Below are 72,089 nucleotides of genomic sequence, written 5' to 3'. Positions count from 1 at the left end.
CCGTATACAACCACTAATGCCCAACTCCGTCACATTCCCCTTCTAAAAAAGCAGATCTTGCAGAATCTGATCTTCCATAAGAAAACACAAGGATATGTTTCACCTTACATTACTCTGAGATATTCAGATTTATAGAAAGTTCTTTATGACAACCATCAAGGGCTTCCTGGAACTGGTGCAAATTGTATCAAGCAGAGAATAACACTTCTATGGCAACTACCTCATCACATTTCAAAAAATGGATGAACAAGAAGGACTCATCACCTTTTCTCTTTTCCATTTCCTAAGTAGTATCTTGTCTTTCCATTCACCCAACTCTTTAGAACCAAGATAGGCAGATGATACTTCTGAGTTAAGCATGCTAACAACTGTAGTTGTTTGCTACTTGGCCTTTTGGTCATTAAAGCTCTGAAGTGATGCTGCCAAGAGATCTGTCTTATTAAGCCTGCTCCTTCTGTTGACCCACAGCAAGGCACAGCCAGTTATAGCATTAAGTATTCCCGTTTTCCTAGGACATTAGGCTGACAAGAATGTCCAGCTTCTCTCTGCCAGAAGCCTTTCAAACAAACCCAGCCACCACCAGCCTGGGCTGGTTGCTGCCACCAACCACACTGAGGAAGGAAGCTCATGGCTCATCCCAGCACAGCTGCTGCCACCTGTCAGAAGCAGCTGACAGAAGCAACCCAGCAGTCCTCTGACTTCCCAGTATCACTTCCTCTCTCCTACACCTCTCCTTCACCCTCGAGGCAGCATTAGTCACACTTTTTCCCGTGCTTCAGAGGAGCCAGCTCTGCAATGCCATAAGCAGCTTGCCCGTTTCTCAATCATGCCTTTACTCCAAGGTGCTACAGAAAAGCATCGTTAGCGTTTGCTTTGCTTTGCTGAAACGCTTCTCTTGAGAACGCTTTGTATAACCTTGAAGAAATCATTGTACAAGAACTGGAGTCTGACAGCCATGAAGGGCCAAGGCACTTCTGTTTGGGGGAGAAACACACAAGTAGCATGGATAGGGAGACTGCCCTTCATGCTGCAGGCTTCCACATTTGCACCTGTGCTTGCTGAGACTGCAATGATACTAATACAGAGCCAAGCTGATCAAATTTTTTAGTTTCTGAGGAAGAAACATAATCATTATCTTTAGCAAGCAATGCAGTCTCTGCAGTCAGGAGAAACCTGGAAGTCCCTTTACTCCTTCACCCCTGCTTTTCTTCTCAAGAACGGCCGCTTTAATATGCACAGATAAAAATTTTTAAAGTATTACATGAAAACAGTATAGTCCTTTTCAATGGGGATAGAAAACAGCTACATCACCTCATTCTGTACCTCGAACTGGCATCATGGAAAAAAAGAGGCAAACAGCATGATTCAACCATTTTGACTTTCAAGGTCTTTGGAAAAAGTTCAAACTTTTACCATTTCTAAACTGAAACTTGTCAGTCACAACTTCCACATCTCATTATGCTTTGTTCAAAACACTCAATATGTAATTCCTTCTGCTAAGGAACTTCTGCAAATCTTTCAAAGAATTAATAAGTTTTGCCTTATTTCACTTTTGTTCAAGTTCTAAACAGTGTCAGTGTACTCAGACTTCGAAATACTACACTGACCTGCTGTAAACATAAGCATGCATCGGAACAAATTTTGTTTTCCCACACTTGCTTCCCTGCCCCAACTACCTTAAGATATCAGCAAGAGAAGCTGACAACAAGCCCAGAACAAAATTACACTTAAGATAAACTGACAGTGTTTCCTATGTAAAATTTCTTCCGAGCCCTAAGCAGGTTGATTTTTTTTTCTGTTTTGAAGTACAGAATTAGCATTTCTATATTGCAAGCAGGCACATCTATATCTTGTCCTACTAGTACAACCCTGTGCAGCCAGGATGTGAGCTCAATCTTCAACAGATGTAATCTAAAAAGAAAATGTGACCGTAGCCAATTTGCTGTGTACTACGTGAACTCTATTATCTGCTTTATATACTGTGTTTGTACTTGGCTTATTACTGAAAATGTATTTTTAAAATAGTTATTTTAAACATTTACATTAGATACCTAATGGATCACCTAAATCAGGAGTCCATCAAATTAAAAAAAAAAAAAATCGTCAAACCAGTAAAACATGCTTGCTTAGCAAATTTCTCTCCTGATTCATCCTTAAGGACGACTTTATATATACACACATATAAAGTCTTTCTAATAATCTCCCTTTCCCCATCATTTAGCATTAGCTGTATGCAAGCTTATATTCATTATATCAATAAGATTTTTCATAGTTTAATACTTTCCACAAAAATTGATGCAATAGGTCATGTAATGGCTACTCTAAAAAGAGCTATACATTTATTTACAAAATGCATCATTACAAAAAATACATAAAACATTTATTGTTGTGCTATTACTGTTTCATGTCACATTATGTTAATCAGCAGCTTGCTTGTACAAGTAAGTTTTATAGGATTCAAAACAGAATAATTGGATAAACTATATTCAATTAACAAACCACTGTCATTGCAGAATTTGTTATACTGCAGAAAACCTTGCTCATCCACCCTGCTCTGTAGTATCCTAGATGGGATTTTAGAGGCTTGGTCTCTCCTTTAAGGAAAAGAAGACCTGGAGAGGACCTTCATTGTCCTGTAACAATCTAACTCAGCAGCAAATTCACAGACAATTAATATGACAAGGTTGTCCCCCCTCCCAGTGTGGCTTGAGATCACCCACTTAGTTGTTGGCCCCTGAGGACAACCAACTCTTCGGGTGTTGGTAGAAGATCCGAGCAGTTAGAAGAAGACTCAAGCAGGTGACAATGCTCAGGTACAGCAGGGTGGGCAGAGATATTGTTAAATATGCAGCTTCCAATATTTCTGGATGCACAAGTCTTCAAAACCCTTGCCAGTCATCCTTTCTAAACACCAAAGAACTGCAGAGTAACTCTCAAAGTTGCCCCTCCCCATATGCAATGCTGTCATTGCAATGCAGGAGCTTGAAGATGTATTGAGTAGCAATTTGGGGACTCTAATAAGGAAATATTTGTGTGTCTCCATTTAAAACAATGCATCCTGCTAGCCTACTAGTTGTAAACTTTAAATCTCAATCTCTAGGTCAAAGGAATGAGCAGAAACTTGCAGTAAATTGTCAGACAGCACCTTGAAATTGTGCAACTGAATGCACAAAACAACACTAATCTGATAATGAGGGGATGAAAATTTGATAAGCCTTTCCAAAGAAGATATTTCTTCAACAACCCCCCTTACGCTACTGAAGTCGTTAGTATGATCTTGAATCTGACAAGAAACTTTAAACCAGTAAATTGGATGTTTCCAGCAGAGAAAGTTATAAAATATTTCTGGCTGAACTGAGGAATAAAATTATGGAAAACATTGGTTAATTTAATACGTTTTACACAGATTAAAGAAAATAACTGATCTGAAAACTACCAGGAAGCCAGTCTAGCAGCATATGTTATTGAAAGTAACTTTCTATGTTTAATTAAAAAAAAATAAGAACAAATGCTACTTCAAATAAATACAGATTAAATAGTAAAACCCCTTGAAGCCTGTTGCAAGTACCAGCATATTAGATCAACTAGCTTGTAAAGGAGTAAAACACAGAGTGTATCAGCTTCTTGTAGCAGACCCTGTACCAGCATCATTCAGAACAGCCATTTTAAAATGGTGGCCCCAAGAAACTCCTCCACGTTATTCACATATCACTTAGGAGAAAGGTTGGGAGAGTTATTTGAAGTAACTCCCAATAGCATCAGTATGAGAAGAGTAAGGTATCCAAAATCCACATGGTGAGGATGACCCCAATCCTGCCTAGTTGGACCCTTCCCAATGAGAACACTGGGGAAAAAGTGGGCAGAGGGGGTGCTGGCAGCTGCCAACAGTGCAGAAGAAAGGGGTGCCTCCTTACTGCAACCTATGTGGCTCCCAGGATGGGCTGGGAAATGTAAGTGTAAAACACAAAACCATGGTGTCTGAGCAGAGGTCCTCCATCTTCTTCCATCCCTTCAACTTTTTGCTTTGACAAGGGCACACAGCATGTAATAAACTCTCAGAAGTCTGGTCAGTGATGCAGGATGTAGCAAAAGGTGATTTTGTGCAGGCTGCCCAGACGTGGAAGCAGGGGTCCCATCTTTAGCTCCAGGTGCCTCCTTCAGGCTGTGTGGTTTCCTCACTACTCTCCACAACAACTTCTCCTGCTACCATCTTGTGCCCCCTCAGTGCTACTACAAAAGATACCTACCTGGTCTCTTCATCTTTTTCACTCTGTGTGTGTAAGTTCTTCAATTTTATATGCATACATAATGTTTGCACGTAGACATGTACTTCAAACTTACAAGGAGCAAATGCTTCACCATTAAAAGTTTCTTGCCTTCAAGTGCCAAGGTCTCCCTAGTGATCCCCAATACTCACTCATCTGCTGCAATTTCATTTGAGAGAAACTTCTTTCATCCCAAAGGAAATTTATTTAAATGATGAGACTTTTCATTTAGAGCACTTTCTAATTAAACTACCAATCTTTAAGCTTCTGCCTTCTAAGACTTACTGTTCTTTGCACGAGATGAGAAGGCAGTCACAATTCATTGTCTTTATAGAGACATACAATGGTTAAAAAAAAAAAAAAAATATATATATATATATATATAGAGAGAGAGAGAGAGCAGCTTGAAATTTAATGTCCTTGAAATTAGAAGTGCTTGTACGGTTTACTACAGGGAAATAGATTTTGCAGTTTTAAGACACAGGCCCTGGACACATCCCAATGTTCCTGGCATGTTGTAAAAACATATAAATTCTTTGAGATTTTAATTGTATTATTGCAGACTCACTAGAAATTCTTTAAGTCCATACATTGGGCCACTACTTCATATCTAAGGTTTCTGTATTCTCCTTTTGGAGAAATAGGTTATTATGAATAGGATAAAATCCAAATGACAACATATATCATTTTCCAAATTAGAAGTCAGAAATAAGCATCTTCAGGCATAACTCATCTGACTCAACCAAACCATCTAGTTCAGGATGAGAATAACTGCCCTAGAGGTGCCTGCTTCTCTGTTAGAGTGACAATTCAGGATTAGGTGGCCGCATTTAGTCAAATAAATCTCACTATTTGTGTTTTAAAGCACTACTTTACTCCCATGCTGCCAATGTGGAGCATAACACAGGGGTACTGGTATCTTACACAGTCATAAGGGGAACCTGTACATGATAGCTTGCTAGAGAGTTCTCCCTCTGAAGGGCTGCTCTTGTTTTCAGAGTATACACTCAACATTTCCCAACAGAAGGAAATCATCAGTGTGGTCTAATTAACATGGCTGAACATGTTTACTAAAATGGACTTCCTCCATTTTGTACTCTTATGTTTGATAATTTGACAGAATACTTCATGCTCTCAGGTGCCTATTTCAATCCCAAATGCTCTCTGAATAGCACTTGCAGCTAATTGACTTGTCTTAATTTACCTCCAGCTTGCTCACTAATGTTCTAGCATGGTACTTTTTAAATTCTGAGCACAGCAGAAGGCCCTCCTGCAAGAAGAGCTTATCTGATCTTCCCCATGGGGCTTTCAAGCTACCATTCATGGATGAAGAAGCAATGGGAGGACATACACAACCTCCAGTCATGCTAGAGGTACACAAGACAGCTGCCATTCCCACCCACTTCCTGAGTGATTAAGTTTAATCCTTTTGAGCTGTTCAGACAGGGAGATGGAGTGTAAGCTGAAGCTTGCCTCTTTGGGATTCAAGTGTGGCTGCTAGGGCCATTCCTCTTGAGCTCTTGAAAGGGAATTTGCCTGAAGGAACACAATGTGGTTGCTTTGGGAACCAGCTGACTTTCTCAGTCTCTAAGTCCATTGTATTTAGTGTCATTAGTACAAAGACAGACCCAGCTAGGTTTTATTTCATCCCTACACTCAAGCAAGGTACCACTGTGTTAGAATAAATATTACGTCTGGACTTTTCTCCACTCTCAGGAGCTTAAGCAGCTTTCTGTTCTGGCAAGAAAGAGAGGCTTACTCACTCTAAAACAGGGAGGTAAAGCTCTGCCTAAGAGAGGAAGATGCCAGTGTTAAATGTGCTTTAAAACAGCCTACCAGCTACACAGATTGCTTCAAATTCTTTCCCAAACTTCCTGTGTGTAGTTTGCTTGCTGAGGTGTAACTGCACTGAGGACAATACCAGCTCCGTCCGTGGGCCATTTGCAAGCATGTGGCATGGATAACCTGCCCCAGAACAACACTAGTGAGGCCTCATCTAGTGCTGGGTCATCTGCCATCCTCGGTAGAAGAGTTCTTCTCTGGTCCCAGTGCTTTCAAACAATGCCTCTTGCCAAAGCACTGAAGTCAAATAGTGTCACAGTTTAGTTTCAGGCATCTAAAATGGAAAAAGAGATTACTTTCTAGTTAAGCAGCAAGTTAACTTGAGAGGGAGGATGATGGGACCTTTTGAATGCCGCCCAGTTATTTTCAGCCACTCTCCCCTTCTGGAAAGTTAATTTTCTTATTAGAGAAAATAAAACTTTGGAGAATAATTTTTTGTAAGATTTGTCTCATCGATGCATCTTTGAGTTACACCTTTTTATGTAACAGACCTTCAACCTGTACCTCTGCTTTGGTTACAAGAAAACCCAAGGATCTCCTTCTGTTTCATTATCCTTAATTTAAACACATCAAGGAGTACTTAGATAATTTTCCCACTGGCTTTACATGGAGAGGAAATTACAGCTACTGATCAGCTACATTGCCTTTAACTTATTTATACCCTGTTCTCTTGTTGCACTAGTAACTAAGAAAATTACTGCAGCCTTAAAAATGTTCATCGTGCCTTGTATATTTGCGATGCATGAATCCACATTCTTAGAAGTTTAAGGCACTGAAACTTTGATGACCCTTCCTTGAAGGAGACACCTTTTGGCAGGATCACTGGCAGGATCAATTAACAGGTTCAGCATTTTATTTCAATTCACCCTGCACATCCATCAAGGCTCCTAAGCACTGGTGCTTTAGGAGAGCAGGAATTTTCTAACTGCATGAACAAATGGCTGGGAATCAAAATGCTTTCACCCTAACCCTAGCTTGCACCTTATAAACCTCATCTACAGTTCCACACCTGAGTGAAATCATTATTACTTCAAGATTAAAAAAAAAAACACATTATAAATGCCAAGTAATAATGCCAAGTACCAGTAAGAACAGTAAGTAATTTTTAATGGTGAAGTCCTTGTCTCAAAGGTCTTTTGAGCATTCTAGATACCCACTATATTTCTGCCCAGTTCTCCAGGCTTTATGAATTGCCCAGACAGTCAAAGAGGAGCATTTGGCCAAATTGCACAGGAAGATATCCTAAATGCTGTAGGAAACAGAGGACTCAGCTTGACTTGTCCTCAAGGTATTTTTGCCCCTAGAGCAAAAGGAAAGTACTCAGTCGGCCTCTCCAGGAGCACTATGCCATCCTTTCTTTACATTGCTTAGCAGCTAAAGCAAAAAACTTCTCAGTAAGCTGAACTAGTTTCTGCGTTTCTAGTACACGAGGAAGGAAATAGGGGGGCAGGAAATAGTCATTATCTCTCCCTGCTCATAGACATTCTGTTGCTAATATTATCGAATATCTGAAAGGTTAATAAAAAACCCCCAGCCAATTAAAGTGTCATGTACCATTGGCAATTCACATGTCCAAATACAGAAAATATGAGTAATTAAAGCTATATGTATGTGGATTTTCCATTGCCACTCATACTTACCATTACTATCGTAATTCTATGCACTGAAAGAAGGGCTGTAACTCCTTTATAGAGAAGGTTTATTTCATTAACTCCATAGGTACAGGTAGGAAAATTGCAGTAGTGCCCACAGGAATAGGGGCACCATTAAGCCTAGGTACTGAATATAAAAGTGAACAGATAAATATAGCTCCTGATATAGTGTTTGCAATATAGCTGATGAGGGAAATTTTAGATACTTAAGTATAACTTATTTCCTAAGGTTGATACTCAATTACTTTAAAAATTTAGCCAAGATTAAATATCATTTAGACATATGCAGGAAGTCAACTGGATGTTGAAAGGATTTTTCAAGAAACTGGTACATTAGGTTCTTTATCTTGTTTCTTCAACAATAGAACATCTTTATGAGCTTGCCTCTGGTCATAAAGTTTTTGAAAAAAAAAAAGCAGCTGTTTCTATGCCTTTGGGCTAAAGTTAATAAATATAGGCAATCTTGGTTGTCTTTTCAAACAATGTCCTTATTCCTGGCAAAATACAAATTTTAACTACACAAAACTAGGCCCAGAAGGAGGCATTTGGATTCCTCACCCCCTACCAACTGAATCACTAGTTCTCTAGCATCTGCAGTATACATATAGGACTAAAAATAGCCCTACTGAAGACAACACAGGATTTGAATGTACCTTTAATGTTCTGATCAAATGGTATTAAAGGGCAGTTGACTCTTACATGAAAAGCAAAGGCTTGAAACATTAAGAATTGCACAGACTGACATTTTTACTGTAGTCTGAAGAAAATTCCTGCACTCAGTCTTTTTTTGACAGCTAAATGATCCAAATATTGCTTCACCCAGGGATCCCAAGCAACATTTGTGACATCCTTAGATGCAGTTACTTTTTAATCTGCCTGCTCTGAGACCACACATAAAAATACTTAACAGCACAGCTTATGAAAAATTTTCAAAAGCAATCGCCTTTCCTGTGACACACCTTTTGCTGGTTTTACATAACTACTTGTGAAGTGAAAGTGCAGTAATCATCATCTATGACAAACTGAGAATATTAAAAAGACCTATTCCTAAATGTAAGTTATTGCAATTTATGAAACCATGTTTATTAACAACCTACAGTGCAGCCAACACACACAGCTGAAGAAGCCTGAAGAAATAAAGGTTATTAGAAGTAGTATAGGATGAAACTGGCACATACAGTTGCAGTCAAAACCTAAATATATCAGCTTCAGTTCCAGAGTGGAAAATAACTTGCCATTGAACCAAGCAAAAGAAAAGCCCCCTGCTACCGATTTCCTAGGTCAATAACTCAACAATTATACAGCAGACTTTTGTTAGCACAATACCATCAGTGACACAGCTGAACCTCCTTCTAAGGTGTACCTCTTAAGCACAAAAAACATCAAGAAAGTACACTCAAAACAGCTGAATAAAAGGTCACAAGTACCTCTTCTCTACTCTTACATGTTTGCAAAAGGAGAGTTACCAAGACACTGACTTCTTATACTTTGAAAACTGGTCAATATCCTCCTCTGGGTATTCTGTAACAAGCATCAAGGCAGCAAAAGGTTTTTAATTACATTAGGCTGGGGGGGGGGCGAGGGGGAAAAGAAAAGAAAAAAAAGAAAAAAAAGCACATTATAAAAAAACAACTAAACAGTTCTTTCCTTAAAGCCTATTAAGGCTAACAGACCTTAAGCCTTGGTCTGGCAAGCGTTCAGCCAGACAAGCGAAACAACGTGAGACTGTCAGTGGCACTGGACAAGGAGTCCCAGCTGGAGTGCCTCTGTTTTTCTAGCTGGAAGGAAAATTCTGGGGGAAAAAGGACTGATGAATAATCAGGTTGTGTTCAAAACACCTGATATGTCTGATAAACTAACCTCCTCTTTGTTATTCCACCAGAACGGGATGAGAGAAGAAATGAAGAAGGATCTCCTGCTTCCCTGAATGCAGCACTGCAAATAGTTGTCCCCTAAGGCTCCAGCTATTCACTGCAGGTTTGTTTCAGAGACCCTAACTTGTAATAATCATCACTTGTCTTTACAGGGTTACCTCGAGCAATGTGCAAGCATTTTACCATGCTAACGTCTGTAAAAACTAAGAATCATTATTTCAGACTTGCTCTGCAACACCATTAGCAGCACTCCACACCATGACATCTGAGCAATCTTTGATGAAATTAGATGTCTCAGATTAAACTAGTCCACAGTCAGACTAAAGGAAGAACAACTGAAAGCTTTAACATATTACTTGAAGCAGATACTTTCTAGCCTAAGTGTATTTTATTCCTTACTTCAATCCTTCAATTCCAGGACTATCCTCATTGCTGACAGTTTTCAGCATATTTATGAAGCACAAGTACTGGAATGTCCATTTTACATAAAGGGACACTTAAGCAAGTAATTCACCCAAGATCTTGTAGCACCTTTGCAGGCGTGAAGGTACAGAAGGGGTGCCACCATCCTGCTTAGCACCAGCTGCTTGGGATCATGCGGTGTGTGTGTGATCCTGAGTATGCAGGGTGAGGGTGAGTGCCAAGGAGATGCCCTGGTGCAGAAGAGAGACAAATCAGTTCAGGGAGGCATAAAGGTGCCAGCACACTTGGTTGATCTGCATTGCCCTGCTCCAGCATCCAACAGGGACCTTCCTGAAATAATTTTGGCACAGATAACTACTAATTCTGAATAACTATCTCTACTGTCAAACCGATAAATCTATTTCTTAAGCTTGAAGAGGCACACTTAGCAGAGTTCTCTGAACAGAGCAGAGGAAAATCACCAAACAGAGCAGCCAAGTTCATGCATTGGGCAGAGGCAGCTGGTTCTGTCAAGCATCACGCACACAAACACCGGCTCCATCATTCTTGCTGGATGTTGCTGCAGAAGCAACATCTGCACAAAGAAGATACTTCTTTCTTACCATTCAACTTCAACACTGCTCCCTACAGGAAAAGCAATTATCTCTTAACCATCACAGAAGTCACAAGTGAACACAAAAGCAGAAGATACACATAAAAAACAACAGTCCATGTCAGGTAGTCATTTATCTAAATTAAAATCTTTATCTGTTTCAATGTAATAAGGAGCACAAACCTACAGATCCCATTAAATACAGATGAAACACATCTTACAGCAATTATTTTCATAATAACAAAAAGATAATCAAATGATCCTGTACTGTATGTGATGGTTATTAGATGCCAAATTTATTTAAGGGGTTAGTGAGGGTTTTTTTTTCTTCATGGTGGTTTTTGTGTTTGATTTTTGATTTTGTTTTTCTCAGGGTGGGTTTTGGTTTGCTTTGCTTCTTTCTTCAGTGTTCTTCTGCAGTTACTTTCCACATTATATCTCATCTCCAACTGAGATATATGAGAAACCCTCACAGCATTAAAGGTTTGCAGCATTTTTTCCACTGCTAGCTGAAAATAATAGGAAAGCAAGAACTTCAGTACATTGGAGCATTTTCCCTCCTACAGTGCTATCTCAAATCACATATTTTCTGAAAAGCCCTATGCTGTTTGTTATAGATATTTTTTAAATTAAAGTTTAAATTAAGATTAGTTTATGAATAAATGAGTCATGAGGTTTTCTTCCAGGACATACTGCATACATTCTAGTGAACTAAGAACATTAATTGTCAATACTGTGGTCAACTCAGGTCATAGTGGAGTCATCAAAAGAAAAAAAACAATATAGGGGCAGAATTAATACACTGTCATTTGCAACACAACGGATTCAAAGGTTTTAGGACAAAGAACAAATCCAGTTATGTGCAGAACTGCTATACATTGTGTGCAGAAGGAAAATTCTGTGATTGCATGTGGACATCTAAAACTATCCATTTGAGTTGTCAGAAAGGATAAATGTTGCAGCAGAAGTCAAGAAACAGTAATCCAGGGAGCTGCAGATAAGGGTGTTGGAAGTTTTCAATCCCAAAACCAGACTTAAACACCTACAAACAGATGGATCTTCTCAGTAAAGACCATGCATTTGACATTTTCAGGTCACAGAATGGTTTAGGTTGGAAGAGACCTTAAAGATTATCTAGTTCCAGTCCCCCTGCCATGGACAGTCCCTTCCAACTTGGCCTGTAACATTTCCAGGGATAGGGCATCCACAACCTCCCTGGGCAACCTGTTTCAGTGCCTCACCACCCTCACACTAGATAATTTCTTCCTAAATTCTAATCTAAAACTAACCTCCTTCAACTTACAGCTATTATCTCCCGTCTTATCACTACATGCCTGTGTAAACAGTCCCTCCCAGCTTTCCTGTAGGCCCCCTTCAGACACCGGAAGGCTATAAGGTCTCCCTGGAGCCTTCTCTTCTCCAGGCTGAACAACTCCAGCCCCCAAAAAACTCTCTCAGCCTGTCTTCAGAGGAAAGGTGTTCCAGCCTTCTGATCATCTTTGTGGCCCTCCTCTGGACTCACTCCAACAGCTCCATGTCCTTCTTGTTCCCCTTCTGGTTTGATGTTTTGTGGTGGCTTTTGTTTTATTTGGGGGTTTTGATGGTTGGTTTTGGTTTTTTGTTGGTCGTTTTGTTCAAAGTGCATGCTCCAGAGAAACAATCTTCAGGACATTAATCTTCAAGCACTGGAAAGGGAGCCCTTAGACCACAGGACTTACGTATTCGTACAGACCTTACATTCTACAGTGGGTTCAGCCCAGTCATCTTTGTTAGGATTTGCTACAGTACATATTATATCACAAAGGTGCTGTGATATAGCTGGACTGGCCATATCAATTTAGTGTCATCAGCTGGTCATTTGCCTATTTCTCCTCAGGCTTGCTAGTTTTACTTGAAGCCAGAGATACTCAGGTTGACTGTTTAGAGAGAGCTCCTCCTTTGTGTATGCATTTATAGCTATCTGTAGCTAGATCTCTAAATCTAGCCTCTAAATCTTGGGACTATTAGGGGGAATGTTTGATACATACAACCATAGCTACATTCTAAAGACTGTGAAAATAAACAAATAAACAAAGAGGTAAAGAAACCCCAAAATGTAATATAATTTAGCAGCTAAAAATGGGAAAAATTGAAATTAGAAAAAGAAACAAAGGGCTATGAAGATGTGGAGACTTGCCTGAACCTTTCCACTGCTCCTTTCCAGAAGGGTTAACATCAAGATATTCCTCAGCTTCAAAGAGCAAACACTCATTTTGGACACTAAGGAAACACAGTTTTCAATAATGACTTACTAAACTAGAAAACATAGAAAAGATGGGCAAATCTAGGATGCAATATATACACATGCATCTACATGAGGGCACAAATTGTGAGACCCTGGGGTAATATATCTCACTACTTGTCAACAGAATTTTGCTGTTAAAATGTTAAAATCCTTTGTCCATATATTTCAGCAGCTTCAGAGGGTAAAACTGAAAAAGCATTTTAACAGACAGCTTCAAATTTACAATCTAGTCTTTTCCAGTCTCCTGGTAGAAAAATAGTTTACCATGCTACTGTCGATAGTTAAATCCTCCAACTTCCCCATGTGAGAGATGGGCTGTAAGTAATCCAGGGAAAGGAATTCAGCATTTCCAACAGCACTAAGCACAATGCTGCTCTCATAGATAATGAACAAGCCAGACCATAAAGAAGCTATGTCTCGCCTTTGATTTTCCAGGCCTCTTCCAGTCTCCAAAGATCATTATATTAACAATTTGCCTCTGTCCTTTACTCCTGCATTTTACCACATTATTATGTGAAAGCACATCTTATAATCTGTATCTCTCTTAGAAACTACAGGGGCCATAGACAACCTACAATTGCTGAGAATCCACTGGAGGTCTTTGAACTCTGAAAGCAGTTTAGAGTACTGATGTGCCTTCTGCAGATGTGGGCAATTAGATACAGTCAAGTTTGATGCTTCTCTTCACAGCAAATTAATATTACATGTTGTCACGTGCAAGTACTGTCAAACAGCATTTTAAACAATCCTCATGAAATGTTTTGAAATATATTGCAAGTATAAACAAAGATTACAAAGAAATGTTCTTATAATATGAAAAGATAGATTTCATTTTCTCAGCATACAACTTAAGGAGAAAACAGCTGCTAGAATTATTGTTCTTTTATGTTAGTGTTACAATTGAAATCTGAAAGATAGCTTTGCTCAACCCTCTTTTGAAACTGCATCCTCTTTTCTTACTCAAGAACCAAAGACCTGAAATGCTGTCTACAAACATGCCTAGAATAAAGTAGTATCTAAACTTCTCTAGAGTGCTGAAAGCTTTCACAATCTCAGTTATTTTTTAAGAAGTCCTAGGAAGCCAACATCAATACATTCTCAAGGAGAAAAAAAAATCAACAACAGTAAAAAAAGCCTTTTTTATTTTCTTTGGACATAATTTCTTAGACTTAGCATTTAAGACTTTTTATCTGCTTTATCAATGAGAAGTTTTGGGGATCAACAGAAGCTGGATAATCTTGTTAGACAATTGCTGCCTGTACTGATTTCCTGGAACAACAATAAGGTTATTTTTCATCATTAATTCTGAATCATCTGCTTAAATTTTAAGAAAGCCTTCACAATAATCTGTGCTGTATGTTAAGTGTCACAACTGCATCTGAATTATGCAAAGGGAAGAAGCTGCATGTGACAGTCTGTTATTTTCCTATCAGAAATGAAAATGAGTTCACAAAGTGCTAGAGAGCTTAAGACCTTATTTAGTAATCACAGTGTCTGCAACAGACCTGACAAATCCAGGAAGCTTCCTAGAGAAGTTAAATCCTTGCTTGTATCTGGACACATTTTAACACTGTCCTGCTGCTACAAGTTTACTGTGAAGTGCTGTACCTCAAAAGTATACCCAAGGCCAAAAGCTCCTAGGAAAGATCCAGCAAGCTGTGATGCCAGCTGATCGCAGACAGTCATTCCTTGCCAAAACACAGCGCTAAGATCCATGTCCTAACTATGCACGCATCATTTCTAAACCAGCTCCTGGTCTGAGCATGGTGGCAGCTGCTCCAGCTCACCTCCCTTTGATCCTCAATGCAGTAGCCCCAAGTGGAGCATCCCTCCTCCCCACGCAGCCTCAAGTTCTCCTGCAGCTTCCCCATCTGATGCACTCTCACCTATCTCCATAGCTCTCCTAGCCACCTTTATTTCATTTTTTTAAAATTTATTTTATGCAGGCTGCCCTAGGACTCGTTTTTACAAGTATCGGTACTTCAAAAAAATAACGTTACAATGCAATAATAGACTGAAGTAGAAACAAAGGCATGCTCAAAAGCTGCAGTATATTTTGAAATTGTGAAAATGAATAACACTAGTCCCAATTTGCACTAGAGAAGTTTCACCAGCTTGGCTACATCCTAGATCTCAGATGGAGACAGTTTATACAGGCCTGGAACAAATGCTGTTTTGCCATTAGTACTTAGCTAATTCATTGAGTGAACTAAACTCTTCTGGCTAAAACATTCCATTGTGTGAGTGCTAGGATTGAAATACTGTTTTTAAAATAAGTTAAAAACCTCACACAATTGGAAAAGCACATGAAAGCAGCAAATGAGGACTTCCTAGGTACCCTTTCCCTTTGAAAGATACACTGTCTAGACAAAAGTTTCCTGTGGTGCTTAACGGAGAGTCTGACCAACCAGTTACCTGCCTAGATTGCATCTCTGCCTCCACACAGGAGAAAGCACATGAAAGAATGGCTCTTTGTTTTGTATTACCAGCTCCATGACATTCCATGCAGAATATAATTTGTCATGTCCTTTTTAGCACATACTAAGTTTGAAGGCACAGAATCTGAATTTTGGAAAGACAGCCCCCAACTAAAATCTTCACAGTGGTGAAAAAATTAGTCTTACTAGAAACACCTAGAAAACATTGCAGTGCCAGTTAGGAAGCACCAGTGTCAACTGTGTAATTACACCTCTCTGCCTCTCCACTATGCAAGTGCTACCAATCAGAATCTGTTTACCTACAAAGAGGGCCAATAGCTTGGATCTCTGTGGGTTGACACAGTGCCACATGGTGTATTTTTAGTCCACTGAAAGTCACTCCAACCACAGCCATCTAAGCCAGCCTGACCTGAGGATAGCTTAGTTACTGCTTCTAATCTCCTGAGGAGGTTCCCAGGTTGAGATTTTATCCAATGGCTCCAACAGAGGACCTTCCTGTCAAGTATCTCAGACCCACTTAGTAAAATCTCCTGTCTCCCATCTGTCTGTTCAGAGCTCAGCCTGCACTCTCAAAGTTCACAATTTCCCTGCTAAGCTTTTGCACAGCAGTTTCAAGAGAGAGTCTGTGCGTTACAGACATTAACAAGGCCACCCCCCACACTCTCTGCTCCTTGGGAGCCTGCAGTTTGCCAGCATTCCCATCAGGACAAAGTTTGTTGTGCCACTCCTCCACGGCACGTCCACCTCCATGCAGTGGCAGCAGTGCTCTGCACAGAGCAGAGCTCAGGTTCCTTTGCCACCCAGGCAAACAGCAGAAGCTTGCATCTGCCCTTCCCCTCCTCACACCCTTTACAGGATCTCTCCCTAGAGCTGCTGTTGTTCACTGGTGGAAGTCACCATGGCAGGGCAGCCTGGCACCCTCTGACTGAAAAGGATTGTCTGAAGAAAAAAAATCCATATATTCCTCCACATCAAAAATAGTTTCCCACAGATGCATCACTTTATGGAAGCTTTCAAAAAAAATTCTGCCTGGTTTTCTGGCAGCATGTAGGGCCTTTCCTCTCCATCTTTCCCAAGGAGACTGGGGGGGGGGAAATAACCTACTTCTGATAGAAAGTTCTTGTTCTTAATTTTCCTCCCACCTTCAAGTCCACCAACTTGAAGGATTATTTTGTTTGTTTTGCTTAAAATGCTCCTTGGCCAGGGCTACATGTGCATTATTCAGAAGAAGCAGCCCAAATTGTCTCAGTTAGTCCTGATAAAGAAAATATTAGAAAGCTGCAAACCCATAACAGAGTTTGCAATCTGATAGGCCTATTCCATTACATATGGATAACAAGATCTAGGGAAAGATCTTCAGTCTATGAGATTATCTGATGAGGACTAGAATAAAGACAAATTATGTGGTGAAAAGAAGTACAGGGAAAGACATAGGGATGCATGCAGAAAGATTATTTTGTAAAAAAGCATATCTCTAAAAATTAAGCAGAGATGAGCTTGAAGATCATAGGAGCTGTCATCTGTCTAAACTGTAAATGATTAAGAATAGACTTGTACTTTTCTTGTGTCACGCAGACCCCCTGCTGCAGAGAAGGAGCACACTGATGCATCACCTCTACTCTTGCAACTCCTCTGAGACCAATTCTCCCTGAAAGCTGCCCTGGTGAGTACACAGCAGAAAAAGAAGTATCCAACTGTTGACTTAGATGATAGTTTTAATATTAGATTTTCTTATATTGTAGACTGAAATAGGATCTTTTCCAGACACATATTTGAAAATATTGGTATGCTTGTTACTGTCCAGAAGTAAACAAGGTAGCTTCTTCCAGTCAAATAAAAGCTTTCCCAGTTGTTATATAATAAAAACACATTTGATAAAACTCCCAAGGAACTAAGACAAAAGATGTCCACATTATCTTAGAAGTCAGGTAAAACAGGATCTATTCCACCAAAATGCCTATGAACTGCCAGGGAAGGAAAACTTTAAAAAATGTCAGTTTCACTCCTCCTTGTAATAGAGTTTCAGAGGTAGGTGTATCAAGGGGAAAAGATTTGTGACTTACAACTGTGTACGCATGTGTTTTCAAAGGGCTGGCAAAGAACACATGGCCCTGAAGCATAAGGATGAGTGGGAAGTGGGAGAAACAAGGCTGCATTCTATTCCCATCCAAAGGAAGTAAAACTACCTTTTAACCTCCTTGTTCCAATGCTGTTTTACAATTCCTACAGGTTTCAAGCCCTTATCTGAAAGTCAGCTCTTTGAAACACAGCCATCCTGCATTTTCACCTTGCTGTACAGATTTAGTTGACAATCATGAAAGAATGCCCCTCTTGTAGAGTATGAAACCGGCTGTACAAATTATATAGAAATGGGTTGAATAGTCACTTCTTTTATTCACTGCCAATCCAAAGGAAAACCTGAAACAAAAACAAAGAAAACCTTTGCTTTTTCTTCAAAAGAACTAAAAAATATGTTTTTAAAACATCTTCTGATACAGAATATTTCTGGTTCAATAGAACATTTCAGGCTGTTAGATAAAACTAAATTAAGAGTGGGTGGTCAAAGGGTAGGGATAGGAAGTCAGCAGCCCACTGGTGATAGAGATGTTCCAACTTCTGATGGCAACCACCCATCCGAGGGGACACAACCATCTTAGGGTGTTGCCATGATAAAGGTACTGTTTTGCTCCAAGGAGAGCTCACACAGGCAGATGGGGTGTCCAGACACTTCTTTGTTTCTCACAGATCTTCAATTTACACAGCTCAGAACATCAATAGCAAAGAGATGGCAGGAAGCAGCTTCCATGAGCACTACTGTCCAGGACCAGCTTCTCTGGAGAGCTTCCACACCATAAGCAGTACAAGGGACAACTATCCAGACCATGAGGGATTCAGAGCAGCCTCAAACAGGAGAGGAGCCTGAATTCTCTCAACTACTGAATTATAAAAATAAATCACTGCCATCCTTGGAGAATTATGAATATGGGCCAGATGTTTTCCCCTTCTCCAGTCAAAATGATCAAATTCATAACAGGTTCACTGTCCAGTTACCCAGCCACTGCAGCTGCATTTTGGAGGTATGTTTACTGTTTTATATAAGCAAGTCTGTCACCCTGTGTACCATACTGTTCTTGCTGTTCACCCTTCCCCTCTCCCAGAGAACTGGCTGAGAAGCTGGCTTGCCTCTTCCCCTCCCCCTCAGCTAAATTAAAACAGATGGCAGAGGGACATGAAATGAAAAGCAAACAGAGATGAGTAACTAATTTTCCGAAATAAAAAAAAAAAACAAAACACAACAACAGAACCAAAACAAAACAAGACAATAAAACACAGCAAGACCTCAACTTCAACACTAGGGAAAAAATCAGCAAGGAATGCATAACTATTTTCTGAACATCATTCTTCCGTGTAAGCAAATGCAGCAGTTGCTATAGATATGATGACAATAAGCAGGGGAGGTATCCTCCAGGCAGGCTTGACAAGCAGCATAGAACTACAACTGCAGTCCAACAGATGCAAATAGATAACACAGCAAGGGAACCAAGGAGCACATCATAGGCTAACTCAAACTGCAGTGACACCTTTGAAAGGCAGGAGGCAAGGAGCTGCCTCCCCTGTGACAGAGGCTCAGGAATCCCCTTTATGGGAGGTTGTCACATGTGGGCTAGAAGAGTCTGGTGTTTTGCAGACTGGAAAACACAAAGCACTTGGTAATGCTCATGAAGTAATGAAGCACAGACCAAAGCCTTCTGGAGGGAGATGTGTCAAAGGACTCATAACCAGCACACTGCAATTTATACAGCCTCAATAGGAAACATGAAGGTGAGATAATTACATCAGGGAGAGGACAGGAGCTATTTTAGGGCTTCACTCTGCACTCTTGCCAGAGATTTCTGCCTTTGTTCTGATCCTGAAGGAGTTAGTGCTTGTGTCTCTCTTGTCAGCATTCAGTGGTACATGGCAAGTTCACCTTCCTTGGCAGCTTGAGCAAGCCATCACTTTGCATCTCAGCTGCTTCAATGGAAGTCCTGTTTCCCTCCTGTTGATTTTGCTCCAGGAGCAATAACATGACAGAGCAGACATACAAGGTGGTAACTTTCAGTGCTAAGCCTGTCAAGTTTCATCATTTTAGCCATTTGGGATTATTTCTGTTGGCTGAAAGAATTTAAAGAGCCATCAAAAAAAATTAAAGCAACCATCATCTTTGTTGTGCCTAACACAAAATATACTGCAGTGCATCATTTTGCCAACATAGAGATTGTTAGACTGGAAACATGGCTAAGAAAAGCATCAAATGCAGGTTTACTATGCAACCCCTGTGTCTTGCATTCAAGGCACAGAAATGGATTTTTCTTTACCATTCTGTAAGAAATCAGAGCCCCTGTGCTCAGGCAATAAATGGATTTGTACATCTCTGAGATGGAGACATGTATTCTCCAGGACTCGGATTTGTTTCCTTCATGTTTTATACTGATAGTCATGGCATGCTGCAAAGCCTGTTTACCCATGCTTCTCCTAAGGGAGTGCTTGGGATGCAAAATTCTTCAGTTATTATCTTCAGTTATATTCATCCAATTGATTTATCTGTGATTTTATAGGTATTTGTTGTCCATGCTTCTAGAAATGGGTCTGTTATGACCCCCTACAAGTGGAAATCTGAAACAATTCCAGTTAATCGTGACTCAAGCAGCAAATTCTAAACACCTTTTGAGTTACTCCTCCAGCTTATCCATACATTTGAGGTACAGGAGGTACTCAGTTCAGTGGACTGAGAGTACCACCCAAAACAGCGAATCCAAAGCATTACTTCAACATGCACATACAAATATTTACTGATAGATTAAAAAAAAACTGGAAATAACCTCCTAGTTCAGCAGCAGATATAGTAAGGGGGGATGTGTGGGAAGGAAGTTTAAGCATGCAGAAACACCAGTTGGCAACCTTGTGATTTCTGTTGATAGACATCTACTTTGCATTCCAGGATGGGCAGGTTTGCAGCCACTGCCTTCAGCTAGCAAGCAACTCCTCTTACAAACCTGCCAGTCACCCCAGTTATCCCAAGTGATGCCCTGGGACTTTAGGAGCCTTAGAAAGAACTACTGGGAGGAAAGAATTTAAGGACAGGGCACTAAGAATCAAATTAAAATGATCCTCTCCTCTTCCTCACCTGTTGGGACTCTAGGGTTCGGTCAACATTAAGTACACATCCCCTATCAGATCCAGTAGAAGTTCACCCTCTTGAAACAGATTTGTTTAATCCAAAAGAGCATTATTTCCCTCTATTCGTATTTAATGCAATAGAACATTAGTCAGATAATTGTCATTAGTACCGCACATGGTTGGTATCTAAAAGCACACAGTCACAACAGGAAGGATTTTATAAGCTTGTAAACACTGGTTTCAGAAACAACTTCACTTCCCAAGGAAGGTTATTAATTAAAACTATTTTATTCTTCTATGGCTATTTTAGTCTTATCTCCAAAGGCAGGTTAGCCTTTACAGGAACAGATAATAAAAACAGGATAGCTAAACACAAGCATAGAGCCTTCATCATGAAAAAACATTTATAAGATCAATTTCCACTGGAGCAAGAAAGCTTGGCCTTTCTAATGGCTATACAGATCAGTTTGGCTAATAGAGCAAAGGATCTCATTAGCAGGTGAAACACACCATCATTTCAAAGCCAGCTTAAGCTTGTTTGAGTGAGAGAGATGGGGAGGATCTGCTTCTGTCACTGACCCAACTTTGTGTTTACTTAATGTACAAAGGCTCTTATTGCTGTCTGTAGCAATTTAAATATCCTTCATTCAATCATTTGCCCATTTGCTTTCTGAGTACTGTGTTTAAATTAAAGATACATTTTTCTAAGGAGCCCACATGCAAAAAAGCAATCAAATACCACTCCAGTACAGTCACAGAACTTGTATTCAAAAGCAGTACTGAAGCTCTAATCAGCAAGTTTTCTTGCTGCCAGCGCTTAAAGCAATATGAGATGAACCAGGACCAAAAAATCAAGAGCTGTAAGCTTCTAACAGTTCCATCTAAATTCAGGATCCCAAAGAGTAGGCACACAATGTCTTTCCCAAAGGCATTCCCAGCTGTGTTTCTTCAGGATCTGGTGTCTCATATTATTTTCCAGGTTTACTCAGAGGCAGAGGAGTGCTGTTTTCCAAATCTGGATGGACAGACTAATGCTACTGAACAAGAACAATTTTATTACTAACCTGTAAATCTCAAATGTAAACAGGCGATTAGGGGCTCAATAACATGTACACATGCTGCTGCAAAACTGAGGAGCACCAACAAAACTCCTTTTGAGTGGTCACTAGACAAACTAGTATTTTGTGATAAGGCTGCACAGACATTTCCCCCCATGCCTTCTAAACAAGATCAGTAGGATGATATATGTGCTTTTACAAACAATGAAGTACTTCCATTCTGGTCCCTATCTGGGAGGGAAGGCAAATAAAATTTATAGAAGTGGCTAATTCTTCAAAAAAAGTAGTGTTCATGTATCCAAGATACTAAACATGCTATCTTAGTTGAACAGCAGCCTCCTTTGCTTACAGGACTTTTGTTTCGCAATCAAAGGATAATATTTTAACGAGTCAACTAAAATACCATATTTGTATTTTAACAGTAGTTATAGAATAATTTACTGTGTGAAGAGCTATAATGAACATAAAGTACAATATATCATTTTCACCAATCTTAAATTCAAGACAATGCAATGCAGAGAATCAGAGCTTCAAGTCTTTCAGAAGTTTGCCAACAACAGCTGCTTATTGAAAAGGTAATAATAAAAGACAACACTTTCAGCTGCAGCAAGAGCAAATTCCGTGGAATTAGAAATATTAGTGATAAGCTGATAGATTCAGCTCAGCCCTTGAAGAAGGACTGAGTTGTTAATTCCACAAAATAGCCTTAGAAACATCTGGACTGTAAGAATTTCTTTGACAGTAGTTACATGTCACTGATGAACCCATTCTATAATTGTTGAAATACAGATTTATTTTCAGTTCAGCATGGCTGCAAATTTAGTTTCATTCACCGAAGTAAACTCACTTCTCAGAGAAGAGGGCTCCAAGTATTCCATGCTTCCTTTTGAAGTCTTGTGTCAGATATGTGGCCATAAGAAGATGCCCACACTACAGGCAGAGAAACTGTGCCTGCTCTGAGGCAAAAGCTTGGTAGACTCACACAGAGAAAACAGCGAAGTCCAAACTGAAAATAGTGTGTAGTTACACCAGTACACCCACAGCACCCAGGGGTATCACCGAGATTAGATCTTTCCTGCACTAAAAGCATACAAGAGATACTTCATGCTACTAAGAGAAGGCAATACAAATACGTGAAGTAGGGTAGCAGGGAATGAACAGAAGCACTTTAATGGATTTGCTCAAAAACTGACAAGGAAAGCCTGCAGCAGAGGGACAGAAGCCAGCTCTCCTGCATCCTAATCCAGTGTATCATTTAAAGGATCATCCTTCATTCTCCTGAAAGTTATTTGCTTGCTTGCTGAGGACAGAAGCCAGTGATGACCACTGACTGAACTGCTTTCAGCTTAGCAAAAGAAAATCCAGAATTAGTTCATCTTGGAAGTGACCAAAATAGAGAGAAGTAGCAGTCCAGCATTTCAAATCCACTTATTTAGAAAACAATGGCTCTGTAACCTCAAAGGGAGCCACCCACCTTGGAGGGCAGATCTTGTCACCTTACTGCTGTCTTCCTTGGATGGAGCCACAGTCTTTGCTCTGCACAGCAGCCTGCAGGGACCACCCTGGACACCTGCTACTGGGACTGTGAGGGTCCAGCAGAGGATCTTAACACTCTATGTAGGAACAGGAGGGTGGTATGTCCAGATAGATACCATTAAAGAACAGGTTATGTCCCATAAACAAGAGACCACAGTACAATTATCTATCTAATGGTACTACACTAAAAACTTGGGGTGGTACTCTTCAATACAGTGGTGTTTCCATGCTAGCAGCCTGAATGAAATCTGAGTGTATTAGTTGATAATCTTAAAACCACACAGACAAGTATAGCCAGCACACATGGCAAGTTTGCACATTTCTGTCACTGTGCTTCTTATAAAGAGCCTCCAAATCACTGCAGCCCCAAGGAAACCAACTTATTCCTACACACTAGTTTTGTGAATCCACCCATGTTATCTTCCTTACTCCATGGTCTCAAACTGAATAATCTTTCAAAAGCTATTAATCAGCTTTCATTATGTCTAAATTGCTTTATGCTTAATTTGCAATTAATGACTAATATCCAAAGAGTAAGAAATTTAAAAGTTAATAAACCATAATGAGTAGCTGTTCTAAAATACAAACACCTGGATATCAACAGAACTCTTAGTTATTCCAAATAAACCTTTTTTTTTTTTTTTTCCCCATATAGTTATACAGGGTCAAAAATGAAGATTTATTTGGCAGAGGTTGAACATTCACCAGAAAATGCTGTATATGTCATTTCCTTCTCTGGAAGGCCGCTAGCCATAGACAAAAATATCTGCAAACTTGCAATTACTGTAGATTCAGAAGGTTTTAAGGTGACACTGACATGATGAAAGATCTATTTTTATGCATGAGAAGTATATTTCAAATTCAGAGAGATGAACACAGAGAGAAAGAGCACATGCATGCTGTAATCAGCTCATGTACAAGACAAGATTCTGTTCAGCAGTTGTAAATATCACAATGTAAAATACATTTCCTTTTCTTGTTCTTCCATACAATTAAAGGTTGGTCAAGCAAAGCTAAAAACCTTTTTGAGTAAGTCAATAGCATATAAAACATTGAACAGGTTAGAATATCAAACCACATTAGTGAGCTGGGTCCAAGGTTATATAAAGTATATGAGATTATTTTTAAGCCACTCCAGCATAATACCAAAAAGCTTTAGTTATGTTAATGAGTCCCATTTTTCCTAAGAAAAAAAATTCACTTACTTTATGTATTTCCCTACAAGTGGCATCAATGCAACACAAGTGCAATCCCCTCCCTACACTCCAAAAGTTATCAGAGAAAACCCCACTGCATTTGGTAGATATTGCACACAGAAGACATTGCATGACAAAACTTGCAAGAGGATGAAATCTGATCCTCGTAACTGTGAGTTACAAACTGCAGTCTAAAAACCTAGAAACACATAGTTCAGCGCTCAGAAACCCTTCTTGATCAGAAAGTACGGTGCACATCCTCTGAACATAACCCAGAATGTATTTCGTCAGTATTTCCCTGCTTTTTGCTTCCTGAGGAGCTGTAAGAGTTTTGCTGTTTCTGTAGAGTCATTAGCAGGACAACTAGCATTGAAGTTTTCTGCAGTGTCTTTGGCAGCAACCACAGAATAGCAAAACTTGAGGAAAAGTAATAATGTTCTCAAGACTCTAATTATGTATAATGTTTCCGTTGGAAAATAAGTCAACAATTTGAAGCTTTATAATATATTCAGCTGTTTAATTGTAGACTTGTGTAAAAGGAAGGTATGAAATGAAACTTTCAACATGCAATTGTTACTACTCTTGTTTGTATTGCAATATTTCACATTTCTCTTTTCTCTTGAGAACTATATCCAAGTTTAGAAAGCCCATGCTTCTCTATACAAAGGAAGGACTCAAATGGATTGGGGAAAAGGAGTTTATATAGAGAAAAGAATAATTATTCCTGGTTCCTGTTGATTAAAGTTTTCAACAGTCATTGCATTGCTTAGTGGGATAGACCTTGCTAGCCTAAAAACAGCATTAGTACTTACTTAAGGATGAGATTTTCCACATTTAACCAGTTTCCAGATTCCACTACAATCCATTCGGAGTCAGCATTTAGCAGGAGGCCTGGCTCTGCACCCCAGGGACTGCACTGATGCCCCTGCCCTGCTCAAGGAACAAGTCTGGTTCCCCTGTGGAGCAACGCACAGCAGCCTGCAGGGCAGAGCCATCTCAGGTGCTGTGGCACACTCCTCTCACCTGCCATGCAAACATACCCTTCTCATCACCAAAGAGAAAGAGGAGGCCCCTATTCTGGAGGCATGACATCCCACATACTGCTAGCCAGGAAAATCTGTCGGAACCCAGAATAATTTCTAATGATAAATCTTAGGTTCTTGTAAGTTTGGGGTCCAATAGTCTTTTAAGACGACAAAAATCAAGACTTCCTCGAGACTATGGATGCACTTTCTGAATGTTTTTACTTTTCCAACAGGTAACTGCTACTGGTGAAGATCACCATTAACAGGGAACATGGATTTAATAAACTCAACTGAACAAAATGGTACATCGGAAGAACTATTCAAATGGGTGACATCCAAGATTCTCATTTCCATTACCCTATCTGTGCTTGCACTAATGACAACAGCCATCAATTCTCTCGTGATGACTGCAATAATTGTGACAAGAAAGCTCCACCACCCTGCCAACTATCTCATCTGCTCTCTTGCAGTAACTGATTTCCTTGTGGCAGTCCTAGTGATGCCCTTCAGTATTGTCTACATTGTCAAGGAGACCTGGATCATGGGGCAAGTGGTGTGTGACATTTGGCTAAGTGTGGACATTACATGCTGCACATGTTCCATCTTGCATCTCTCTGCCATTGCTTTGGACCGGTACAGAGCAATCACAGATGCTGTGGAATATGCACGGAAAAGGACACCTAAGCATGCTGGCATCATGATTGCTGTGGTATGGATCATCTCCATTTTTATCTCCATGCCACCTTTGTTTTGGCGGCACCAGACAACTCGTCAGGATGACGAATGCATCATCAAACATGACCACATTGTTTCCACCATTTACTCTACATTTGGCGCCTTTTATATCCCACTGGCATTGATTCTGATCCTTTATTACAAGATATACAAGGCAGCAAAGACATTTCACAGAAGAAGCATCAGCCGGATTGTAAGGGAGGAGGTAAATGGACAAGTCCTTTTGGACACAGGTGAAAGAAGCACCAAATCGGCCTCGATGTCCAGCCCAGCAGAGAAGACATCAGATCCCATGGTGGACTGCGATAAAATCAATATCACTCTACGAAGCCCCAGGTCTGAATCTAAGCATGAGAAATCCTGGAAAAAACAGAGAATCTCTAGCACAAGAGAGCGAAAGGCAGCAACTACGCTGGGTTTGATCTTGGGGGCATTTGTGATCTGCTGGCTCCCTTTTTTTGTAAAAGAAGTAGTTGTTAATACCTGTGAAAGATGTCACATTTCAGAAGACATGTCTAATTTCCTAGCATGGCTGGGATATATAAATTCCCTTATTAACCCTCTAATCTACACAATCTTTAATGAAGACTTCAAGAAAGCCTTCCAGAAGCTTGTGCGGTGTAGGCAATAATTTTAAGAGCTTTTGTTCATACGAGAACATACTCATTGTTTTTAAACCTGTATAAATTTGTATAACTGAAATGACATTTGTTGTATTTAAGGAAAAGAACTAAGACCCTGCATTTACATTATGACTTCTTTTGTATTAGCAGTACTGGGAGTATAAATTACCCAGGTTTTAGAGAGATGGATCATCTAGGATCAGTTTTGTTCTGGAAAAAGAGGTAGCATATTCTGGCTCTGATCCAGCTGGGATTTGCTGAGCTGCCTAGCTTAAAGTGTAAGGTATTACCATGAATATAAAGGAAGTATACACTTGAAGTAGACAAAGAAACAAATCTTTAAAAAAAAGTAACCCTTGGTTATCAATGAAATTTTAATAAAAACAACACACAGGTTTTAAACCCTAATTGCAAACAAGATGATAGAAAATACACCTTGAAATTAAGACATGATTTTATTAGTTTGGCACAGGCCTGCAATATATAGCCAAGCCATTTCCACAAACAGTAGTAGCTTTAAACATATCAAGCATCATCCTGTGTTGATTAGCTGAGCACAGCTTGCAGCTCTGCCTTCTCCCATAGACAAAGGATGCCCCTGTGTTATGCTCCCAGCAGCAGGTAAGATGCTTTCATGGGTTACCAGTTTCATAGCAAGCTGGTGTTGGGAGCCCTCTGCCACTGCACACCCACAACTGGCATGGGCATAGCCCCAAGGGAAACTGCCAGGCATTTGTGACACCCCCAGTGAGCTGGGTACACACAGTGCCTGATGCTCCGAGGCACCACTTCAGCAGGGACTAGGGAGGGTGAGCTCATAAAGAGCAGCTGATCCTCCTTATGGAGATGTTAGAAGAGAGGAGCAGGAGACACTCCTTTCTTCATACCCTCATCCCTACCTCACACACCTAGCACAGCCCCTGTGACTTTCAGCACTAAACCCAGCCAGCCAAAGACAGTTTGTGCATTGGCCCCCCAAGCACTGCTGATGGTGGGTGTCTTGGTGAGGTTGGGTTGAGGGACACCTAATGAAGAACTAGGGCCAACAGCTCCAGCACAGCATGTTCAGCCCTACCCCCCAAGAAGCTCGATGTCTTCTGAGTCTTTTGTCAACTGTCTCAAGCACTAGGGCTGTGCAGCCTCTTTCCAAGCATGTGAGAAAGCAGAGACTGACCACAGTGTGGGTCTCTGGAAAAGGCTGTTCAGCAGCTTCTCCAGCAACAGCAGGGTGAATGACCTCTATGCAGTGCACACCTGAGCATCCTGCAGGAAGGATCCTGTGGGATACTCACTAAACCCCTCCACCTCTAAATGCCTCCTTCCCCCAGTGCATCTAGTCCACGTCTCCAGTCCCAGCAGAGCTAAAAGGACCTTGTAGGCACTCTAGCCAGCCCTGGCCATCTGGTTCAGTCAAAGATAAAAACAAACAAATCCCTCTGTGGGCTGCTTTCTAAGGCCTCAAAGATGGCACCTTGGCCAATCTTGATTTACACACTGTATGCCAAGCCACAGTGCCAATGAGTGCAAGAACAGCCCTTGCCTCAAAACCAGCAATGCAAGTTTGCCAGCAGCTAAGGATATAAACAGAGCAGTGGGCATTTACTCCTGAATGCAAAGGAGTCACTAAGAGACACACCAGAACCCAGGCACGGCTTTTCCACTTCTCAGGACAAACAGATTCAGGTTGTGTTACTAAGACCCCACTCTGAATTCACTGGCAGCCATGCAATGCTGCCTAGGAGGAACAGGGATTTGATGCTCTTTACAGGAACTACAAACCCCACTGTCAGCAGTAGAAGTCTCCTGCAAAGGCATTCTGATTTGGCACACGAGCCAATACCTTAAAGACACAGCCAAGAAGCTGAGACATGAGACCACTACGCACACTCTTAGTTTGGGAATGGTTTCAGTGGTCTTTGCAGTTGTTCTTCCAAGAGGCTTTCAGTACTTTGCATTAGACACAAAAACTCACCACTGCTGTTTCGCTCTTCCCCTCTCTCTCCCCTGTATTACAAACCTTGGAGTTTAATAATTTTGGTATTCTGCCCACTAGCCACCAGATGACACAACAGCTGTCAGAGGTGTTTCTTGCAAGCTGACAAGGTTTGAAACCTAAGACATCAAACTAATTTGTTTCAGTCACTTGCAACTTACTGTATTAAGCTTTCACATCAAGGTCCAAATGAGATGCTATTCAGAAGCACTAGAAATGGTGCATTTGCTTTACTGTTGATTTTAATCCAGCCAGGAATCTAATGGAAAGCTCACTTGTCATGCTGTGTAGCTCTAGCACTGCAGTAGCACTGCTAAATTTTGAAGAAACTAGGATGTGACAGAATGGAATTTGGCTCACACACGGTGCAAGCTAGCACGCTTTACTACCACTGCAGTCAGAGCACAGCCTCTTGCAGCCCTCGTGACCTCAGCAATGGCTGCATTATGCTGAAAGAATAAAACTGCTTTAAACATCAGCTGTGCTCTACTGTCTCCAGAAAGAGCCGTGGGATTCAGCTTTCTGAAAGGATTAGTAGCAAAGAAAAACCCCACTGAAACATTTAAGATTGGAGAGCTCAATTTTGTTTCCTGAGTACTGAGTCGTAACACTGGGTATCTAGGGGCAGGACCTCCCCTCCCCTGATCCTCCCTTTATGACTGCTGGAGGGTAGATTATATTGTTTATCCTCTTACACAGAAGAAGTTTGACAATATCTTGTGAAATCAAATTGGATGAAAAAATAGGTGTTGCTTCTGAGGAGAAAAGATAATTAAAGTACTCATATTTAAATAATAATGGATAATGCTCAAAGAATTGAACAATATGTACATAAACAGAAAATAGCTGTCATTTATGCATTGTTAACAGTATTATACTCTGAATCTAATTAAGCTGCTAAACATTTCTCAAGACACAGGGTGGTTTATCTTGTATCATTTTAACTGAGCTGTATCTGCTCATCCTTCAACATCCCAGTGGTGGGAGATGTGATTACAAGGAATCTAAGCAAACTGGTGGGTAGTTAACCTATTAAAAGCACTTGCGGCTTGTGGACCATCATTTCTTGCTGTCTGACTGCAACTCATCACTCATTCTCTAACATAATCCACTGTGTCACACTTTATCACACAACTCCACACAGCATCATTTAATCTCTATCATTTATCCATGCATGGGTAAGCAAAAGTGTGCATTCCTCTTTCAAAATGCATAAAGGTTAAGATTTCTGTGGGATGTTGCTTTCCCCTTCACATGAGGTACACGGGCATCCATTGGAGATTAGCACCGGATTCAAGGAGCAAGACAAAGCAAGATTTTATGTACCAGAGATTTTTTTTGCAAGTAGCTCTGTGCCCTGTGAGAGTTCAGTCTCAGCAAATAGGAAAAAAAAAAAAAAAAATGTCCTATCCCTCTAGAAGATTCTGTGTGTGTGTTGTGGAGAAAGGATTTACATCTCCTCTAGGGTTTGCACAAAACTTCCTGGATCCCCACTCCTGCTGCAGCTGCCCTCCCTGTTGCTGTTCAATACCACTCATCTGCCCACCAGTTTAAATTTCTTCCAACACCCAGAGAACTGGATTTGGAGCAGCTGACCTGCTTCCACTTCAGCTTTCACACACAATGATTTCTGAAGCAGCTGTGAACACTACAACCATTTTAGGTGGATGGCTTTTGCTACCAGCAAGCAGTTAAATACACCTCATTATCCTTTACTCACTTCTTTGCCTTTCCTCCCTGCCAGATGCTTTATTGGTGTCCTTTCCTCTCAAGGATGACATGTTCCTACAAAGGGCTTGGGGATACAAATATAGTTTTGTTTCAGTGATACAGTCACACTTGTTAACGCATGACTGTACCACCCAGAAACACCCACCTCATCCAAATGTGCTTTTGGCAGTCACTGTCTTCAGCTGGTGCCTAATTGTTCTTGGTGCTAGGGTGGTACATGGAAATAACTATGTGCCAAATTATTTTCTCCAGTAGTTACAAACTCAGCACATTATTTCTAGGCAAGTACACATTACTATTTGGCCTTTGCATTTCAGATTCCCTTGCAGAAGGGAAACAGAAAATCACTGCTGTAGCCATTGGAAGAACGGGTTCTTTGAACTCTACACACCAACAAGTAAATGCTGCAAGAAAAGGAAGAGGAAATCCTTGTAGCAGCCCTGTAAGGACTAAGCATAAACCTAACATTGTGTCTCATCTAGAAGAAAAAGAGTTGCACCTGTGCACAGGCAGCTGTTTTCAGGGAAATAATGGGTCAGCAGTCATCTCCTGTTCATGGCAAGCATTCACTAGCACTCCAATACCCAAGCAAGCAGTAAATGGCACTGCCTGGTGGCTCTCGTATTCGTCCTCTGAAGTGTTGCTGCACTACCAGGAGAGTGCTACCAATAGCAGAACTGCCAACAATTACCAGCAAGGTGGTAACTTCCCTCACTCGTAACAGATACCAAAGACTGAAAAGCAACCCTACAAAGACTGAAAGCAACCTTGTATCCTCTGGAACTTCAACTGAAATACAACTTTCCTAAATTCCAGTTCTTTACTTCATGTTCAAGTGAGTTACTTCTTAAGTAAGAATTCTGCAACTCAGGAAAATTTCAGAGAGAAATACTTTTAGGGAAGGAAAAAGTACTGTGTTTCATTAGCCAAACTATACCAGTACAATTATTTATTAAGAATGTTGGTTGAGGAAGACAAAGAAGATGCTTGCTGAATGCTGTTACTTTTTATCCACTAGTAGCTTGAATCAATTGTATCCACTCCTTAAAGCACATATTTATTTAAACTATAGTTTTGAAGATGTTTGCTGTTACATACCAGATGAGCAGCACAAACAAAATTAGGCTCCCTTTCCTCTTTAAAACAAGATCGTTCCTATACATGTTGGATGCTTTCTCTCACTAAATTAAACCTTTGCCTGTTCTTCCCATACACTCATTGATTCGAAACTCAGAGTAGTATTTTATGGTTTGGGGTTTAAAGATGAAAAAGAAAACAACACAGAAAGTGCTAACTGCTAAGCTAATGCTAGAAGAGCAATTAATCTTCTCACTTTCAGTTTAGATCACGACTGGTAGTAGACATTTAATGCAATAGCTCGCTCTCTGCTGGCAGCACTCCAAGATGCAGAAGCTGTGGCTAATTTGTATGACAGCAAGCGTCTGCTAAGCAACTCACTTTTGGCTAAGCCTGTTTTCCCGTATTTCACAGTAAAAAGCTGCACAAAATAGTGCACTGCCATGAAATAAGAAATCAGACAGTTTGTACACCAGTAGTTTCTAGTCTAGCAGGCACTAGAAGGTAGCTGCTCCACACACACCATTAACCAGTAGGAGCAACGCTGTGTCTTCATCCAGAGCAAAATCAGTCAAAATCTTTCACATCCATCTATTATTTTGGAAGTAGTCAGGAAGCAGCCTGAACTGACTCATGGCCAGGTGGGCTCAACACAAACAAGCACAGGTGCAAAAAGAGATTCCTTCAAGGATAATGCCACCAGCAGCAAGCTTAGTCAGTGCTAACTAGTAACAAAACCAAGAGCAGTCCAGCAACTGTCCCATCTTCCCTGGCAAGAGCTCAAACCAGGTATTAACAGTCCCTTAATATCAGTTCCTGCAGGTTATTGTCCATCCTAACTGAGCTGGGCTCTTTCAATCCTTCTGTTTAGCAAGACAGTGTTGAATTATCTCATCAGCTCTGTGATGGTCAGTACACAGTTCGCATGCCCTGTCATCATAAAGTTCAGCTTGGAAGCTTGAGGTCATCATTCAGCAAAAATGCTGGAATTTAAGATTATAAAAATTAATGTTAAGGGTTTTCAGGTTGTGGATTTTTCTTCCACACCTACTTTGACAGCAAGTAAACTGCAGTCATTTTGAATCCAGAAGAGTTTTCCAAGCAGCAAATAAAAGTTAAGCATGAGCTTACTTTTCACACACACAAAAATACGACCATTGGATTGTCTGTAACCTCATTAATTGACGGTCTTTTGCATTTTGGCAAGTATTTCTCCCATCTTGTTTCCAAAGTGTGGAAGAAATATTAATTAATTAGTCATCTGAGGTAGGTAGGAGGTCTTCCCTTTTACAGGCAGGAAACGAGAAGTTGAGGGAAGCAGACACCCAGCACCTCAATCTGGGTGAGGCCTTGGGGTGTCATTCAGTATACAAAACAAGAGAGGAGAACAAAGGTTGTTTTCAAAGCTAATGTGAGAATGACAGAATCACAAAATGGTTGAGGTTGGAAGGGACCTCTGGAGGTCATCTCATCCAACTCCCTGCTCAAGCAAGGCCACCCGAAGCCAGGACAATCCAGATGGCTTTTTAATATCTCCAAGGGTAGAGACTTCACCACTTCTCTGGGCAACTTGTGCCAGTACACATTCACCTTCACAGTAAGAAAGTGTTCCTCACACTCAGAAGGAGCCTCCTGTGTTTCAGACCCATTGCCTCTTGTCCTATCACTAGGCCCCACTGAAAAGAGCCTGGCTCCATTTTCTCTTCACCTTCCTTTCAGGTATGTAAACACTTAGAAAAATTTATCCTTAGTCTCTCATCTCCAGGCTGAATAGTCCCAGCTCTCTCAGCCTGTCCTCATACAAGAGATCCTCCAGCCCCTTCATCATCTTAGTGGCCCTTTTTTGGACTCTATCCAGTATGTCCATGTCTCTCTTGTACTGAAGAGCCTAGAACTGTACTGTAAGCAGAGGGGAAGGAACACCTCCCTCAACCTGTTCTCAACACTCCTTCTAACAGAGCCCAGGACACCATTTGCCTACTTTGCCACAAGTGCACACTGCTGGTTCATGTTCAGCTTTGTGTCCACCAAGATGCCCCCAGGTCCTTTTTTTGACAAGATGCTTTCCAGCTTGTCAGCCTGCAGCATATATTAGTTCAGAGCATTCCTTCCCAGGTGCAGGATTTTGATCATTCCTTGGCTGAACTGCATAATACAATTTGAGGGAAGAAAATAAGAGCTGTGAAGTGGAGCAACTCAGGAAGGGGGAAGGAGGAGGAAAACATGGAGAGACAAAAACTGAGCCATTTTCTCATTATAAAGCCAGGCAGCCTTGAAATGGACTTCCTTGAACTCATCACAGCTCAGATCCAACTAACAGAAATGCCACTTCACTTTGAAGCTGCCTGGCACCTCCCAGGAGCTGAGGACAGACAGGGGAGGAGGTTGTTTTTCCATCTTCAGCCCACACAAGGGTCAGTACAGTACAGCACTCTGTATCTGAGCATACAGGATCTTTCTTGAAGATGAGTGTGACAATACCAGTCAGCACCAGGCACATCCAGTCTGTGAGACTGAAGAACTGCAGGTACTGAGATTGTAAAGGCTACAAATTGCAGAGAAAAAAAAAAAAAAAAAAAAAGAGTAGTATCAAAGCACATATTTTAAAATCTTATCTAGTTTTCAACACTGCCCTCTCGCCCTGTCAGAAGCTAGCTTGAGCCCAGGAAGAGTATGGAACAGGGACTTTGTCCCTTGCTTTAGACATGGCCAGGGACATATGCTAAGCTTGTTTTATATTTCACAAATACAAGTTACATAAAGTCAAACTACTACCATGTTTCCTGCCTCTCCCTGTTAAATACCCTGGTGTATGCCAATCCTCCCCAGCCCCTGACAGTCTGGCCTTTGCCTATGTCTCCAGTTCACTGAACATGGAGTTAAAGCACTTCATAACCAATTTACTCTACTGCTTATCTTTTTTTCTTTGATTGGAGAATAACCAAAAGCACCTGAAACACCCTCCCAGCTCCAAACCTGCAAACAAGACAGAAACGAAAATAATAAAGAAAAAAAAAAATTAAGCAGTCTAGATTCAACAGAAAATAAATCAAGCAATACTGCTCTGAACTACCCCATCTATTCAACCTGCTCCATGCTCTGACTGTTTTAAACCACCTCAACACGCACACCTTGAATGAAGGGTAGGAGTTATTTCCAGAGAAGGTTTGACTTATTTTGTGTTACTGGAAAAAGAGCTCATTTACAGATCAGATCGTTCAAGGGAATGAGGAAGGCGGTGAAATAATAACCTGTTCTGCTTTCTCTCATCCTTTGCTGCACAAGGAAAACCGAAGACTGAGTGCAGACAAGGCAACACAGCACAGATGACAGGAGCTTCACAGAGAGAAGGAGAAAGCAGCGGAGCAGCAGAGGAGGCTTTCACCCAGGGCTGCATCCGGCCCCTGTTGGGAGGGAAGCTCCCAAGGGGCAGAGCAGCTTTCCCTCAGCCCCCTGACACTCCGTGTGGGTGCAGCCAGCAGCCCGAGCACCCACTCTCTTGGGCTGGGGCTATGGAGTGACCACAAGGCCATGTCCCTCCTGCAGACACCCTCCTGCAGGCCCAGAGTGGCAGGGAAGAGCTAAAATCAGGGTCGAAACAGAGGAAGAGGGTGGCAGCTCAAGAATCGCCTCATCTCTGATAAGCTCCGTGAAGTTCAGGCTCGGTTACATTTTTTTTAAGTGGACTTTGAAAATAAAATTTAAAAAAACAGTCTATCTGAAGGCCAGAAATCACGCAGTCCGCAAACAGGGTGTTCTGGAAACGCACAGAAGAAACAAGAGGCAGTTTTAAAATCCTTCTTGCCGTCCCAGGCTGTTGGTGCCGAAGGAGACCCGCTGCAGCGCCACGGCTTCGGCCGGGGCAGGAAGGGGCGCCCGCAGCGGGGCAGGCCGGGGGAGGGGCAGCCCCAGCCCCAGCTCAGCCCCAGCGCCAGCCCCAGCTCAGCCCCAGCCCCAACCCCAGCCCGAACCCCAGCTCCAGCTCCAACCCCAGCCCCAGCCCAGCCCCAGCCCCAGCCCCAGCTCCAACCCCAGCCCCAGCCCAGCCCCAGCCCCAGCCCCAGCTCCAACCCCAGCCCCAGCCCAGCCCCAGCCCCAGCCCCAGCCCAACCCCAGCCCCAGCTCCAACCCCAGCCCCAGCCCAGCCCCAGCCCCAGCCCAGCGAGGGGCAGCCCCAGCCCAGCCCCAGCTCCAGCCCCAGCCCAACCCCAGCCCCACCCCAGCCCCAGCCCCAACCCCAGCCCAGTCCCAGCCCCAGCCCAGCGAGGGGCAGCCCCAGCCCCAACCCCAGCACAGCCGCAGCCGCCAGACGTGCGGCCGTTTCCCGGGCGGGCGGTTCCCTCTAGCGGCCCCGCACCGCGGCCAGTCCCGCCGCCCCGCACGGCCCCGCACGGCCGCGGCGCTGCCGTGTCCCAGAGCGCTCCCCTGCCCGTCTCCGGCCACGCTCCCCCACCGGGGGTCGCCCCTCAAAAGCTGGGCTGTCTCCCCCGCCTCCATGAAGCACTTCTCCTCCCACACCCGCTCCGGGCTGCCCACACGGTCGGCTCCGCCGGCAGCTTGGGCTAGTCTGGCTGAACCACCCGCCTCCCGCCGGGCCGCCAGCGAGCACAGCTCCGCCGGGGCACTCGCCGTGGCCACGGCTGTGGGGCTTAGCGCCTGGCTCAAAGGGCTAGGCAAGTTCGGAAGCCATCAGCGTGTGATCCCTCTGCTTTCCAGCAAGGTGCTCAGGCCCCGAATGCGTCTACCTGCAGCCCCCTTCATCAGGATGTGATCATTAACAACCAAGGTCTCGTCATTTAGAGGCTTCTTGTAACTAGGTAGAAACTGACACGCAACGTATGAAGAAGAATTCAGCTGAACATAAAATCAACGTGCAGCAACAGAAGGGATCATTACCAGGACAACAGAATGGGCGGAGGACAGACTGAGAACAGCCCTGAGGACTTGGGGATGTTGGTTGGTGACGATCTCAACATGAGCCTGCAATGTGCACTTGCAGCCCAGAGAGCCAACTGCATCCTGGGCTGCATCAAAAGAAGCGTGGCCCGCAGGTCAAAGGAGGTGATTCTGCCCTTCTACTCTGCTCTGGTGAGACCCCACCTGCACCTACTGTGTCCAGTTCTGGTGCCCTCAACACAAGAAAGACACGGAGCTGTTGGACCAAGTCCAGAGGAGGGCTGCAAAGATATCAGAGGGCTGGAGCACCTCTCCTATGAAGACAGGCTGAGAGAGTTGGGGTTTTTCAGCCTGGAGAAGAGAAGGCTCCAAAGAAACCTTATAGTGGCCTTTCAGTACCTGAAAGGAGCCTACAGGAAAGCTGGGAGGGACTTTTTACAAGGGCATGTAGTGGTAAGACAGGGGGTAATAGCTTTAAGTTGAAAGAGGGTAGTTTTAGATTAGAACTTAGGAAGAAATTCTTTAGTCTGAGGGTGGTGAGACACTGGCAGAGGTTTCCCAGGGAAGCTGTGGATGGCTCCTCCCTGAAAGTGTTCAAGGCCAGGTTGGATGGGACTTCGAGCAACCTGGTCTAGTAGGAGGTGTCCTTGCCCATGCAGGGGGTTGGAACTACATGATCTTTAAGGTCCCATCCTGCAGGAACCATTCTGTGATTCTATGATAACCCAAGAGGAGTCACTGTACATGTAGCAGGTTGGAGACTGGGTAGGTGGGAGAAGGGCACAGAGTTGAGACGCAGCTTTCCTCTGGATTAATACTCTGCAGCACGCAGACCCTGGGAGAAGCATCTTCCAGCAACAAGGAAGGTTTCCTAGGACACAAAAGGGGATGTGACATTTGCTCCCTCTCATTGCTGCTTCAAGATTAAGGCAGTTTATATCTCTGCAACATTTTGTTAGCTGAATGAGACTCAAGAGCATTTCAATTAAAGTTGATGGATATAGGAAGTTCATGAGACCCACCAAGCGAAGGTCAGGAATGGCTGTTTTTTGAAATGATGTGCAGAAGCACCTATGCAGTTTGAAAGTGTACATAAGGAAAAAAAAAATCATCACTGATTAGCTTCCCTGATAATGTCTAATAGTATAGGCCTCACCTGCAGCTTTAAAGTTTGTAGGATGTTTCTAGAGAAGCTGTTTCTTTTAGGGTATGTTTCTGGTTCTATTTCAGGATTAAATTCTAAAGAGTCATGAGCAGTACCAAGCATGCAGGAAATAGCAACTCGCCTTTCCATTTAAAGTCTTGACATTAATGATAACTATTTTTGATTTGGACTTGTCTGTGGTTACCACACTAGAGGTTTCATACACAGATGCTCTTCACCTCCTTTTGCTATTGCACAGTAATATGTAAAGTGGCCAAAACTTCCTCATTCCCAAAAGCTGTAACCCCTGTCATTCTGCACTGGTGTAAAAAGCAAGGAACTGGGCAGTGGAGAATTATGCTCTAAACTATGGACAGGAATGACAGGAATCTCATTTTAGGACTTTGACATAATTTAAGTTTTACTGTCTTCATATATTTTCTGATAAATTCTACTGAGAGGGTCGCTGGATTTGGTGACATACTGGGCAGCAGGTTACAAATCATCCAGGTTTGTAGGGCAGTGAGCATATAAAACAAACACACTCACAAAAGCAGCAGCCTGAGAATCTGAACACTCATCTTCCCTCTTTGCTGGGCTGCATCTGGAGTCCTGAGCTGACTGCAGCAGGGGATGTACAATTACAACCTAAGAAGTGTACTCCATCAATAAATACTAACTGCCTGAATCTCAGACAGCAAAACACTCATAACATGGTTTTTGGCTTTTTATGACTGTCTCAACAGAGAGGGAAGGCAGATGGAGAAGGATGGAAACAAAGAGAAGAAATTTACTACAACAGAGTAACAACATAGAGGCTGGAAGGAGGAAATGTTGAAATTAATAAATGTCTTTGCTGTGTTCCTGTCACAAGATCACACTAGGGAAGAGGAGAGAAAAATGGACTGAGTTCACTGTGTGACAAAGCCAAGTACTTGCAGAAAGTCCTGGTTGAGAGTCTCCTAGCCAGCTTTGAAAAAAAAAAAAAAACTATTAACAATCAAAAGAGAAACCTTTGGGAGCATCTGAGGTGTGACTTGGATATAATATAAATGCAATCTGCATGTCCTGAGTAGAGAAGCTTTAAAGTCACAACTGAGAAAAGTACAAAAAGAAACATGTATAGGCCACAAAAATATGTGTACACATACACAGAGCAGAAGCATCACAAATTATTCTTTCCAGAGATGGAAATTACCAAATATAAGTGATGTATGACGGCAATCTTTTCTGAGCAAGACAAGAAATGAGGAGCTGAAAGGACTGTTCTAATTTCCCTGACATTTTTCATTCTAAGAAATATTCTCTCTTGCATTGCCTAATCATTGATTTATATCCAAGCTCTTCAGTTGGTCCCTCTCAACTGCCCAATTCTATTTCTGTTACTGAGAAAGTCCATCTAGAACAATTTATGCAATTCACTTGCAGCTTGAATATATTTATTTTTTAAAAAACAGGCAGCACAGGAGCCACTTGAGCTGCTTTGCAAAGAGGAAAGGAAAATTATGACACATTTTCTGTCTCCTCTGCTTCTGTCAACATCTCTCCTTTTTTTCTGTCCCATATGCTCTCTTTCACTGTCATACAGGCAAAAAGTCACCAGACCTGGAATTTCTTTCCTTCTCCAACTGTTGTTGAATTCTAAGAAGGATATATAAACAAAAAATCAAACCAAAAAAAGAGTCCTCCAAATCTTTCATAGGAAGTGCGAAGTCAGAGCTATCTATGCTGCATTTCCAAGGAAATACACAGTGACAGTATGATCCCATCTCATTCCCTCCTGTGTAGGATATATTGCTGTAAAGGAAGTAGGACTCAGGTAAACATAAATATTTAGACAAACTAGTTTTAAATTGAGGAGAGCTCACACTATCAGATTGCTTAGGAAGCCATGCAAAAAATAACTTTACATTCAGCATGGTCATAAGGTGGTGCAAACCACATCCTCCTATTCGCTAGCCCAGGAGATGGGTAGGAGTTTTTGCCAGATAGTACTCTTCACAATATTTAACATTCTTTTGATGCAGAAAAAACACAGAGGCTCTTTCTGCCTGCAACATTTCACGATATAAGCAGCAAATATGAAGTAAACTCCTTCCCTTGTTCTATTATCCCAACATATTTTTTTCTGTTACTACATGACATACTCAGACAAGTATTCTAGCACGGGAGGTCTCCTTGCTGAAACATCTCTCCTGGATTGTCATTGCTGAAAAAGGCAAAAAGTTCAAACAATACCATCCACATTACAGGAGATCACAGATACAAAATGAGCTATCTTCTCTATATTACAGAAAGTAAAAGGCCCCAAGCTAAAATGAATCCAGTTAATGATCTAAAACAGGTAAGGACAGCAGCAGCATCCTCAGACCTTAGGAAGGGAAATGAAGATTGATGATGAGCCAGACTATTGAATGTGGCTTGAAGCACAACCAAAAGGAGTGAAATCCACAATCCAGCACCTAGGGAGAGCACTTTGCCAACAGTTCTTTCTCTTGTTCAACTGAGCTGGTGTCCCTTCTGTCTGCAGCTGCAGAAAGACAATGCAGGAACATGCTGGCTCACAGGGACATGCTGGCACTCAGGTCAGGTCCACAGAGCTGAGGTCACTGCAAGCAGGGAAACACCAGCCCACACACAGAGCCAAGGAGACTCCCAGGCCTCTATCCCTATAGTACCTCCCTTCACTTAAATAAAAGCCTTACCTCCTATATAGGCTGTTGTCCTCAAGCTGTGTTAAAGTAGAGGCCCTTCTGAGCCTTGAAGGCCTTTTGCACGCAAGGAAATCCCCTGCTGACCAGTGAGTACAGCTTGCCATTTGCTTAGCATCATGCTGCAGGAACAATGCAGAGCATGAATGTGCTCTGTATGATTCTGATCTTTGTTGCCAGGAAGAGGCATGAAAGTATCACTTCCTTCAGCAATGCATTTTCTGGTCTGGTTGTATATACATTTAAAGCATTGCTAAGTTAACTTAAATGTAAATACAAAATAATCTTTACTAATCCAGCAAAAGACTGTAATTTCTACTTCCATTTCTCTCTTCTTTCTTAGAGGTGTATTTTTAATTTCTCCTTTCATACTATGTCCCACACATTTTTATGGTTTCCTTGCTCTAACCCCATCATCTTGATTTTCTACCCCCTGACACTGGCATCACCCACTTCTTCACAGGTGGCCCACTGCTTTGCCCATGGAGGCTTCACAGACCACAAGACAGCCAGAGTCTAATACGTAGCTCCTACTTGCAAAGTCACTGCCCACAAATTCATGTTTTTCCATTTGCACATTTGCAAGTGTGACAAGAGAGCAAAATTGAGAATCTAGAGTTCTTTCCGACATAAACCAGGAAAGTACAGAAATAAGGATATTATTCTGTCCCCAAAAGACTAAAGAGTGCTCCTCAAGAAAATGGAGATAAAAGAAAAAGAAACTGGGGACAAACCAAACATTTATTGGGCTATCAGTCTCAGTTTGCTCTGTCAGGTGGCTGTTTTGTCCAGAGGAAGCTGGAGAGCTCCTTCCAGGCTGCTTGTTCCTGGAGTGCATCAAATCCAAAGGTATTAGCCAGTGTCTTTTATGGACGGCCTTTATAGCTATGGGTTATCAATGCACTGTGCAATCTCCTTGCTGATCTACTCATCACTTCTCTAAGTTGGTGAAATATATGACTAGGCCCAAGCTATAACAATCTAGCCGCAAAACTCAAGCAGTACAATAAGTACGTTATTTCCTATTTAACAAAAAAATCCAGGCTCATCCCACTCTTCCATCTTACAGGTGTGTAAGCTTTCTACAGCCTTTTTCAACATCAGAGACTTAACAGTTTAAAAGACATTTGTATTAGTAAGACCAAGGTTTGAGGTGGCAGGAGGGTTCAGATCTTGAGCCCACTGAGATGCAGATGTTATTGGTATCCTTACCTCCTATGTTTGCAGAGGGCACAACAAACTGCTAGAAATATTTAAACAATCCAACCTTAAACATCAGGAGCCTTGAAGTTTTTTCCTACTTCTGTTGAGTTGCTGGATTTTACACAATCCCCCTTGCTGTAGTATTTGAGCTCTTCAGTGTATTTTATAGTGATTAAAATAACGCATCTCCAGAAGAATCAAGAAACTGCTGTTGTTCTCAGTTACAGATGAAGAATGAAAGCACAGAGAGAGAGAAACAACTTGCCTGAGTTCATATAAGAAAACAGCAGCAAAGAATTAAACCCAAGTCTCCTCACTTACTATGACATTATCTTATCCTCTTCTTAGGTTTCATTATAGCATTTTTTAAAGTCTGCAAAAGACTGAAGTCAGAAAACAAGCAAGGGAGCTCTTTTGGAATAAAAATTCAAGGTCTAGAGTAGATTTTTTTTTAAAAAAGATTATACAGGTATTTATTATTTTTATCTAGTGTCACTATTTGCAGATCCAGATCTTCTGAACTCACAGAGTACACCAAACACAAAAACTGGGACTCAGACAGATAGGACTTTAAGTTAAAACAAAACACAGAAGCATCAGAGGCTTTATGAATAACCAGCAAGAATGAACAATACTGTCATAAGCTTGTGTTGTCAGAGATATTGGGAAGTGAAAAATTATTCACAGGACACAATTTTGTATGAAGCCAGGAGGAAAAATGTCAAGCATGTTTCTGTGGAAGCCTGGAAGCAAATTCACTCACTCTGTTCAACATTAGCCTAAGACAACTCCCCAGACTGCCAGCTGGTATCCCAAGGAAGGGCTGTGATCTTACAGACATGGGTTAAGCAAGGCCACCTGCAAGCCAGCCAACTGTTGTCACATCATCACAGCCAGCTGTTTGATCCAGATACAGTCACTGCAGGATTTGAGGAAGGTACATCTCTTTGGTTCTTTGGTGTGTGCATCTCTGCTCCTAAGGAATGACACAATAAATTAATGGGAGTCATCTTGAATGTTCACCTTGTGTCAAGACAGATTTGTTCATTTTCTTGTCTGCCCAGACACCTGCTGAATCCTCTGATTCATTCTGTGAAGTCATTACACATCAAGCTAGTGATGAGGCTGCTAATTAAAATTGCCTAACACTTTGCATTGAAAGACATTGTCTGTATTACATCTGTAACCTTTTCACAGCTTGTGCTGACCCTTTCGGCCCTGAACAGCTGTCTCAGGCCAAAGAGGTGTCAGGCCTGGCCCACTTTTCTATTTGCTAAATGCAAACTTGGCCCAAAATGTTCATCTTGTTATAAAAAGAAAACCAAAACACAAAACAAAAGCAAACAAGCAAACCCCCACACACACTTTTATCTGTGGTGGTTCTTAGCTCTCTCCTTCCCCTCCCCCCGACACTTTTTCTACTTAAAAGACCACCGATTGATTGTACATAAGTCCAAACACAAGCCCCACCACAGGGTCCCCTGTCTTCCCTAAACTACAGGGACATGATGAGGGCTTGCAAACTAAGGGCTGTTCCCACCACAGCTCCTCTCCTTGTACACACCCTGAGAGAGCCCACTGCCTGGCATTTGAAGGTATTTTGCAAGACCAGCCTGAGCACAGCTGCTGGCAATTTCCATTTGCTCCCTGATCTTCTTGATCTTTAAGACAGGTTTCTCTTCTACGTAACTATTCTTCTCTCTCCTTAGAAGGTCTCTGGGTTCCTAATGTCCATTTCAAGAGGAACTGCCCATATTCTGGAGCTGGCTGGAGCTATTTTTTTCCTTTGCTTTAGAAGAGGAATCCCCAACAGCCTTGCAGCTTTAACATTAAGAAATTCCAGACTTCATTTAAAATTAAATCTTGAGCTACTTAGTCCATTCTTCACCATTTAGTTCCCTCCAGTTGTGCATGACTTTTCCCTTTCTAAACTGAGAATAAGAGTCACAGACTGACATTCCAGGTCACATCAACTAAATCAACCTCACTTTATCACTCAAGGTTTTTTGCTACAACCATCTCCTTTAAGTTGCTCATGTCAGTGACAGGAAAAAAAATAAAATTAAGTATTACCGCACTTCAATGGTTCATTGACTGCTCAGTTAAACAGATCCTCTGGTTGTCAGACCCATGGCCTATGGTGGCTAATGGTTTTCTGTCTCAATGACTGAAAAATCAGGATTTCCTGTGATACAAACCTCAGGAGTATTTCTCTCTCTAATAGTATTAGACAATTATTTGTGCATACTGAAATTCAACTCCCCAGACTATCCCAGAAGGGCCTCCTTTGACATCCTTTCCTACAGTGATTTTCATCTTAACTAATCTACTTTATCCACATTATCACTCTTTTAAAAATAATTTCTTAACATCTTTAAAATATTATTCTACTCCTCCACTACCTTTAAACTGCTATTTTTATCATTTCTCTACAGTGCATTTCTAACATGATTGCTCCTTGTCTTAAGGATTTAGTACTTCTCCATATTGCTGTTTTCCCTCTTGAAGCCTTGAACAACTAACATTCTGACTTTTGCCTCTCCTTTTGAGGTGTGAGCTGCTTGGCTCATCTTTGCCACTTACTTCTACTTCTTTTGCTAGTCGTTTGTTTTCTTCTTGCAAGGGAGCAAGTCTTCAGCTCCACCACAGCAATCCCTCCTCCTCTCAGCATCTAACTTCCAGGGGCTGTGATGAAGAAAGTCCATGTAGCCTCTTTTCCATCATACTGTCACTCTCAATTGGCATTTTACCACACTGCCCTTACTTTCACACCTGGCCCATGGGGTTTCTGTGCCACTACTCATGATGGAGATACTTCGCACATAAAAACCTTACAGTATATGTGTCCTACACCTTCTGCCTCCAGTCTTTGATATCTCTGGAAGCCTCTTCATTTCCTCCATTGCTCACACAGCTGAACCTACTGTCCTTTATTCTGAGGCCTCCCTTTAAGTAAAATAACAACAACAGCCAAAGCAGCAGAACACCCCACCCTATTTGCTCTTTTTATTCCTTTGTTTTCATTTCAGGCCACTTAGCTCCTTCAGGAGGCACATAAGTAAATTACCAAGAAGTGTGTTTCAACCATCAGCATAAGTATTTTAAATCTGTGGAACTAATTGCTGCAGTTTGTCTTAGAGATTAAAAACAAACAAAGAAAAGTGTTAAAAGGGTTTGAAGTAATTATGCAGGGCAGCTTTATCAATGGTGATTGAGAGATGATTCAAACGCAACCTCCATCTCACAAAATCCCACCCCCTTGGCTGTAAGATTCCTGGTTTCTTCTATGTTTTTTTCTCTTCTCTGCTCCTGGCCAGTGTTCAAGACAAGATACAGCACTGAAGTTAGCCCTGCTTGGAGCAGGAGTTTGGCCCAGGTGACTTCCAGAAGTCCCTTCCAACCAAAATTATTCCTAGACTCATTTATAATTTCTCTAACCCACTTGGATGTTGGGTTTTTTTCTTACCATGAAGCAATAGCCTCTCAAGTAACTTAGCAATGAATTATTTGTGATCAAAGTCCAGTAGCTACTTCTGAATGCTCAGCTATGAGGATCCAGCCTACTTAGCACACACAATCCCAAGCACCCTCTGTAAAACACAAGCTGCAGCTAAAGCAGACGGTATGAAATGCAGCCAAAAAAACCCAATAAGCTACAGATGGATTAATCCTGTCAGAGATGAAAGCAAAGTGAGCAACGCCAAAATAGTACCTCAGGACAGTACCTTTTACCACTCTTATCAAGACACTGGGACAGGGGTTGTTTGCTCATGTGTTTCAGATGGCAGGTAACATTCATATACAAAAAAATAAACTAAAATAGAACACTTTCTGCCTCTCCATTATTAGCTGCTACTGCAACAAACAGATGACATTTTTTACCAAAACAAATACATGTGGTTCATTGATAAAGAGCCATGTGGACAGAAAATGTCCTATGTATTGCTGAGATTACAAGGACCGGCGAGTTTCCTCAGCCCAGCAGTAGGTACACAGCAGGGAAATCCAGTAGATTCCAACACAAAGATGCCCATGTAGGAGTTGTTTTCTATGGCATGGACACCAATTCACTAAGAATGTACAGCCAATTTAATGCAGGCCAACCATGCTGGCAAATGGAAACAGTCTGTAATCCTTCTTTAACAAATTGAGGTGAAACTTGGACAGACTCACCTAGTGTTTATCTTTGAAATAAAAATGTCCTTGTCTAGTATTTCAATTTTGAACCACCCTGGGAAATACCACACAAAGAAGGGTGCAGAGCCATCTCTGGGATGTCACTTCTGTACTCCTAAGAGATGGATTTTACAATGTCTGGGCAAGCTTGCTTCACAGCCAATCTCTTACTCAAATTATAGGGCAGCATACAGTCATTCAAATGTTAGTTTAGAAATTCCACAAGGGCTGATCTCTACATAGATGGCACTAAAACTAGAAGGGCAAAACAATTCCCTGCCCATTAGAGAGTGTCTGTATGTGAAGCATTTCCTTAGTATGAGCTCCAGAGCTGGGACTGGTCTTGACATTTTATCTAGTAGATGTATTCTGCACATTTGGCTTTTTGCTTTTTTTTTTCTTTCTTTTTTTGCAGATATGCTAATTCCCAATTTGCACTTAAGCACAACAGCTTTTTAAATGCAAGCTGGCGTGCGATAACAGTAGACATTCCCTGCCAGTTTATTTTTTTAGATATAACTACTGAATAAGTCAAATGGGACTCATGAATTTGCATAGAATTGTACAAATTGACATCACATCATTCTCTGTAGTATTTCTGAAGAAAACATGAGGCTCGGCTCTCAACAATGCCTGCATGCAGCCATGACTCCTATGTTTTCTTGGTGAGCAATCCAAGCTTAGCAGGTCACCAGAAGAATCACTTTGTAATGCTTCTTCCAAGGCACATAACAGGCACAATACTCAATACTTGGCCCCATCTTTTCCATGCACATTATTTGTGAAATCAAGAGAGATTATCAGTACTTGAGCACTGCAAACTGGCATTTTTCAGTGCTTCCTTGGAGCTGATGCTCAAGTTATTTCTTGCATATAAAACAGATTTAAAAAAAAAAAAAAATCACACTGCAGAAAGAGCGTGTTTAACAAAAGCTATGTTTATCTAATCAGCTGTGTAGCTCAGCAGGAGTGGTTTGACAGAGCACAGCATGGGTTGGGGGAATTTTATTTTGGGCTAATCACAGTCTGAGCCTGTGAACTGAATGCCCATTAGCAGCTGGAGAGCATTAGGTGTATCCCTGGGGTACATATTCTGCTTTAGATCCATCAGAAAAGATACCACATTTTCTGTGTGCTCCAAGACTGCATGACAATATGAACCCAGCACAGTAAGCCTGGACTGTTGGGAGTTTCTTTTCAAAAGCACATTCCTGACCCAGGCTAACACTTCATGAATCCATAAGCCAACAGATGACTCCAGGAAATTACAGCAGCAGAAGAATCTCAAGGATAGAACATGGACACCAACATTAGTGTGATCAAGCCTTTCTGTACCAAAGTGGTTGGGACATACAGCACTCAAGTTGCTTTTTGCTTATTTGACAAGCCATATTTGAAATGTGATTTTCTAAGAATGTGCTACAGAGGGATGATGACAGCTGCAGCTGAGAGCTAAAGAACGTTTTGTGTTTAGCAAAACATTTCCTCCATGCCTTAACATTTTCTGTAGTCTTTCTACTTCCCTCCTCTATACACTACTCCAACCTGTTTCCTACTTCACATTTAACTCCAGTGAAGGCAATAATATCAACAATTCCAGCCAACTGCTGCAGTTGGTCATAGATAGGCAGTAATGACCACCAGGGATTTTTTTCTGCCTTACACCAGACTGATACCAGGACAAGAGAGGGACTCAAAATACTCACAGAAAGGGGAAAAAAAAAAAAAAATCCATTAGTCTCAGATGCACTTTACAGTCACAGTCAGATGGGATTTCCATTTGTATATCAGCAATTCAGATTCTTTTTCCTAAAGACAGAAATTATATGCAAACAGTATGCTAACAGAAGACAAAGACTGGGATTTTGAGTGCACAAAAGAAAGACTTATTTCAGGTTCTGGTTTCCACAGCAACTTTTAATTTTATCCCTCATATGTCTTATCTATCTGGTAAGGTCTTTCACAATATTTATATATATGAGATGTTCTGTTGATGTGAAATTATTAAGAAATTAATTTTTCAAGGAAAAAGCATAACTTTTTTCTGTATGTATTCACAGCTTCACACACACAAAGGAATGTACATATGTGTGTATATATTGTGGTTTTTTGCTATATGTATCATCTTGAAATAGGCAGCCACTGTTGATTACACAAAAATGACAATGAAAAAGAATGTGGTAGTAGGTACAGCTGGTAGAGATTCAGACCTGGAGGCAGGCAGTGCTCATGAAGGTATCATAGCTCTGCAGTCACTAACTTGCCTGGTTAAGGAGGCAACCTGAACAATACACTTAACAGCTGTTATTCGATTCTAATCCTCCTGATTTAAATATTTCAAGCAAACTGAAGATAAAGGCAATCAGTCAGGCCAGAGCTTTTCAGTAGTTGGCTCACTCATCTTTTTTTCCACACAACACTCCTCTCTCACACAGAGATGAAGTAAGTACAAGTAAGACATTTAGGTACTAAGCACATTGTTCTGTATGTGGACACTTGATTTGAACAGAAGCAGTGTTTGTATACTTCAGAGATGATAAATATAACACAGAATGGATTTCAGGGCTTTTGTCCATCCTCTTGCATGTGCAGGAATGGAAATCCAAAATATAAGCACAGCTACAAGCACCACACTATGGCATATAAACTCTGTTGGACTGTGGAAACAGTCAGACAAAAAGCACTTACCTTTGCTTGCTCAGCAGTACTTATTGTCAGCTGAGAGAATAGAATGGGTGGAAATGAAATTTTCAGCACTCATTACAGAGTGGTAAGATTAAAATCAGAAGATCTAGAGATGTATCATAAGCATAAAATGCCTTCATAGTGTAGAGCCTATGTTTACAGCATCCTATTTCATATTATAGGTCGGTTAGTGAATAAACCTGACATGGTAGGTTGACCTTGGCTGGCCACCAGGTGCCCATCCAGATGCTCTCTCACTCCCACTCCTCAGCAGAAGATAAATCACAGAATCACAGAATTGTTTGAGTTGGAAGGGACCTCTAGAGATCATCTAGTCCAACTCTCCCACTGAAGTAGGATAACCTAGAGCACTTTACACAGGATTGCATCCAAACGGGTCTTGAATATCTTCAGAGATGAAGACCACAACCTCCCTGGGCAGCCTGTTCCAGTGCTCTTTCACCCTCACTGTAAATAAGTTTTTCTGCATATTTAAATGGAACTTCCGATGTTCCAACTTGTACTCGTTATCCCCCGTTCTGACACTGAGAACTACTGAGAAAAGCCTGTCTCCATATTCCTTGCACTCACCCTTTAGATACTTGTATCTTGATAAGCTCTCCCCTCAGCCTTCTCTTCTCCAGGCTGAAGAGTCCCAGCTCTCTCAGCCTTTCCTCATAAGGGAGATGCTCCAATCCCCCAGTCATCTTTGTCACCCTCCTCTGGACTCTCTCCAGTAGTTCCCTGTCTCTCTTGAACTAGGGAGCCCAGCACTGGATGCAGGATTCCAATTGTGGCCTAACCAGGGCAGAGTAGAGGGAGAGAATGATCTCTCTTGACCTACTGGCCACACTCTTCCTTACGCAACCCAGGACTCCATTGGCCTTCTTGGCAGCAAGGGCACATTGCTGATGCATGGATAATTTTCTATCTACCAGGACTCTCAGATCCTTCTCCTTGGATCTGCTTTCCAGAAGGTCCACCCCTAACCTATATTGGTACATGGGGTTCTCCCTGCCCAGGTGCAGGACTCTACACTTGCCCTTATTGAAGCTCATGAGGTTCTTCTCTGCTCAGCTCTCCAGCCTGTCCAGGTCACACTGGATGGCAGCACAGCCCTCTGGAGCATCAGCCACCCCTCCCAGTTTGGTATCATCAGTGAACTTGCTGAGGATACTCTCTGTCCCCTCGTCCAGGTCATTGGTGAACACATTGAACAAGACTGGACTGAGTAATGATCCCTGGGAGGACACCATAAAATGAGGGAGGAAGTAGGATGAAAAAGCTCGTGGGTCAAGATAAGGACAGGGAGGCTACTCACCGGTTCCTGTTCCTCACTGCTGCTGTGCAGCATTTTTTACCCTTTCTCAAATATCACAGAGGCTCCACCAGCATCACTGATGGGCTCAGCTTTGACCATTGGTGGGTCCTTCTTGAAGCCAGCTGAAACCAGCTCTGGTCAACATGGGGCACTGCACCTGTTTTTCTTCTTTCAGAAGCCACCTCTGCACCCCTCTGCCATCATTCTTTTAAGCTTTATTTCTTTTTAAAAGTTTCAGTAATGAGTAAGAGTTTTACATTTTTTGGAAAGTCCGAGAATCCTTCTATTCTGACATCAAAACTAACATGGAAGTCCTGCTCAGCTGACGTGCTACTGAGACACACTCAGCTAAAGCAGGAACCATCTGTGTGGCAATTTAAACACTTGGAAAAAATGTTCAGTTACAAGAAAAAAACTCTGACCGTGACTGGAGGGGTACTGCACAACCCTAAACCTGCAGATACTGACTGCTCATCCTATTTGCAGTGTATCCCAGCCTACCCAGAAGCACACCAGAAGAGCACACACTTGTGTGTAACACTGACCAGGCAAACACAGCACTTCACAAACAGCCAAGCCCTTACTTCAGAAATCAGTGTTCAAGCAAAGGCCCACTGATCTCCCAGAGGAGTTCTGCCTTCAGACAATGTCTCCTAAGTTACTCGATCTTGCTTGCAAGGCATAACAGTCTCTTATGATATTCTTCTCCCGTAGACAAAGCACCAACACTAAGAACTGGTGACCCTCTGCTGGAAAGAACCCTTGGGTAGCTTAGGATCTAGAAACCCTGGCACTAGTCATAGAATAGCTGAGGCTGGAAGACACCTCTGGAGGACATCTAGTCTAGCCCCCTGCTCAGGCAGGGTCACAGCTAGAGCAGGTCACTGATGGTTGTGTCCAGTCTGGCTGCCTCTCTCTGTCTTGTGCAATAATCCTGTTTCTGCACAACATGGTGCTGGGCTTTTTACAGTAACCGAGTTGCCAGAATTACTCCAGTATTGGGTATTTCTTGAAGCATCGTTTGGAAATTGTCTCCTGTAAAAGCTTAGAGCCATTGCTAGAGATTCTACATCTGAGTTTTCCTTGTGCTAAGATGCAGATAGTAGTATCGACTTGGCAAAAGGTTTTGTAGTATTTAAACATAAGAAAGGATTTACAAAATATTAGCTCCTGATATAAAATCAATCTAAGCTCATGCAAGTAAGGATCAAGAGGAGAAACTCAAAATCCCCCATGAAGATAAGCCAAAATCCCTCTGAGAACAAATAAATGCAAATTTGTATTGGAGAGCAGCAGTCATATAGTCATACATACATATCTGGATTGCACTCAGAGAAGACAGATACTACATTAGCATGACTCTGCCAGTCTAGGATTTAGTGCAAATCCCCAAAATCAATGTAGGCTGGTAATTCTAGCTAACTCAGGAGGAGGATGATCAACCCAGTTTTGAAGGGTCATGGAGATACACTCCAAGCTGAACTAGTCCTGTGGCTGTTTTGCAGCACTATACACCCCATCTAGGCAGTCCCTAAATTCTTAGGTTTACCTGCAAGCAAGATGCTTTTGCTTTGAGAAAGGGCATCAGTACCATTTCTTTTTCAAACAGAAGAAAGAGGGATGAGAAGTTTTGCTTGGAGGAATACAGCACTTAACAAACTTGTAAGGTTCTTGCAGAAGCTTCCTAGGGCAAGACAAGGAGCAAGATGCAGAGGTTTAGGCACAACCTCTGTGCCTGTGAGACAAATTACCAGCCAGGCCCCCATCCCTGCTCAAACTTTTCAAGACCTTTTTCACCAAGGATATTGAATGCAGCAATTGAGACTCAGGTCAGATATCCCGAGCAGGTCCCAATTAAAGGAATAACTCTTTTTCATGCAGCCAGAGATTATTCCTTATCTCTGGCTGTTCCAGAGTTCTCCACACCAGGCATCAGATTAAATATTGACAGGCATCAAGGAGCCTGAATCAGTGCTGGAGAACACCACAAAGCTTCACAGAAACATAAGAGTGCAGGAAACAGTAAAAATGGAGGCCATTTCAGACTAGCCCCAGTCTGAAGAAGGAAGTCCTTGAGGTTTCTCAGGGCATTATGTGCTAAACTCTGTGCAAATTGGTTTGATAATGTAATCAAAACCAGTAGAATATACATAAGAAAACCAGCAGCAGATGTAGTGATAGCTTAATAATGACAAGAGACAGAATCTGGAGGAAGTGAAGCTAAAAGCCTCCTTATGCTGTTTGTTTCTGCCCTTCTTTAAATGCAAATTTTTGCAAATGCAAAAGGAGTCTGTGATTTTCCTCTTTCTCTGAAAATATTGTTGCTCATATTATTAATCAGGTAAAACAACATCTACTTTCTACGGTGGAGCTCAGTCCACCATTTTTTGGTTATATACGATGTTATTAACAATGTATGAGTCAGACATAGGTATAGTCCCATTCAGAGAAATTATGTCAGACATTATTATGTCAGAGGTGTTTTGTTATTGTGTCTGAACTCAGTAAAATCACTGATAATTAAGATTGTTTGAAAAGCCTCACTGATAAATGCCTGCTTAGTTCCTCTGAGCTGGATGCCTATTGCTGCTGGATGCCTATTGCTGTACAAGGCAGCAGTTAATTATAAAGGAAAAAAAGTAAACTGGCTATGATGTTTTTGCATAATAATGTCAGACAGGTATCACCCAAGGGCAAATAAGATGCTGCATATTACAGATGTAGATTTGGTAGGTGAGCTTAAAATTACAGAAGTTGAATAAATATAGTCAAGAGTGATTAATTTACTATTATGTATTGGCCAAAACAATTTAAAATAAAAAAAAAATCAGGACCTGAAGTATGTATTCTCTACGGAGAAGTTCAGTGAAAAGAACCAGAAAATTCCAAAACAAGTTTCCCCTCCCAAAAACAAAACAAAACAATCTTATAAAGAAAAAATTTGAGAGGATCTGGCTCCTACTCATGCAGCTGAATGAAGAATGCAATTTTGTTTGATGCCAAAAAGTGTAGGAAAGATAACTGGATAATAAAGTACTTAGAGAAGATTAAAAATCAATAAACTGAGAAAACTAGTGCATGAGAGCATTGTGGAGAAAACATTAAGGAAATACAGAGAAAAGAAAAGTGAGTAATTGCTTAAAGAAGCACAGCTAAGAGCACAAACACAAACTATTCCAGGACAGAGAAGTGATAGAAAATGTGGTAGAAGTCCTACCTGGTTAAATCATCAGCTCTTCGCTGCCTCCTGCACATGAAACACTGCATACAGATTGTGGACAGTAAGTCAGGTAGCTGAGGACAAGTTGACATTAACTAAAAAGAGTTCACAAAAGCAGAAAGACCAAGTCACGAAGACATCAAAACCAGCAGGACAATATTCCACAGGTGTTACAGCTATTACAAGAGAACCAAGGAAAGTAGTATTTCCTCATCAGAGACAAAAAGCTAAGACAAATTATGTCAAGAAGGCTGGACCAAAAAACATAGCTGAAATAAATAGCAACTTAGGAAACCAAGGTTTTCATAAAACTGGCAAATACCCTTAGGACATTTACCCCATTTCCAAAGTCTGCAAGACACTAATGTATCCTCTTAATTTCAATCCTGGTGCTGAAATTGCTACTTTAAACAAATCTTGTTCATAATCTGAAGATACATTCCAATTTATGGGGATCTAAACATAACTTTTATGTCAACTATTTTTTTTCCATATTCAGTGAACGGAAAGAAAATAAGTACTCAACAGCATTGCAACACCTGCTGTTACCAGAAGATAAATTGTTCATAGATTAATCAGAGAGCAAACATCATCACTAGTCCTGAGAGTTCCCTGTAAACATTGAGAGTGAAAATCCACACAATAAACAGGAGCATTTCCTCTATGGTCACATGTAGTACTAAAAAACACAGGGGATAATTCGATCAACTACACATTCGACTAAATACTCAGTCTGAAACAGCAGTGGGAAGGCAATGCAGTTGGAACAGCCCTGGAATAGGGGCTCACACTCCCAGCTTTTTTTCTTATCATTTATATCTGCAAATAGCTCATTGCAACAGTCATCTCCTTTTAGCAGCTCTCCCACAACAATTATTCAATAAACAATCAGCATTTTCCTAGCCGTTTTGACAGGGTCACAGAAGAATATGTGGAAATTTGCAGTCTAAAACATTTGCCTTGCTTAAATTTGCTTTTGTTGCAAATAAATTCAGCATAAGATCACTAAAATGTTCTTGCAATTAAGGAAAAAAGCTAGGTAAATATACTAATAAAAACATCCTGTTATTTCCCAGACTAAATTCCTACAAGAGACAAAATACACAGTTTGGGTTACTCTCTGGATTACACCAAAGTGCCTATCCCATTACAAAATCATCATCACAGAAAATATTTAAGTGATTTTTCTTCCGATTCTCTCAGCACTCAACAGATCAACTGCAATATTAAACCCAGGCGGGAAGCAGGCATCTTCTCAGAAGCCAACTGAAGAGAAGACAGCTCGGGCAGGAGCTGGCAGCTACCAGCCCCTGCAGGCAGGTGACAGGTCTTCCACACCCCACGGGCAGCACTGGCCCGGCAGCCGAGCACTCCTGCACGCTTGTCCCTGCTTCTGGGAGGGAGGGAGTTAGCAGAGGTGGACCTGGCTGCAAGCCCAGCTCAGCCTTTCTGACAGAGGAGGAGTTAAAACCCCAGACCCACTGAAGCGGTGCCAGGCCTTTCCCTCCTTCCCCTTGCTCCCGAGGTGTGTGTCTCATGGCTTGCAGCCCTTTGGGGTGCAGCTCCTAAGACCAAGAAGCATGACACACACCACTCTTTGACAATGGCAGGCAGAGAGGGCACCATCAAAGCCCACGCCTACTTTTTCAGACGGAGAAAGGAGTGCAGAGAGCTTCCCATCTGACAAAAGCCCATCCTTCAGGCATCACAATCAGCAGTTAGGGGACCCAGCGACAGGACAGGCAGTGAGAATGGAAAAAGAGCTTTATCACACTATGAAGTATTAAGACTGTAACACCCAACATCATGCTCACTCTCTTAGTCCTCATGTTTTCCTTTGTCAACACCTGTAGGAGACCGTGCCCCTCTCCTAAAACCTCCGTGGCTCACAGGCAATGAGTGAGCACAAAGTGGCTGCCCATGAGCTGCACGGGGACTCTGCCTGTCTCCCCTCTCCTCCCTGCCACAAACTGCAGACCGGACTCCAAGGTGGAGACAGAGAATCCTGTGGTGGGAATCCACTGGAAATGTTCTAAGGCACTGCCCAGAGACTGTGGCCAACCCTGCAGGATTGGATTGCAGCCCCGGGAAGAGGGCGAAGCCCAACCCAGCACGGGGAATGACGCTGTGCCAACTTAGGCACAGGGCTGCAGCACCAGGGCCCTGCTGGCTTTTCGGAGGGCAGGGGAGGTGCTGCCGGTCAGTGGGCAGAGAGATCTGCCGGCTCTCTGGAGAGACTAAGGGAGATAGGGTCAGTAGCCTAAAGGAGGGAAATGCTGCTGTTCCCTGGGAGTGCTGGAGAAGGCCTGCCCGTTCCTGTGAGCTCCTGGGGAACTCCAGTTCACCGGGACCGCGGCTGCCAGGGGAACTCTGCTGTCACTGCTCTTCCTGCCCTCAGGGTGTGGTTAAACCTCTCCGCCAGCCAGGCAGGAAGACAGTGAAAACCTATAAAGCAGCTGGCCATCTCGGGACTTGGGTAAAGAAAAATATGTACTTGCCCTTAATCCTTCCTTGCCCATCTACCTGGGCCCCATCCCTATTCCCTCCGTGATCCCTTTTACCATCTGTTAGGCGAGCCCTCCAGCTCCTCCTTTCCCATTCCTTTCCTTTCTCCTTATTGCTATTGCTTAAATCAACGGGGTGTTGTTGCTGTTGTCGTTAATTGAAGTTACCTTGGTATAGTATTATTGTTGTTTTTCCATTATTCTCTATTATTATTGCTATTATTGTTTCCTGGTTACCTTCTTTGAACCTTCTACGCCAAATTATGTTATTTATTCCATCAATAAACCGCAGATTCCTAAATTGTAATCTGGGAGTCGGCTGCTTCCATTGGGAACATTAGTGAGTACCAGACAAGCGTCTCACCCTAAAAGTCAGTGCCGAAGCTCACTGCTCCTCAGTGAGAGGCAAGCACCATGTGCTGACATCTCAGCAGATCCCAATAAATTAAAATCTCTCCAAAAGGGAAAATAAACAATTCGCAGATTGCAGCAACACCCTTCTCCAGTCGCTCCCATTTTCCTCTCACTGCTTCCATACAAAATCACTGAACGCGCAGATCTCCATGTCTTACCCAAGCACCAAGGGCTTCCTTTCTCAGCTTACACGTGGGCCCACTGCTTGACTAAGCCCATCTTCCTCCTTTCAAAGAGGATGCTATTAGCAGAGCTGGCAGGCCCACTAGAAGAGTTATCACCTGTTGGCAGCTTGGATGTAATGCATATCCTTGTGGTCAAAAGCTCCAGTGAGTTGCAAATAGCTAAAAAAGAAGCAAACTCTATCTGAAACTACCTGCTGCTTGTGCCAGTATTATAACATACAAAAGATGAACAGAAAATTGACTGAGCTTGTTCAATTACTATGTTCTGCCTAGAAGCATGATTCATGTTGCAGCCTTTCTTGCAATCACACCCACTAGCCACATTATTCTCTTTGGCCTAATAAGTTTTATTAATCATACACAACGAGCTCAAAAAGGATGAGGGCCAATTTTATTGCAAGAGGAAGATACAACAATTAGGCAGCTGAGGCCTTTTAGTGCCTGCAACACGTGGGTTTGTCTGAGCTGTGGGTTGCTAACTCAAGCTTTTTGTTGGCAGTAAACAGGTGATGATCAGAGCCTAATGAGGCTTGCAAACCTGCGAGCTCATTTTCTGAGAAGTTGCAGCAGGATTTGCTCTTGAAACAAGAAATCAGGCAAACCACAATCACGTGGCTGTTAAGAGATGTGGAACTGCTAGGAGAGCCCATTTCACTGAGTACTTGAACCACAAAGGAATCTATCTCATTGCCAGAGCACTTTGTCTCAGCACATCAATAAAGTCTCCTCAGAATTTCTAGGAAAAGCTGACACGTTGCAGGTGACTAGACCAATCCCGCAAATACAAATTAAAGGGAAAATACAATAATGAGCGCAGAAGCCATGGTTTTCAGACAGGGCTATTTATCACAGTGATGTTTCTCCAGAGGGTTTTACCCACACATACTGTCATCTCCCTGTCTCCATTAGATCTTACTCTTCAACATTTCACTTGGTGCAAAGAAATGTTGATAAGTTCTTGCATTGCATCCGAAAAATCATAACACATATGCACCGTGACAGCTTCAAAGCCTGTATCTTCAGTTTGGCAGTCATGTCATCCTTTGGTCTGGCTGCAATGGTCCAGCTTCTGAATAAGACAGACCCAAATTGCTGTAGTTGTCCACAGAAACAATCCATGTTCACTTGTCACACTGAGCAACACCAGCCTAGGAGCCCAGGTTTAGACCTAACTGGTCTAAGACCTAAGAAAGAGATTTTTCCCCCAATTCAGAGGCTTTCAGTCACAATTGACTCCTTGAGAGCTCTGTGACTGGTCTTAGCTGCTGGACTGTGCCCATCACACACTGCCAGATGGGAGCCAGAAGAAGTGGGAAACCAGTTCCTGAGATGAAAGCACTGCTGTGAATTTCACTAGAGCTACAAAATGCTTTTCCTAGCTAGTATAGGTGGAGATCTGTTTCCAGTAATTCCAAGCTATCTGTCACTTCTCTCAAAAGGCTGTATACATTAAATGGTGCCTCTCCGTCCTCACAGGTGACATGAAGAAGCAGTACACATCTCTGAGGCAGTGACCCGTCACTGATGTTTACCACCACAAGAAAGGCTCTGCTCAGTTACCCAGCAGGTGTGAAGGGATGGCCTTCTGTAGGCATTTTTCATTAAGGCAGAGAGCCACTCTTTATGCCTTCCTGACTAAAATGACAGGCAGGGTGCCCACCACCCATGTATATTTAGAAGTGATAAAGTGAAGTGCAATTAGAAGTCACTGGGAGATCCTCATGCTTAAGAACACTGAAGAAGCAAAGATGACTTTATCCAGCAACAAGCAGGCAAAGGCCATTCAAAACACATTTGAGTAAACTTAGTGCTGTGTTAGTGTTTGAAAGGTCTGACAAATCTGACAAAAGAAATCTGAAATTAGCAACCAATCAGTGGGATTTTTTTTTTCAGCTTGGGGGCAGGAGGATGAGAAAGAAATGACTGGGTTAGGCATTATTTTTGTTTGTTTTAAAAAAGGACACCACCTATATTTTTCACAACTTAATGCTTCTGTTCTCAGTAAAAGCATGCTGTGATCTCAGCTTCTAAGAAACCTGGCAATAAGTTGGGCAATAATTTACCCAATATCCCCAGAAATAGTTGAAGTAAGTATTTGTATGTTTAATGTAAAATTAACCTTAAAAATTGCCCATTGTTATTTCTCATTTCTATACCAAGTACAATTTCCAATTGGCTTTTTTTCTTCTGTTATCAATGCCAACATAAAGTTTGATTGAAAAAGAAATACATTTAAAAATAAAAAATAAAGCTGACAAAGACCAGATTGTCACCTGCATCATGTAACTACCCAGTTAAAAAATCCCTCTTATTTCTGCATTTCTGCTGGATGAATTTCTTTGACCTTCTATGTTTTAGGGTCTCCTATGTCACTTCCTGGTTTTCACCACAAAATTGCAAAAATAATCCAGTTGTGAGAATGGAAGAAAAAGTGCTACATATTCACCAACAGTCTGTCATTTCGATTTGAGGGAAGCCAGCACATGTATCAGAGTCCACTTTCAAAAAATATTCAGATATGTATTTCCCCAACTCAATCTTTACAAATTTCAAATGTTTTGAAAGCTGACATTTAGAGAAGGATAAATAATTTACTAAAACAGGTTGTTCTCCCCTACTGTCTTCAGGCCAGGAAAGAGAAAGGCTTTTGTGAGGCAGTTTTGACTGTTCTGTTGGTCTGCTATGTGCTAGGGTCTGAGATTTGTTAGTTGAAGTACGAGTTCAAGTAACTGAGTATAAGTAGTAGCTGAGCTGGTATTAGACTGCTTGTAACCACTCTGTTAATAGTTCATATATATCGTTCCTGGATTGTAATTTTGATAGATACTCTCTGATAAGATAGGAGGCTTGATCACATCTGTTTTTGCAAGTGATGGTATGGACCTGAAGGTCTTGGTCTGCAAAATAAAGAAAAACACGTACCATTGTATTACGTGGTAGAATTTTGTGGAACCATCATACACCTAGAGAGCCCAAACAAAAATCAAGGCCAGAAGAAACCTGGGAGGCAACATTACTTTTGCAAAGAAAATGTGCAGTTATTTCTCTTAAGTTCTGTAAGCAAAAGGCTAGGGCACAGAGAGTGAAACCTGAACTGATGCAGAGATGCAACAACTGATTTCACACAGCTTAAAGAAGGACAGCCTTTTGAATTATTTTTTCCTTAATGTGATTAAAAACAGATTTTGAAATGCCTGCATTTTCAGCAAAATAGATTCTAATGAACAACATTAACTTCTCTGAAAAAAAACACAGGCAAGCCACAGGCAATCAAATTTAAGCACCTAAAATTACTAGAAGCTTTTGACTTCGATGTCTGCAACTCCCACTCCTGTCAGTCAACTTGTCCTGAATGCCATAGCAAAGCATATCAGAAAATTAATCATTCTAACTTCAGAACACTGTTTGACTAGTTTGTGAAAAACAAGGCACACAACCATTAATTTAAATGTAAAGCAGAAAACAAAATATGAAATAATTGCTTTTTCAGCGGGGATTAAATGAAGCAGAAGCCCTGAGAAAAGAGCAACATATTATCATGCTGTTAAATATGTATCACAACACATTGGAATTAGAGAAGTAAAAGTTGCAGTGGCAAGTTATATCACTGCTGTTTCCTAGTTTCTAAGTGTTTGGACTGCAGCTTAAAAAATAACAGTTTCATAGCCATGTTTGTCTCTAATACAACATAAGGAAGGGCACCCTTTTCCCTCATTGTAAAACACTTGCCTGTTTTCATTCAGTCTTTAATCAGGCAGGTTCCTGCCATCAAGGGCAATACACATTCTTAAGCAAAAGATCAGAGTTAAGATTACTCTGTGAAGCAGAGATGTGAAAACATTAACTTCTGGGAGATTTATAATTCAGTTTAACCACTGGTGTTGTAAATGTAATTTATAGTATTCTTGGGCAGGAAATGCAGTGCTTCAACTCTCCATCTAGCACTTCAGCAATTACTCAGATGCTCTGAATAAACACAAAGATTGGGCCATCCAAACAATTGACACGCTCCCAGAAACACTGTTCCTCATTCCAAGGACACAGAGAGATATAAGCTCCTTGTCAGAGCAGACACGTTGCAATGAAAGCACATGCTTTAGTGGAGAATAGATGAAAAACACACAAAAGAAAAGCCCACTTACTGCAGCTGGTACTGCTGACCCATGTGCCAGTTTACGCAACCGGGAAGCTGAAAGGAGGACATCAGGAAATTAAGATGGTTTGATGGGGAAAGGTGGACAGCTGTTATGTCTGGAGTTCTCCTCTACCTGCCCTCAGCTGTTGAAAGACTTGCTTCAAAATACAGTTGCACTCATTGGTTAAGTTCTTATTTTTTATGTCCTGCTCTTGAACACACCATTATTTTATTTGCCCTTCATGGAAACTTTTTGTCACCCTGGGAGACATGACTGAATTCACTTTTCTGTGGGGATGTGATGGGCCAGGGAACCCATCTGAGCATGTTTGCTCCTCTCCTCACCTGTCACAAAGAAGCAGGTCACTCTGTGGCAGGGACAGGCTCCCATCAAAAAGCTGCAAGCACTGGTCAGTGCTGCCACTGCCAATAACAACTGCTCTTCTGTTTTCTTCTTCTCTCTCTGTTTTCTCCACCCTGCCTTCTCTGCTCTTCTAGTACACATCTCCCCTCATTGCCCCTCTTTCACCTCATTTCACCTCTAGAGCAGAGCCAAGGCAAAGCAGGGGAGTAAATCAGGCACTCTGATTCTCTGCAAGTTTCCTCCATTTACAGTTCACCCACCTCTACATTACCTTTTGCCAGTGCTTCATCTTCTGCTCTTCTGAAAACACTCTTGCCTTCAGCCTACTATTCTGTCTCTCTGCCATTTCAAGCCTCCACTTGTGCTTCCACTCTCTTCATACCCCATCACAGGCATCTTACTCGACTCCAAGAGTAACAAACATCTGAGTTCTCAGTATCAAGTTATTTAGTATGACCCTGACCCAGTACCAATGAAATCTACAGAAACTGAGAAACTGCGAGTGTACCAGAGGGAAGTATGTAGATTTGGCCTCTCCTTACACTTGCTCAAAGAAGTCATTAGACTACTTTGTGAACAGTCATTCTCATGTTTTTATGTCAGTAAATGCAGAATGATCAAAATAACTCTAAAAATTCAGAATGGAATGGACTTGCCAAGGAAGTGGTAGAGGAACCATCCCTGGATGTGTTCAAGGAAAGGCTGGATGTGGCACTTAGTGCCATGGTCTAGCCAATGTGGTGGTTTTATGTCATAAGCTGGACTTGATGATCTTAAAGGTTTTTTCCAGCCTTGGTGATTCTGTGAACCTATCCTACGCTCAGAAAGAATCCTTTTCATCCCGGTTTACTCACTGCCATATATATAATGCCTTACTATCATAATAACTATGTCTCTTACAGAACTCAGGACTTGTTTTAATGTTCCACCCTTTATTTTATTAGAACTTTTCCAACAGGTCAATGCATCTTATGTGGACATTTTCCTCAATCCTTACATCCCACTCCACTCTCAGCAATAAAGTACATGTCCTTATATCTGCACATAGTCAGCAATGGAATTATAATACATTTCAGGCTCATCAAATGGCTTACCTCTGCATCTGAAAATCAAGCATAAGGTCACACCACTGACAGCAGCAACACCTGCTGATCCTCCCATCAGGAGATAAGGAAGGCTGGGGCGAGTGTCTGAGAGATGAGAAGAGAAAGCTAGTTACAGAGCTAGATGTCAGTAGACACCGCCTACATGTTGTTCCTACCTGCCTTAACCAGAGGAGAAAGCTAATACTTTACCCTCACAGCTCAAATGAGCTGAGACACACAGATGAGATCTCTGGATGCCAACCAGCAATAGGAAGCTGCCTCACACATCCAGTCCTTTGTGTACAAACACTTTCATTTTCAACTCGTTTGCCTGCATGGTCTTTTCTTCAAAGTATATTTTCTTCAAAGTATATTAGCCCTGCAACAACAGAATGGCCAGCCATCCCTGCAAAATGCTGTTGTTAATGACTGGTCTATGCTGACTTCTGTCCTGTGTGCCTATACTGTGGTATTTTGGAGATATAAGCACTTATTTAGCTGTTCTTACAGATTCTACTGGAACAGACTTGTAACAACAGGTCCAGCACAGCCAGCTGAAAAGCTGAACTTTACCCTTTATTACCTTTGGCCCTGGGAAAGATAATTTCAAAGTCAAAGACAGACATTCTCCAAGTAATTTTTCTCCAGACCATCACCACTGTGTGAATCTGGACAAAATTCAACTTCAGGGGTTCAAAGCATCCCAGAAAAAATTAGTGAACTGTATCATGGTGGCTGCAGAAAGCAACTTTTCTGTCATTGGTGATTAAAAAGATCACTGAAGCAGTGTGTTTGGTTTGCATGGCAAGGTTTTGGTAGTGGGGAGTTGCAGGGGTGTCTGCTGTGAGAAGATGCCAGAAGCTGCCCCCATGTCCAACAGAGCAAGTGCCAGCTGGGACCAAGACAGATCTGCTGAACAAAGCTGGGCCAGTCAGCAATGTTGACAGCATCTCTGTGATAACATACCCTAAGAGGAGAAGAGGGGTGAAAGGAAGATGCTTTCAGATTCATTCTTATTTCTCACTATCCTACTCTGTTTTGATTTGCAATAAATTATTTTGCCCAAGTCAAGGCTGTTTTGCCCACAACAGTAATTGATGAGTGATCTCCCTGTCCTTATCTCAGACTGTGAGTTTTTTGTCATATCTTTTTCCCCCATCTTCTTGAGAAGGGAGAGTGATGGAGCAGCTTGGTGGACACCTGGTATCCAGCCAATGTCAGCCCACCAAAAGCAGGATCAGGAACTCTTGTAAAAAATATCAGGGATAGAAAGAACCACACACTGAAAGTCTCTCCATACAATGCCACAAAACATTTGGTTTCGACTGACTAACTCAAAATTATTAATTTCTCTATCAACATGCATTAGGACTTTGGCTTATAACCCCACTAAACAATCTGCAGAGCCCTGGCATTCAGTGGGAACAGCTTCTCAGAGCAGCACAAAGAAGCCCAAGAGCATGACAAAGAGAAATTATAGGACATTGTTATTTACATGACAGGTCTAAGAAGAGAGTCTGGTTTGTAGCTGGGTGGGTAACCAGGCAGGTGACAGTGGGAAGTGTGCTGTTGACCCAGCCTATGTAGCTCACTCTAGTCACTGTTCCATTGAGGTGATGGACTTCTTCCTCAGTGCTACGATCACTTGCAGGGATCCAGGAGATGTCAGCAGCTGGCTTTCCAACAGATGCACGACACACAGCCACCCTGCTCGTATCACTGGTCAGAGTCACAGTAGGAGGGACTAAGGAAGAAGAAAGGGAAAAAAAAGGTCACGACCATTATTTCTAGTTCAGTATAAAAAATCACCAGCTGAGAAGCTGTAAAATGGATGGTATTTTTCAGTTTGCACAATGAATTCAAGATATTTTAAAGTAATTTGGAATATTAACACCAATGATCTTTAGGGAAAGAAATACATCAAAAAAATTCCAAGGTATCTCCAAAACTAGCAAGTTGCATCTAAAAGTACTGTTTCCTCATGTTTTCCAAAATGTGGCCACTGTGGTAATGGAAGAAGGTGGGATGACAGAGAGGAGTAACAAGCAGTAGAACTAGAGGAAATGAGCTCAAGTTGCACCAGGGGAGGTTTAGATTAGATATTAGAAGAAACTTCTCCACCTAAAGGGTTATCAAACACTGGAACAGGCTGCCCAGGGAGGTGGTTCAATCACCATCCCTGGAGGTGTTTAAAAGACATACAGACATGATGCTTAGGGACATGGTTTTAGCACTGGACTTGGTAGAGTTAGGTTAGTTGTTGGTAGAATTAGGATGTGGTTGGACTTGATGATCTTAAAGGGCTTTTTCAACCAGAATGATGCTGTGAATACATAAGTACAGCAGTGCACATACTGCAGAAAACACAGCTTGCTGAAGCTCCAGCTAAAATATTTGAGAGATTGGGTAGGCAGAATCAAGAATTGGATCGTAGGGGAAAAAAAAGAAGGAATTGGACAAAACTGTTCTGCCTGAAGCCCAAAAACTCATATTCTGCATTTGACAAAACAGACAAAGGCTTGGATAATACTTAAGCCGCTATCAGAAAGGCAAGACCCTGCAGGGAAGAACAAATCAAGTGACAAAAGTTAGTAATAGCCATTACAGAGTTCCAATATTAATTTCCCATATTTTTTAGTTATATTCAGAGGGCTTAACTGATACAGCCAGAACACAAAATCTTCTCCTATGTGTTTTTTCTTAAATTTATGGAAACCTCGAGATAGTTTACCTGACTATCTGAAAAGGATGAGTTGATGCATTCAATGTGTTTCTTAATATTCTTTTTTTTCCTGCTTATGTTGAAAATAGACTAATTTGATTTTTATTTTAGTGATGCAGTCTTACAGGCAGCTTTCCATACTTCTGGAAGAGTGAAATATTTCCAAATAGTGTCCTGAAACTTTTGCTCCTTTCCTATTCAGCTCTAACCAGACAAAACACACATTGACCCCAGTGATTTTTGCTTCAGCGTCCTCTTGCTCAGCTTATAGCAGCAATATTTATTTGATGTCTTCTGTTTGCACTAACTTAACCAAGAGTGTATACTCCGGGTTGTGTGAACATTTACACAACATTCAAACCCCATGTTACACTCAAAGAACTTCCTCAGAAACTATGCAGACTGTTGGATTTGTGCATTTTGAAACCTCCCCTCTCCAAATAGCCAGGCTAAATCAGCTAACCCCTTTATTTTCAATTTCTGTAGGCATCCAAAATTAATTTGATATTTTTACCACCAAATCAAATAATAATAAAAAAAAATAAATCACAAGGCGTGTCCTACCTATCACAGTCAGAGAAGAGAAGAAAATAAAATTCCCTGCACTGCTGACAACTTCGCAGGTGTAATTTCCCTCATCACCAAGGTTTACAGGGTAAATACGAAGAGCAGGGTCACTATCAGGTGAGTATTTCCACATCATCCTCTCGCTGCAGTTTAACTTCCTTGTCTCAGTGCGATCACTTCTATAGGCAAACAAGCAGCAAGTGCTGCATTTCATCTTCCATATAGCCATCAGCAAAGGCACCTTGGAGGTGTAAGGGCAACTCAACACAGCCTCATGACCAGCCTCCACACTCACCATGTTGTAAGCTACGTAAGAAGAAAAAAAGACATGAAAAATGATGCTAGAGCCATCAGCAAAGCATACACCAAGCCATACTCAAAGCATACATGTAAGTGTACAATTAAAAATTTCACTTCCTTACTGTACTGGCAGCCTTGGGGACACATTGCTCTGTGTAGACACATATAAGTAGTGTGTAATGTTCATGTCCAGTTTCCTGCTGTCCCTCTTTGAATCCTGGAAATGCAGTGGAGGTGATGCCTTTCCACTGTGGACACTGTGCAGGTAAGTGATGCATGCTGATGAGCTGCAAGTCCTCCATCTTTTTTTAGGCAACACTACCACTTTAATATGGGCTTAGGAAACTGATGGGGAGGGCAAGATTCACCCGTAAGTGAAAGTAAACTACCGTTTAAAAAAATAATAATTGTTTTGCTAAATTAGGTACCTTAGTTAAAGTGCAAGTAAAACCAGGTATGGCAGTGGAACATGCACCCATTAACAAGGTTAAAATCCAAGATCACTTGGTGCAGTAGTTCATGAAGCATATTTAATAAGCGGCATATCTAGATCCCTCTTCTATCAGAAATCATAGATCTCCTGATACGTTCATCCCAGTCAAACAGGAAATGGGTCTTCAGATGATTCATGTTGTATTTCTGTAAGATATGTCATTGTGTTTAAGGCACATGATTATTTTGCCAGCTGAGGTGACATCAGTCTTTGCATTCACATTAAACAATAAGCAAAATTACCCCTGGTGAACTGTGAAGTTTCAGTGTACTGATAAGTTAGAAATAGAGAGTACCAAAGACTGCTGCATGTAGTTTGGCATCTTTCTTACTTACCTGGTCCTTCAACCAGACTCATTAGCAAGAAAAGCAGTGCAACCAGAACTGCCTGTGTTTGAGTCATCTTCAGCAGAAGGAATCAGCTCTGCAGAAAGTGAAGGCAAAGTAAATGGCATGTAGACACAAATTGTTGTGCAAATCCCTTCAAAAAGTATACATAGTAAAACATGTTTCCTTTGAAAACAGAAGTTCTAAACAAGACCCGGTATCAAGTATCATTCTTATACTGAAGAAAGTAAAGCAAAAAGGGTTTTCAAAATTTAAAAACCACTAATCAGTTTACAAACAAATGTTAAAAATCCAGGATCTCTGATACCAGTTTACAGGCATCTCTAGCTGCTTGCTATTCATGCCCAGCCTAGCTAGCACAAAAATAGGTACAGTCCTCTTACTGCCGCTTCATAGACTTACCTGCAAAAGATGAAACAAAGGTTTTGCAAGAGCAAAACACATACGCATTACAACTCTTTCTGAAAAATCAAGGTAACAGCATGTATAGGAAAATACAGGTTCTAGACTTTATCAACTATTTGACGAATAAATGATTCCTAACTCATGCGTGTTATAATTTCTTGAAGGGTAACTCTGCTTCTGTAGTAGAACAAAAAGGGTAACCATCATTTTGCATGAGATCAAAAACACATGAGTTTATTTCCTGCTTTCATAGACACAGTGAACTAAAGAGGTGTCTAGTAACTTATGCTAGTCTGCAACTATATATGCTTTTTAACACATCATAGCTTTTAAATTGCTAGTTCCTTTTTGGAAAAAAGAGCAGTGGTTCACTGGTAAGATTGAGACAGTGCTGTCATCCCAGCACATCATTTTCTGGTTCACACAAAAAAGCACCACTCCGTGATATCCAAAAGTTCTCCAATTAAAATATGTTATTTAATGTAAACCCATTAAGCTGTTGCTTGAACATGGATTTGGCTAAGAACATCATTGATAATTTCCTATGGTCAGATGTCATACATAAATGATCCCAGTTTGGCATGGCAAACTTACGCTATGTTGTACTGAGCAACATACATATGTATGCCCACTGTCAAAGTCCCAGCCTCTTCTGCTCAGGTCTCAAGGATGAGCACCCTACTGCAGCAGGTACTCCTGCTGGTTCTGTCACAGAAGAAATGTTCCCAACCAATGCACTGCTGTGCCCCCATAAAGCCAAGGTTTTGGAGTTTGTGCTTGTTTCCACAGCACTACAAGAGCCACATCCTGACTGCAGTTTTGTTACTGTCAGCAATCAATGGCACACTTTTGTCTTGAGGCTCCCTGTAGCCTGCCCATAAAGTTATTTCATTTTCCATCACTCGCCTCTGCACTTCCTCAAATTGTCTCCTTAGTAGACCTTTTGTCATTCTCTCCTTTATGCCATCATTTTTATCCCTTTGATCTTTTAGTTTCTGAATCAGTCACCCACTGCAAGAAATGACTGGAAAATTGTGTTTCGATCCCATGGGAAATACATTGTTTTCATTCCCAAGTCAAAACCCAATGTGCACCAGACAAGCAAATATCTTTGTGCAGAGGTTGATTCAGAAATGTCATGTGTGTTGCAATAGGATTTGTCTTCTGGGCTATTTAGATCACGCACCGTTCACACCCCCTGTTTAACTACAAGCACTTCTCGGTGTGTGCTGAGAGGAGGGGGAAAGGCAGCCAGGGTTCACTGTGCACACAGAAACCTAAAGCCTCAGCTGGTAGCAGCTGCTGTAAAAGAAACAGGCTTCAGTTATGCAGCATTACACATTTCATTGTAAATGTAAAATATATCAAGTGAGGACACCTGGTGCAAAGAAGAAGAACCAGGACACTGCCATACTTGTGGCACAGAAAGAACAAGTGCTGCCCCTTCCTTGAGCCAAGTGCAAGAGGCAGCAGTGTTTTCTTAAAGCCAACGCAATACCTATGCACATTCAGACAACAGCCTGATGGTCTTCTACACAGTTCTAACAAAACACTGATGCATCTGGATGAAAAGCTTTCATTGTGTCCTGGAAACGGTGCCAGCGCAACCACGTGGATCAGTATTCTGCTACTAACAGGCAAGAGGCAATGTAACTCCTACATTAAAAAGAACTCCCAAATTTAATTTTTGTTCACTTAAAATCTTTGTCACGAATGAAGTATTTTGATTTGTTGCATGTTATTCAATACTGACAAAAGGTTTGGTGATATTTTTAAATTTTTTTGCAATTTGGATATATTATGTATGCAAAAGTTGCTTTAAATCAAAAAGTTTGAAAATTTGAACATTTTTTTCACCAAAAAATAAAAAATATCCTTTTTTACTAGAATTTTGAATTTGACCCAATTTGCAAATAATTTTTCAGCCTCTTTCAAAAGAAAAAAAAACAACACAAAAAAAAACAAAACCCACAAACGTCCACTAAGTGTGTAACTTCAGTGTTCACCAATTTTGATGAATCTATAAATATTCATAAACAGAATACTGTCATATTTGAACTTGTCCCAAAGAACTATCTTTTTTAAAAATGTGTACAGGTCTCATGTATATGTGGTTTATTTGCTCAAAAGAGCAGGCATTAATGATTAAAAATGGGGGCTTACAGAAAGAACAGAGTATATTACTCTGTTTAAATATTCATGTCTGAAAATATGAAACATGAAATTTAGACTGCAGTTTTTAAGGTTCTCAGTCCTTGAATACTTGTGCCTGTAAGCAAGAAGTCTCAAAGCAAAACCCAAAAAGGAGAAAGCAAGCACAGCTTTGAAAGTAGCAAATGAACATTTCTAGATTGTCTTGTGTTATTTCCTTTGATGGAATTAAAATGCCTCGATAACTACATTAAAATGAATTAAAGATTTTACTCAGCCTTGACAGCAGTGGCTGGCACAAGACGGTGCAATCTGCACATCGCTCTTCCTTTAGCCTCAGCCTTCCAGCCAGGGAATGGCCCCGCTCACACTCAGATCCATCCCAACAAATGCTGAGGCTGGAGGAAAGTTACCTGGTTGTCAGCCTGGAGAGGAGCCCTCTGGCCACAGAAGCATGGGAAACAAACAGCAGCAGTGCTGGCACACTCCCCAGTACTGGCAGTCCTGGCGATGAGTGGAGAGACGCTGGCACACACAGCCAGTCCAGCGTGGATGCTGGTCCCTGGGACTGCTTAGGAGGTGGCTCCTGCACACCAGCGAACTGTATCTGGAGTTCCCCTCCTGCTCCCTCCACGTGAGGGACCCGGATATAGTTGCAAAGAAGTAAGAACTATCTCAGTTCAGGGTCATCCATCCCAAGTAGTCCCTGTTTTCAGCTGTACGGTTCATTAATTTCCTTTTCATTGATGCTTCTGCAATCTTAACACACAGCTGGTTTGATTCAGAGGCAGACACAGCCTCTACCCCCTCCAAAAGAGCTCAGTGAAAACAAACCATATGGTTGTACACCCCACTGAAGAGGATGTGACACAGTTCAAACTAGAGAAACAAACTGCTTTCTGACATGAAGAACAAACCACAACCTTCAAGTTGTCTGATATTACACATCAAACACAAGCTACAAGGCTTAAGCTACACAAAGCACCAACTTAGATAAAATAAAGCCAAGTCCAACATAATTAAAATATATCTGAAGGAGGAAAAGGTGCAGATCATAAAGAATCAGATATTAATCAGTGCAACTCTAATCACCACTGATATGCCACATAGCCATTCCCATTATTAACTCAGCAAAACATGGCTCTGTTTTGCAGTAGAGGCACATTGTAAAGGGTCGAGACCTTGAAAGTCTGTTCTCTATAACACCTATCTTTGGGTAGGGATGGGCTGGAAGGGACAGCAAGAAGAGGAAGCAGTTGCACAGGAAACTCCAGTGCAAAGCAAGGATACATTATTTAAAATTCAAAACAACACTTTTACCAGTGAGGCCCTTCAAGCTGCAGCATCATTCACTATGAGGCATTTGAGGTTTCCACTTTGTCACCAAGGCCTCTCTTCTCAAAGCCAGGCTCCTCTGTCACTCAGCTCTCAGAAGGAGACAGGGTTTCTGCATACACAAGCCCCTGCACCCTACGCAGGGCTGGCTGACATCTCAGGGGGCCATGAAGAACCTTCACATTGAATACTTGCCAACCACAAAGCAGCCAACACAGAAGCCTGCAGGCAGCCAACACCTTTTCTGAAGTGAAAGATGCTGGATATGCTGTATTTTCAACATTGCCAGGTCGGCCTTCATTTTTAGCTGTTCTTTTGAGAGTGGGAAACTCTGGAAGCTGGGGTTATCCACTAGTACTGCATTTCCAGTTCAAATGGCAATTTAAGGGCACATCCCATTTCTCCTCAAAGTTTTAACACAAGCTTCTAGGCATCTGAGTTGAGTTACCTAAAGAAATGTAGCAGCAGGGGTGTCCACATTCACTGTACATCTCAGGGGCCAGGCCTTGGGATATTTTTGTGCAGCCTGTTCACTATTTGTGAAGAGTTTTGAACCAGGTCTGGAAACAGCCTGCAGTCCCCACTCAAGAGGACACATTTGGCTCCACTGCTGCACCTGTTTCTCCCAAAAAATGGTCTTCTGCTTGGAATTCCTCAAGTCCCGCCAATGGAAATAAAGTTACAAAATACAGGAAGAATTTGAATGCCCTAGGAAAAAAAAAAAATCATACCAAACAGGGTAGCAAGTATATATTCCCAAAGCTGCTCATTCTCAGAAACTGAAAACTGTTTGGGGAAGAGTAGGGGTTGTGTTCTTGCTCTGTTCTTAGATATCTTCCTTAACCATCTGCAGCCAGCTGCTGCAGGTGCTGCTGGGCTCATTGACCTTTGGCTTGACTTTATAGCTCCTCCTACTTTTATTCTCTGAAAGATACCCTGGCAGCCTGTACTAACACAGCAGAAGACTGTTAGCAGTATTAGGACTGGAGGAGCTGTACCTCCACAGTGCATTTTCTTCTCAGGTTTCCTAGTTGTCTTATACTTGCTGGCGTCAGTGGAAGCCACAGATGGTAAAATTGAATGTATACACTTTGCAAGCTAGTTTCATTCAGTTCCAAACACATAAAACTCTCAAGCTTTCTCTACAAACTGGGAAATACAGGGTAGATAGCTTTCTGAAAGAGTGAGAGAACTAGCCTGACAGAAAGAGCTCTCAGAGCAATTAGGAAAAAGTTATACTAAACAACTGTAAAATTACAGTATTTTGGCAGCATGTACCTAAAGATAAATAGGTTTCAAGCTTCCTCCACAGCAGGGCAGAAGTTTGTGGTGTCTCTGTGTTGAATTCATTGAGATATTAATAATTGCAATAACGTTAACAAAGTGGTTTGGTTTGGTTTGTTTTCCACAGGGGAAAAACCAAAAACAAACCATGCTGTGCAGTAGATGAGTATTTTGTCTGGTTTGTGGTGTGTTTTTTTAAAAATCTTTAATAATTATAATTAAAGAAAGCAAGTGGGCATCTTCTCTCTTCTCAGAAATATTTGCCTTAACACAAGCCCATCTAGAAAATAGCTTGCTCCTATGAAGTTATTACATGAGCCAAGTTGTGCACCTCACATCTGTATCTGCTCCTTACAACCAGCCCCTTCTGAAGGCACAGGAACCCGATGCTGGGAACAGAGAGTAGGAACAAAGGATGGACGAGGACACCAACACTCCCAGTAGCCTGTTCTCTTCCCTTCAGAAAGAGAGAAGGTATTTGCTTTACACTTTCTGTCGTATGGGGAAAAAAATCCTAGCCCCTATACCTAACAACCTGGCTTTCTCCAGTGTCAGCAAACATATGGAAGGAAGTACCACTGATAATGAGGCCTTTGAAACCTGGCACTTCCAGGTGAAAACATCCAGAGGCAGTTGTATTACCATTGCCAGAGACCAAGGCAAGGGGCTTCTTTTTTAACTCTAGATAATTTTCCCCTAATTACACACTCACCAGACTAGCACAGCTCAGCAATTTCTGCTTCTGGCCCTACAGAATCCCCTTACCACTTGTGGGTCATTAACCTCAAGGGCTTCCTTTCCAATACTCCAGCAACCAAATCTCAAATCTAACTACAACAGAGATGTTAATGACCTTAACTACTTTAATTCCTGCCTCTTGTGGACCTACTGGACCTTGTTGCCAGTTTCCCAGGCAGAACTTGGGAACCACCAACCCG

At 41.7% G+C, this 72,089-nt stretch overlaps 2 protein-coding genes across 2 annotated transcripts; one reads left to right on the top strand and one right to left on the bottom strand.

Moving 5' to 3' along the window:
- Window positions 1–25,583: 25,583 nt before the first annotated feature.
- HTR1F (5-hydroxytryptamine receptor 1F) lies at window positions 25,584–26,919 on the top strand. Its single transcript, XM_051627726.1, has one exon. The coding sequence runs from the start codon at window positions 25,617–25,619 to the stop codon at window positions 26,709–26,711; it is 1,095 nt and encodes a 364-aa protein (XP_051483686.1). The 5' UTR covers window positions 25,584–25,616; the 3' UTR covers window positions 26,712–26,919.
- Window positions 26,920–58,390: 31,471 nt separating this feature from the next.
- LOC127390972 (cell surface glycoprotein CD200 receptor 1-B-like) lies at window positions 58,391–67,603 on the bottom strand. The gene is made up of 7 exons (XM_051633192.1): window positions 67,568–67,603; window positions 65,965–66,052; window positions 64,834–65,142; window positions 63,043–63,291; window positions 61,557–61,652; window positions 60,106–60,152; window positions 58,391–58,860 (listed from the first exon to the last, which is right to left on the bottom strand). The coding sequence occupies exons 2-7, from the start codon at window positions 66,029–66,031 to the stop codon at window positions 58,744–58,746; spliced, it is 885 nt and encodes a 294-aa protein (XP_051489152.1). The 5' UTR covers window positions 66,032–66,052; window positions 67,568–67,603; the 3' UTR covers window positions 58,391–58,743.
- Between the last annotated feature and the right edge of the window lie 4,486 nt (window positions 67,604–72,089).

This window comes from Apus apus, chromosome 1, assembly GCF_020740795.1.
Source record: "Apus apus isolate bApuApu2 chromosome 1, bApuApu2.pri.cur, whole genome shotgun sequence".
NCBI lineage: Eukaryota > Metazoa > Chordata > Aves > Apodiformes > Apodidae > Apus > Apus apus.
This window is presented reverse-complemented; position numbering and strand designations above follow the sequence as displayed.

Excerpts from the sequence above, each read along its gene's own strand:
- HTR1F (XM_051627726.1), top strand. The coding sequence starts at position 25,617 with ATGGATTTAATAAACTCAACTGAACAAAATGGTACATCGGAAGAACTA.
- LOC127390972 (XM_051633192.1), bottom strand. The coding sequence starts at position 66,031 with ATGACTCAAACACAGGCAGTTCTGGTTGCACTGCTTTTCTTGCTAATG. Across the intron at positions 60,153-61,556 it reads CTTGATTTTCAGATGCAGAG|CTTCCCGGTTGCGTAAACTG; the intron begins GTAAGCCATTTG and ends TCCTCCTTTCAG. Across the intron at positions 58,861-60,105 it reads GGTCAGCAGTACCAGCTGCA|ACCAAGACCTTCAGGTCCAT; the intron begins GTAAGTGGGCTT and ends TTTATTTTGCAG.